The 60,948-nt window shown below is 38.5% G+C and overlaps 4 protein-coding genes and 1 long non-coding RNA gene across 11 annotated transcripts in view; 3 read left to right on the forward strand and 2 right to left on the reverse strand.

The window, feature by feature from the left end:
- dlgap5 (discs, large (Drosophila) homolog-associated protein 5) overlaps positions 1-15,601 on the forward strand; it is a 19,204-nt gene extending 3,603 nt beyond the window's left edge. The window contains exons 8-20 of one of the 2 annotated variants that reach the window (XM_077201160.1): positions 1-24; positions 187-215; positions 300-475; positions 568-798; positions 6,580-6,668; positions 7,960-8,120; positions 8,209-8,307; positions 8,394-8,640; positions 12,078-12,756; positions 12,860-12,917; positions 14,816-14,984; positions 15,094-15,131; positions 15,483-15,601. The exon at positions 1-24 is cut by the window's left edge and continues 54 nt beyond it. In XM_077201160.1, coding sequence (XP_077057275.1) covers positions 1-24; positions 187-215; positions 300-475; positions 568-798; positions 6,580-6,668; positions 7,960-8,120; positions 8,209-8,307; positions 8,394-8,640; positions 12,078-12,756; positions 12,860-12,917; positions 14,816-14,984; positions 15,094-15,131; positions 15,483-15,587 — 2,105 coding nt within the window. In that variant the 3' untranslated portion in view covers positions 15,588-15,601. The remainder of the gene's footprint in view (positions 25-186; positions 216-299; positions 476-567; positions 799-6,579; positions 6,669-7,959; positions 8,121-8,208; positions 8,308-8,393; positions 8,641-12,077; positions 12,757-12,859; positions 12,918-14,815; positions 14,985-15,093; positions 15,132-15,482) is intronic. The other variant, XM_077201161.1, reaches the window with a different exon arrangement.
- An 8,404-nt stretch (positions 15,602-24,005) lies between these two features.
- On the forward strand, positions 24,006-24,553 carry LOC143710298 (uncharacterized). Its single transcript, XR_013194514.1, has 2 exons — positions 24,006-24,118; positions 24,428-24,553. It is a non-coding gene; the product is annotated as an uncharacterized LOC143710298 (long non-coding RNA).
- A 4,513-nt stretch (positions 24,554-29,066) lies between these two features.
- Positions 29,067-41,948, reverse strand: rsph10b (radial spoke head 10 homolog B). Of its 3 annotated transcripts, XM_077201162.1 has the most exons (18): positions 41,619-41,948; positions 41,461-41,536; positions 40,522-40,590; positions 40,225-40,398; positions 40,051-40,136; positions 39,840-39,960; positions 39,557-39,733; positions 39,364-39,484; positions 32,201-32,325; positions 31,915-32,104; positions 31,719-31,812; positions 31,559-31,638; positions 31,282-31,427; positions 30,469-30,576; positions 30,253-30,396; positions 29,957-30,011; positions 29,409-29,550; positions 29,067-29,325 (listed from the first exon to the last, which is right to left on the reverse strand). In XM_077201162.1, exons 1-18 carry the CDS (start codon positions 41,867-41,869, stop codon positions 29,220-29,222), a joined length of 2,265 nt encoding a protein of 754 aa, XP_077057277.1. In that variant the 5' UTR covers positions 41,870-41,948; the 3' UTR covers positions 29,067-29,219. The 3 variants fall into 3 exon arrangements, 2 of the variants coding, with proteins under 2 accessions (XP_077057277.1, XP_077057278.1); XM_077201163.1 differs by lacking the exon at positions 29,957-30,011 and having other exon boundaries at positions 29,409-29,545; XR_013194478.1 differs by lacking the exon at positions 29,957-30,011 and having other exon boundaries at positions 29,202-29,325.
- Positions 41,949-42,700: 752 nt separating this feature from the next.
- pms2 (PMS1 homolog 2, mismatch repair system component) lies at positions 42,701-51,351 on the reverse strand. 3 transcript variants are annotated; one of them, XM_077201166.1, is made up of 16 exons: positions 51,236-51,351; positions 51,029-51,106; positions 49,808-49,947; positions 49,636-49,722; positions 48,032-48,134; positions 47,686-47,869; positions 47,446-47,613; positions 47,183-47,280; positions 46,936-47,035; positions 46,771-46,855; positions 46,002-46,154; positions 45,077-45,923; positions 43,585-43,752; positions 43,399-43,499; positions 43,143-43,312; positions 42,701-42,954 (listed from the first exon to the last, which is right to left on the reverse strand). In XM_077201166.1, the coding sequence occupies exons 2-16, from the start codon at positions 51,040-51,042 to the stop codon at positions 42,811-42,813; spliced, it is 2,562 nt and encodes an 853-aa protein (XP_077057281.1). In that variant the 5' UTR covers positions 51,043-51,106; positions 51,236-51,351; the 3' UTR covers positions 42,701-42,810. The 3 variants fall into 3 exon arrangements, with proteins under 3 accessions (XP_077057281.1, XP_077057283.1, XP_077057282.1); XM_077201168.1 differs by having other exon boundaries at positions 51,029-51,110; positions 51,240-51,292; XM_077201167.1 differs by having other exon boundaries at positions 51,029-51,110; positions 51,228-51,278.
- Positions 50,278-60,650, forward strand: eif2ak1 (eukaryotic translation initiation factor 2-alpha kinase 1). Of its 2 annotated transcripts, XM_077201169.1 has the most exons (16): positions 50,278-50,310; positions 52,013-52,203; positions 52,883-53,050; positions 53,143-53,279; positions 53,423-53,460; positions 54,064-54,163; positions 54,254-54,334; positions 54,439-54,535; positions 54,665-54,725; positions 54,813-55,173; positions 55,282-55,393; positions 55,634-55,740; positions 59,490-59,619; positions 59,812-59,891; positions 60,058-60,291; positions 60,370-60,650. In XM_077201169.1, exons 2-16 carry the CDS (start codon positions 52,032-52,034, stop codon positions 60,487-60,489), a joined length of 1,998 nt encoding a protein of 665 aa, XP_077057284.1. In that variant the 5' UTR covers positions 50,278-50,310; positions 52,013-52,031; the 3' UTR covers positions 60,490-60,650. The 2 variants fall into 2 exon arrangements, with proteins under 2 accessions (XP_077057284.1, XP_077057285.1); XM_077201170.1 differs by lacking the exons at positions 50,278-50,310; positions 52,013-52,203 and adding an exon at positions 52,500-52,678.
- The last annotated feature ends 298 nt before the right edge of the window (positions 60,651-60,948 follow it).

Below are 60,948 nucleotides of genomic sequence, written 5' to 3' on the forward strand. Positions count from 1 at the left end.
CTGGCAGAGTGAAAGCCATACAGGGTAATGAGCCTACAGTTATTTTCTACTGGCATGTTTTCTGATATTGTATATTGATTTACATTGCCACCGTGTTGCTCAGATGGAAGTAATGTTGCATCAGTACAGAATTACAGGATGTCTGTTTACGTGTCATTAATCAGTAGATCTCATAATCTTACACAGGCAACACAAAGACAAATATTGAAAATAAGGTGAGTTGATCTTGCATATCTATCTTTTTGGTTTTGAAATTTTCAGAAAATTGGGAATTATATTTCATGCTTGGATATTTTTAGCCTGCTGAGAAAAAGGACACTGCAGTTAATTCTCTGGTTCCTGAGGAAGAGGAACCCAAAGCTGCTCCCCCCTCATTTGCTCCTCAGGGATTTGTGTTCCAGCCTCCTGTTGGTCTGAGTTCCTTTGAGCCTGCGCCCCTCTCTCCACATTCAGCCAGTGCCTTCCTCTCCCCGAGGTACCGCTTGAATTTGATTATAATAAACTGAATGTGTGAGCTTTATCATATAAGCTGGTCCGAAATAAAACTAACATATTTCTCTTTTTTAGCTTTCTTTCTGAAGCCAGCGTGGAGCCCACCTTCCCCTCTCCCCCCAAACCTGTTCACCTTTTGCCTTCAGTCTCATCCCCTCCATCTTCTCTGTCAACCCTTTCACCAGATCTTCCCACCACCCCTCCCTCAGTGTCCTCTCCCCCTCCTGTCCCATCCTCCTCTCAGCTGTCCACCTCCGCAGCTCCTTTGGTCCCCTTGGAGCCTCAGCATGATGTTGCCTATTTCAGGTGAGGCAGATCTGTATCTGTAAAAACGGTGACGACATGCACATGCTTATTACGTGTTTAGTCTATGGGAGTTTGAATGCGTATTGGTGCACTCACACAGACCTGCCAACCTGTATGCATTTTGCGTAGCGGATACGCATTTTGACCTCAAAGTACGGTGGTACGATTTGTCACTCTAAACTACGCAAAAACCTGGTGAAGCTTCTGTGCACGCGCAGTCCTCAAATCAAGCAACAGCAAAAGAAGCGGAGTTCGACCAATCATAGCGCTGGGTTGATTCCCCAAATAGCAAGCGGGGATGATTGACAGATGCGTAAAGGCCTATCATTAAAAAGAGACTGAAAATCGGCAGCCCGCTCGATCCCGCTTCCGTTCCGGCGGTCCGCCGTCTGACTGAGTTAATAAGTCAGGACAGTACAGTAGTCACAGTACTTCTGACTCCTGAAGGTAAACGGGCTAGGGTGGATGTGGAAAGTTTAAATATTGTTTTTAGTTAACTTAATCTGGTTTCGATGATCACACGGGAGTGATCGCATGGATTAAAATACTCCTTCATTCATGGTCACTCAGATAAGAGGAAAACATCATTCAGCCATGCAAATTATAAAATGTTTAAGTATGCATTTTAAATCTAAATAAAATTAAAATCGCAATGGCTTAATAATTATGAAAGTTTTGTAATTTGTGGATTACTGATCAGCGTGAGTCTGAAGTTTATTTATTCATTCTCAATGTTGAGAAACATAGTCTGCATGTGTTATGTTATTGTGTTAATAATAACTAAAGTACCTAATTATGTTACATCATTATTTTGTATGAAAACTAGCGCATTAGTTACTTATGGATTAAAAAGTACCGTTGTATCAGTGCTGCACGAGCTCTCTCTCACAAACACAGACCGCGCGCACAGAGAGAGAAGATAATTGTAAATTGACGGGCTGTCAAAATGTCAGAAAGCAATTTGAATTATCCATCCGTGTTTTTAAAATTCGTTAAAAGACAGACGTTTTACTGTTAACACAGCCCCATATTTCGGATTCATCTAAACTTATACTTGATATTCTTTTTAAAATAAGTGATTCGTTTTGCTATTATTGGTCACGTGACAGGACTCCTGTCTATACATTGTCAACTATTTTCTATAAATATGTTTGTATTGGCTAACGTTTATTCAGCTAATGCGTGTCCTGTTTAAAGTGTAAATTGCAGGTTAACCACCACAATCAATTAATGTGTTAAAGTGCTCAATATATATATATTTTAAAATAACATTTATTGGGGTTTCTTCAAAGGTAGCATGTTTTTTACCGTAACTGGGTGATGACGTCATAACAGGGAGTAGCAACCCGTACTCTGCTAGATTCCTACTGTTTGCGGTTTGACTATGGAGAACGACTGGGAGACTGAAGAGGTTGGAAACCATCAAATTCTTGATGGACCACAGCCCTACAATTTTGAACCAGTCAGGCGTGAGAGAGGGGAGGAAATTGTCAGAAATCATGGCCATCAAAGTGTTATTAATGCTTGGTATGAGGAAAATTAGTGGAGGGTTGGCCAGGTTTCCTGGTGAGTAGCTAGAGCTAGCCTAGGTTAGCCTGGTGCTAGCCCGGATAACATTAGGAAACAAGCTAAAGTCTTTTCAAAATCTTGCCGTCATGTAGAATAGCAAGAAGGGACAACAACTGAAGACATTATTTACTTACATGGTGTTAGCGGTCGTAATCAGAGCTGTAGAGATGCACACACTGCTTACAATTCAGTAATTTAATTAATCACTTCTGAATCTAAAAAAACGTTTCTACTAAAATCAGCTCGCTTCGTAGCCACAAACTTCACCCAGGCACGAATCAGCCGTTTGTCCTTGGGGAACTTGTGGAGCCTCTCTCCCGTATTAGAAGTATTTGTACGCCCCGCACAAACACAATAGTTCACCATTTTTGTTACTTGCCGCTAGACTAACGGTAACTCTAGGCTTGGAGTCCCTGTTATGACGTCACGCCCAGCCTAGTGGAAGGGAGGGGGCGTGCTTAAAACCACTGTAAAACGTACCAACTTTTCATATTATATTCGGCATTTTGGTATAAAAAACAATGGTGGGCGGTTCTTATCTTTATGTTTAACAAGCACATTGCATTATCTTCGTGAAAAATTGAACCTGCAATTTACACTTTAAAATGTGCAATGTTCAAATGCAAAGACAACACGTCACAAATAAAAGTAAAATATCACAAATATATAAAAATATATTAAGAGGGAGGTAAAGATGGCGCCGACTGTCATGGCATGCCGTTTCTCTGCTCCTGTTTTGGTCTCATCATCATTGTTTATGCCATTTATTTTGCTTCTGGTAGCGTCTCTGCTAGTGAGTAGCGCTAAATCGTCGCTGGTTTATGGGCGCCAGGCACTGTTCGATATTTGGGATTCTTCTGGGAGACTTTCCAGTGTCGAGGGTGGAAATGGTGCGGGTCTGCCATTTTTCCTGGTCGCGGTACCGGAGGAACTTCGCCGCCAAGACGCGGCATTTCCTGCCCCGGGTGAGATCTCTCAGGAGACATCGACATACTCGCGGTACACGCTCTGGAAAGCGTGTTAAGCTAAAAACATTGCTGAGAAGGACTTATATAGACCCGATTGTTGGTATGCCTGCATGCTTTGGGTATCTGGATTTGGTGCATCGGCAGCGGTGTGTTCAACCTGTTTGCCCGGCGCCCGGCGTCCGATCAGCTGTTGCGACCTTATTGGGCTGAGAGGAGGCGATGCAGAGGAGGCGGTGTGTGTGTGAATAACTTGCATGCATTGGATTGCAATATGTCATCGGTCGCTGGAGAAATAAAGGTCCAGATGGGTCTTCTGAACGTCCGGTCATTGTCAAACAAGACATTTGTTCTTCGCGAACTTTGTGACTCCCATGCTCTAGATTTTATGTTCATAACCGAGACGTGGATGCGTGAGGGTGATGAATCGCCCATGATTGAACTTTGTTCTCCTAACACCAGCTTTTTCAACACTCCGAGACTTTCTGGAAGAGGAGGGGGGATCATCTCACTTTTTAAAGACAGTTTTAAATGCAAACAGATTTTAAATTGTGATCTTTATTCTAGTTTTGAATCGCAGCTTTTTACTTTAATTAAACCTTCCTACCAATTTCAGATCATTCGCTGATATTATTTGACATGTTTATCCCTAATTCAATTAGTATGGGGAAAATGGTGCAGAATACAAGGTTATCTCGTTATATTAGCACTAATGCTTTACTTGATCTAACTCTGAAACTACCAGATGTGATGGATCCAGTTTTTAGCCAAGCTTTTTCGGTGGACTGTCTAGCAGATAACTTTAATGGTGAACTCCGGGACTTGTTGGAGTGGGTAGCCCCTGCCAAGACACGGAAGTGTTCTCCAAAAAATCATACACCTTGGCTAAATGATGAGTTATTGACTCTCAGAAAGGGCTGTAGAAAAATTGAACGTCAATGGCGCCATACTAAGCTTGAAGTTTATTACAGGGCATGGCATGATAGTCTGACCACCTATCAGACTAGGATGGCTACTGTTAAGGCAGCCTATTTTTCTAATGTGATTATGAATAATAAGCATAACCCTAGACTTTTATTTGAAACTGTTAATAGACTTACACAGTGTCAGCAGCCAGTAAATAGTATCGATTTGTCAGCACATGATTTTATGATGTATTTTTATAAGAGAGTTAAAGACATCCGCTCTATGATACCCCAGTCTGAGCTAGGGGGTTTAGACTGCGCTATCACAGGACCATTTTCTGCTGGAGAGGCCTACCATGAGTTTGAGCCGATTTCCTTAGCCGAGTTGACTAAAATTATCGTATCTGCAAGAAGGACCACTTGCTCCTTGGATCCTTTGCCTGCGTGGGTTGTTAATGAATTATGGCCAACATTAGGACTGTATGTTTTAGCTGTTTTAAACCTTTCGCTCTCCACAGGAGTTTTTCCGGCTTGCTTTAAATCTGCGGTGGTTAAACCACTATTGAAGAAACCAAATCTGGATATAAACTAATTGGAAAATTATAGACCTGTTTCTAATTTGGCCTTCTTAGCTAAAGTATTTGAGAAAGTGGTCTCAAATCATCTTTTTAAGTATCTGTCATCTAATAATCTTTTTGAGCCGCTGCAGTCTGCTTTCCGAGCAAAACACTCGACTGAAACAGTACTCACAAAGGTGGTAAATTATTTGTTACTGGCTGCTGACACAGATTTAACATCTGTCCTTTTGTTGTTGGACCTTAGTGCACCTAGATACTGTGGACCACAGTACTCTTTTGGATAGAATTGAGAAATACATCTCTGGTCAGGTGCTTAAGTGGTTGAGGTCCTACCTCTCAGAGAGATCTCAATGCGTGTTTTATAATAACACATTTTCAGACCCTTTCCCTCTTCAGCACGGGGTTCCACAGGGTTCAGTCCTTCGTCCACTGTTATTTTCGTTATAATTAGCGCCATTGGGTCGTATCATTCGTTCTTTTGGGATTGCTTTTCATTGCTATGCTGACGCATGGCATCAAAGTACCACAAGAGCAATTCAAGGGCAGCCGCATGATTCATTCTGCGCAGCTTTTCCAGAGAGGCTGCACTAGCTCTGACTACACAACTGTTCCACGATTGGCCGGATTCACCGAATGACAGCGATCCCGTGTTTATTCTAAAACCTTCAGTTCCACTACTGCTCACAAATCTGTTTTTTATAATAGTAAAACCTCTTCATGTAGTCGTGATGTTATATTGTCATATTTATCAAAATAAAAGTGATAAAAAAATGTAGGCCCCACTTTATTGATAGTATAGGTTATGTTCAACTTTATTCTTGTACACACAGATGCTGTATTAAGCAGCACATAAAGTATATAATGAATATGTCTCTGAAACATTTGTGTATTTGACAATTATTGCATTTATTTAAATTCAGCTGTGATAAAAGTATGCAAACATACCGCGAACGTCACTACGGGATGCAGAAAGTGTCTGACTTCACGTCTCCGTTTTCAGCTCCTCCCCGCCTGCAACCGGCAACTCTCGCCAATCGGTTATATCCAGCCGATGTCGAACACCTGAGAAATTCTCAACTTTTCAAGCACCAACGCAGGCATCAGCCAATCAGATTGCCTATGCAAATAACTTAGCACAGACGCTATCCAATTTCGTTCATGCAACCCCGGAAAAGTAATGTGACTGGCTGTTGTCACTGTCGTCAGCACCAAGTTTTAGTTCCACTAATTGGCCCCACGTCAAGCGTTGACCCAGACGCCCTGTGTGAATGTGGTGTATGTGCGCTGGCGCGTAGTTTTTCTTTACAAAGTGACATTGCCAATTACTTTTCAGAGGATCATTTTGATAACGTTGGCATCTGTACAGAGGGGGGAAAAAACGTGTCTGTTTTTAATACATCGTTGTTGTGTAAACTTACCCTTAGTTAATTTATTGATGCAGCAGCTCTGGAGAAAAACGTGATGTCATTGTCCTGTAAAGTTCTCATACAATGTTGTTAAAGCAGGCAGATCAAATATTAAGAATAATAAGTGTCCCCAACTTAGCAAGCCAGATGCGACAGTGGCAAGGAACCCAAACTCCATCAGGTGACAGAATGGAGGAATAAAACCTTGGGAGAATCCAGGCTCAGTCGGGGGGCCAGTCCTCCTCTGGCCAACGAATGAACAGTGTATGATTATGATTCAGGCAGCAGTACGGGTCAGATTGGGATTGGAATATTTAATGCTAAATATTTAGTGTATTTTGTTTCACTGTTTCAATAGGTCAGTGATGGCCAGTGAGACCGAGCGTTTGACTGGATTTTCTAAGCTGTGGGAGTCACGATTTGATGATACCTCTGTCCCGGAGGAGAGTAAGACAACTTTTAACTAAATACCAAAGTCTAACACAGTATCCTAACTAGGTTTGATGCAAGCTTTCCTGCAAGGATTAATTTTTCTGTCCACTCTGAAAGTTAAAATGACACAATCACAACTAATTAGAACACATTTGATGTTTATTATCATCTCTGTTGGGTGGAAACCTCATATCTCCAAAAATAATACTTTTCTGCTACTTTTCAAAAAAAAACACTATAAAATAATTAAACGCTGTGTTGTCAAAGCTGATGTGGCTTTTTATGTGTTCAGACACTTGCATATACCATTATATTATTAACAATTGACCAAAATCAAGCATAAATGGAGTACAGGGTTTTTGACCAGCACCTGTTGGACATAAGTGTTTTGTAAGTTATTAGAATGGCCGCATCTGATGTAGTAAGTGCATCATATTACATTTTCAACTTTACTGTAGCTATGTGGGCGTTCAGTTTTTTTGTAATTTGCCCAAAATCCAATGTTGTTATAAGGTAACTCAACCCCTGGTCAGAGCCTGACTCCACCCACTGGCAATATTTGAAAAATGCACATGAGACCTGCTCTCTCTGTAGGCAAGGGCGAGCTGGTGCCTGCTTGCGTCACGCAGTACCACAACATCCAATAGGAAAATTCAACGGCAGTATCCAACCTGAAGAGGGCAGCACTCAGACGTTTTTACAACATATTGTAGAATTAAAACACTTTATACCCAAATGTCCCAAAATTTACTTGATTCAATGAACAGCATTAATAAAGCCCCAGTCTTACAGATTAACTAAAAAAATAGTTGTTTTAGGGTTTAGTTACCCTTTAAAGATGAAGTGCTATGCAGAGGCTATTTACGACAGTACTGGCTATGACTCGACAACAAATGCTAGACTGAGACCCTCTTCTCTGCTCCTCGAATACACAAAACATTAGCCTTTATAAATGTAGTGATTCTTGAGTGAAGAGAATGCTGTATTTATTCAAACAACCAGTTCTTTACTTACCCGTGCATTGCAGACAAGCAGATAGTCCAAATGTGTATTCCCCTTCATTCACTATAGAGGTGGAGTAAGTTGAGGTTTTACTGACAGTTTGATGATCCAATGGAGATAAGAGGTTTAGTCACAAGCTCTTTTTTATAAAATATTTTTCATTGATTAGATTTTTGCAAAACCCACAGACAGACGTAAATAGTAATGATTTATTTAACAAAAAAAAAGAAATCTGAGATACAAGGTTTCCTTCACACAACTATACAGTTATATGAAGTAAGTATATTTCTCCCTGTCGGTGTAGTGCAAGACCGGATGCGCACGGCTGTTGGCCAGGCTAGACTGTTGATGAAAGAGCGCTTTAGCCAGTTCAGCGGGCTGGTGGATGACTGCGAATTGGGGCGTGGAGAGAAAATAACAACCTGCACTGACTTGCAGGGCTTTTGGGACATGGTGTACTTTCAGGTGGGTTGATGTTCCCTTTTAAAAATGCTTAAATAACGTCCAACCCTTGTAATGTTGTTTTGTTTTATTCTCTTTTTTTTTTAAATAGGTGGAAGATGTTAACAAGAAGTTTGATTCCTTGAAAGAGGCAGAAGCAAGGGATTGGAAAGAGGAAGTCAGGCCTGTTGCCAGAAAAAGAGTGGCCAAAGTAAACCACATTATCAGCACCATCTTAATAATCTTGCATTACAAATGTGGAGTGTATTTCTCATATCCTGTCCTTTTCTGCTACAGAAGCCTCCTGTCGTAGGAGGGAAGGCCGAAGCAGGTGGAGGTGCCAGTGCTGCAGTGAAGAGTCGACTGGCTGCTGTGAAGGCTGCCATGAGAGCCAAGCAGGCTCAACAGAAAGCTTCGGAGACATCAGGCAACATCCAGGACAATGCAGATTCTGTTCCTGCTGCCCCTGCCGCCACTCTGCCTGCACAGACTGTGGTGTTCCATGGAGGCTTCTTCCAGGTGGAAAGCCCAGTGAAACCATTAGGTAAAACTGAACTTTACTTGTCTTTAGTAAGCATGAAATAGTTGTTTTTTTTACTTGGGAAAGTATTAGTTTTTTTGTGTTATTGAAAAGTGACGAGAATTATTAAGTTTCGATGCTATCAATTTTTTTTATATCATAACTGTAAGGAACTCAGCTTTTTGGAAATATTAATAATCAATAATATCTTGTTGTTATTAATTATAAATATTTGGGTCAGTTAATTGGATTAACTTGATGTGGCTGAATTAATATTACAATCAATTAATCAGTTCTTCCAACGAACTCTTTTGATTATTAATTTATTCTAAGAAAAGGGTATCTTCCATGGCCACCGAAGAATAATTATTTCTTCGCCTGTACAGTACTTTGAGCCAGTAGCAAAAACCGTGATCGTAAAGTGACTTGTATTGCAAACAAAACAGAACCAAATACATATTATGTACAAGTTTTATTAACTAAATATAGATATTTATATGAATATAAATAAACTAAACAACATACACAAATGAATACATAAATAGGTTAGTGATAGGATGAAATTGGAAACCGGAAGAGGGTCTATGAGAAGAACCATCAGAATTTCATTTTCACATTTCATTGAATTGAATACTTGCATTTGTAATGGGAACAATTCTTGAAGTTGTTGAAAATTGAAGTCGTTGATGGTTCCGGCAGTGTCAAGTGGAAGTTGGTTGAGCGTTCTCTTTCTCCAGGAACGCATGGCTGGTTTGGGCAAGGCCTGGGACTCTGTTGAGGCCACGCCGAGCACCCAGGAGAAGTGAGGAAGTCGGAAGGATGGGTGATTGGAGTCGTTGTTGGTTGGAGTCTTTGTTCCAAAACTCTTGAGATTGTCCTTGGTTCTTTGTGAGAGAGTCATCTCTCTCCTGCCTGAGCCCATATCTGGTTGGAATTGAGGCCTGCTGGGCCCTGGGGCCCCCGTGGAGGGGGAGGGGGCTCCCCAGTATCACCAGAACAGTGTTGCGGCTGGATGAAAGAACTAAGAGAGGGAGGTCACATGTGGACTGTCTCTAATAAGGCCTGGAGAAGATCCTCCCCTAAGGGTTGAACTCGACCAATCAGAAAGGGGACATGTCTGAGAGGAAAAGTGGCTCTTAGTTGATTTACGGATCTTTGTCCCTAGCATGATTATACCTTCATTAATGCTAAAATAGCTATAACACATCCACACTGCATTCTAGAAGAAGGTGATGTACATCAAAGTCTGAGTCATTAAATGAGGATTAATTAGGTAGGAGGCATGATACAGGTGAGGTTACATTGATCGTTAGTTGGTTGTATACCAGGATACATACCATAATATATACCTAATAGTACACGAGACAGTAAACCATTTACACTGTTTCTTTCACAGTTTTATGCATGTTCATTTATAGATCAGTTAGTCTATGATTAATGCAGCAAAGTCTGTTTTAAAGAGGGTTTCTGTTTCATAGTCTCTCTCTTGAGTATGTGGCCACATTCCTCGGAGGTCGTAAAATCTCCTTATCATGCCCTGTAACATGACACTGTTTCTGCCCTTGTGTTTGTTCATTTGGGCTGTGTGAGGAGTTTCATAAACCTTTGTATATAATGAATAATTAGTATGTGTCTGATTGGTCCATACCCTACATAACCTTATTATAGCAAGGTTAGGTGTTGTAGGAAGGAGGCGGTGGGAACCGGTAAACATTCAACAAACTTTAATAAATAGATGAACAAATACAAAACGAAAATAAAGGCAGCAGTCCCTCACGGACGACTGCTGTCACATGAAACAAAACGAAAATAAAATCCAGGCCTGGCCTCTCTTGTCCTTCACCGTCGTCGCTCCTCCTTTTATGCTTCCGCTCCTCCGTGAGAGATACGAGACCGGTGCGTCGCGTACCTGTCGCTCATCAGCAAACCAGTCAGTATGTGACCACCATTTGCTTCACGCAGTGCAACACATCTCCTTCGCATAGAGTATATCAGGTTGTTGATTGTGGCCTGTGGAATTTTGGTCCACTCCTCTTCAGTGGCTGTGCGAAGGTGCTGGGTATTGGCAGGACCTGGAACACGCTGTCGTATACACCGATCCAGAGCATCCCAAACATGCTCAATGGGTAACATGTTTGGTGAGTATGCTGGCCATGCAAGAACTGGGATCTTTTCAGCTTCCTGGAATTGTGCACAGATCCTTGCAACATGGGGTCGTGCATTATCATGCTGCAACAGGTGATGGTCGTGAATGAATTGCACAACAATGGGCCTCAGGATCTCATCATAGTATCTCTGTGCATTCAAAATGCCATCAATAACATGCACCTGTCCATAACAAACGCCTGCCCATACCATAATCCCACCGCCACCATGGGCTACTCAATCCACAACGTTGACATCGGCAAACTGCTCACCCACACGTCTGCCATCTGCCCTGTACAGTGAAAACAGGGATTCATCCGTGAAGAGAACACCAGTGGCAGAAGCCATCGAATGTGAGCATTTGCCCACTCAAGTTGGTTACAAAGATTAACTGCAGTCAGGTCGAGACCCCGATGAGGACGACGAGCATGCAGATGAGCTTCCCTGAGACGGTTTCTGACAGTTTGTGCAGAAATTCTTTGGTTATGCAAAACCGATTGTTGCAGCAGCTGTCCGGGAGGCTGGTCTCAGACGATCTTGGAGGTGAAGATGCTGGATGTGGAGGTCCTTGGATGGTGTGGTTACACGTGGTCTGCGGTTGTGAGGCCGGTTGGATGTACTGCCAAATTCTCTGAAATGCCTTTGGAGACCGCTTATGGTAGAGAAATTATCATTCAATTCACGGGCAACAGCTCTGATGGACCTTGCTGCAGTCAGCATGCCAATTGCACGCTCCCTCAAAACTTGCGACATCTGTGGCATAGTGCTGTGTGATAAAACTGCACATTTTAGAGCGGCCTTTTATTGTGGCCAGCCTAAGGCACACCTGCGCAATAATCGTGCTGTCTAATCAGCATCTTGATATGCCACACCTGTGAGGTGGATGGATTATCTCGGCAAAGGAGAAGTGCTCACGAACACAGATTTAGACAGATTTGTGAACAATATTTGAGAGAATTAGGACTTTTGTGTACATAGAAAAAGTCTTAGATCTTTGAGTTCAGCTAATGAAAAATGGGGGCAAAAACAAGTGTTGCGTTTATAATTTTGTTCAGTATAGTAATATTCAAAGGGAGAAAAAAAATCCTTTTTTGGCTTAAATCACATGCCTGATTACTGCCTCTAGCCATAAAACTCCAGGATTAAACTGTCCAGGATTAGCATAGTCATAGTCATTTTTATACTTAAAATATTCAAGTTATGCTAAAAATATTCCTTAGTCTAGAAATTGTCCTTTGAGTTTTTTTAACTACACTTTATCCTTTTTTTAATATGTCGTCATTGTGTTTGAATCTGTATAATATTCTTTTTTTCAGGTGCTGTCAGACGATCATGTCGAATCAGTACAGTTTCTTCCCCCTGTGCTTCTAAGTTCAGCACTCCAGGCAGGCAGTGCAGATCTAATGCAGTCTCTCGTGCCTCCCCTCTACCCTGCATGTTTGCCACACCTCCTCGAAACCATCAACCCGATGCATTGCCTGTTTCCACGCCTCTACGTTCTGCTGAGCCCCTGTCACAGTCTCCCAGAGCTCCTCAGATCAGCCCTGACCACCACCAAACCGCACATGTTTCGCCAGACACAGAGCCCTGCTCCAACAGCCAACCTCATGATTTAAGCTCCACCTGTACCTCACACACCCAACCAGAGATCAGTAATGCAGCAGAAAACAGTCCAGTAGACCAATCACGAGACTTTCCCATCCAGTCCGAGCACCTTGCAGAATCTTCAGAACCTCAGCTTGAGGAATGCATTCCAGAGTCTATGCTCAGTCCTTCCTCCCAAGAGGAACCACAAGAGGACATGGTCTCTGAAGCAAGTTTGCCTGCCCCAACTGGACTAGATGCCGGTCTAGATACTCGTGCCCAGTGCTTATCTCAAACCTCTTCCTTAGAAGCAGACGCACCTGCTTCCCCTGTCCTGGTGCCCTCCACACCAACCAAAGATCTCAGCATTTCTGCAGCTCTCAGTAATGAGGTCATTTCGGCCTGTAATAGGTATGCTGTGCTTTGTTATATTAGGCCATCTAGTTTGTTACATATGAGCCACTAAACATGGCATAATTAATAATCTTTTATACTCTTTCCACTGTTCATACAGCTCCCCAACAAGAGAGCTTCACACAGATGTTGAAATGACTGGAATTCAAGATGCTGAGGTGATTATCTACCAAATCCAATTAGAAATGCACAATATTGGTTTGTATATGTACTAGGGGTGTGCGAGACTAAAATGTGACGATTTCTCGTCGGGTGAAAAGCTGTCTCGCAATATCGTCATGACAGAGCGTGAGGGTGAAATTAGCATAGAATATGCCACCGCTACATTCACATTACATTACGATGCCCAACGCGGTACCACCTCCACTGGTTTTTATTTTTATAAAACAGCAAAAGGTCATTGTAAACGTCTGCTCATCCAGCACGAGTTGAATCATGGTTCAGTTATCGGGTGAAGATGGCGGATGATTTGTTGCGAATCTGAGCCTAAACTTCTGATAAATGTCTTATGTTGTAGAATGTGCGCTCAGCACCGCCGCTCCCTATAAACATGTACATGTGATCGCAAACCCGAAAGTCAAACACAAACTCCCTGATGTGCGCAAATAAGGCTGCATACAATAGTCTGTCTCCCAATATCAAACCTGTCTCTGGACTGTGTAGATGTAGCTCTGGTCTCTGTTTGCACTTTGGAGTACTGTAACGTCTGAAGAACGACAGACAAGGGAGTCTCCGTTTCTAAACTTTTAATCAGAAAGCCAGAACAACTTTACACAAATGCACCAGCGTAACTCACTCACTCGTTTCTCTCCACCCGGCCTTTTTCCGAACCCACCGCCTTAAGCCTATAACTGCCGGTACAAAATAATACCGCAATTTCACAACAATTATAAAGAGTCTGTGCTCTACAGTATGTTGAACTTGAACTTATTGTGTGCACTTAATAAGACTAAGAAAACACTGTTATTTATTTTTGTTATTTATACTGTTTTTATTTCAATTTGTGGAAATAAGTTTAATTTGGAGGTCACACACATCCTCAAACAGAAGTCCTGGAAGCTCGTAAATGTACTGTAAGGTCTGAAGAGACTCATGTGAAATCATACAGGCTAAAAGCTAGTCAGTTGAGTTTGTGGCAAAAACCTTTTGCAGTGCTTGTATATTGTTGTCTTTCAATGCATTTGATAATTCATACTCCTAAAGTAGAACTGAAATGGCATTCTTTAGAAGATAATTAGTTAAAACATTTCAAAATGCACCTGCAGACTATTTTTCCAGTCATGAATTTAGTCATTGAGAATTTCTATAAAATTGTGCTAAAATCCTATCTCGTTCTCGTGAACCCAATCTCGTGTCTCGTCTCACCGCTAATATATACTGTATATATAATTGGTATCCATTTATATTGGATATTTAATAGTTCAAACTTCCTCTATTTTATATTTTTTACCTTTGCCATCATCAATAATAATAATATATAAATAGTTTTTCCATACTGTCCTGAAATTAATTTAAATGCTACAAATAAATTTAGGCATCACAGCATTATAGTGATTTTAAATTTATTTAGACAAAATAGTATATCATTTTACTATCGGCTATCTATTGGTTATTGGCTTTGGTTGTAACATTATATCATTTTATCATCTTATCACTATCGGCTAATGTTTTAAAGGTGCACTATATAACTGTTAATGTAACTTGACAGAGTGCACAAAAAAATCCATCCTCCAAAACATGTCTTTACCCCTATTTCATGTTGATTAAATATGTATATATAATGTATCATAGGTTTAAGTTGTCGGGATGGATTTTGTGATGTTGCTTAATAATCCAATATTTATTTATTTATTACTACATTAATCTGAGCAGAGGAGCGGAGCTGAAGCGCAACCAAAACAATGTTCTTCCACAAGACCCATGTGGTTTAATATGGGTCAGAAAGTTACATAGTGCAGCTAAACTTTATTCTGCATCCCTGAATCCTACTATTAATCAGCAGAGCTTTTTTCTTTTACTTGAGTTTTTGGATCATGTTCTGATGTATTTTTCCCAGGATGCTACTAGTTTGGACTTTGAGCGTTACCTGCAGCCAACAGTGAGAGACAGCATGTCTCCGGGTCTTGCAGCAGAGAGGTTTTCCCTTGGGATGGAGGATGCTGAGATGGAGAGTCCTGTGACTCCGGCAGAGGAGCGTCCTCTTGATGTCTTGGCAACACCTACAGGTAGTTTATGTCCCTCATATCCCATCATAATACTCACTATTAATGCTCACATATGGTTTGTTGGGGGGCACGTGGGCACTCACTTCTCTCTCTTGCACTCCTGTCTCAGCTCTTCCAAGAATGGTGTTCACACCCGGGACCAGTCAGGTGGATTTACATCTTTCCTTTATTAACAATCATTTCTTCTGTCTTTTAATAGGGTTCCCACAGTTTTCCAGTCATGGAAATTCAATCTGAATTTGGATCCGATTCAGCAATTTTGATCCAATAAAATATTTTATAGATGTGCAACTAGTAAAACAATTACTATAGAAATATTCATGACTTAATTTTTATTAATAAAATCTTTAAGTCTAAAGATTTTTAGTTTTTCAAGCCTGCAAATCACCATTTTATGTTTCCAGGTTTTCTATGACTGTGGGAACCACTACTCTATTACACCTTCTGAGAGTTGTCAGCATTTCAATTTTTTATTTGTCCATAACCTTGTTGTTTCAGATGTCAGACAATCTGTTGCTGTTCACCCCAGAGCAGAAGGAGAGAGTGAGACCATCAATGTGTGAACGTGACCTGATCATATTCACACCTCCCACAAACAAATAAAAGCACATCCACTCGAATGTGGATAGTTTTCATTTTTTGCTTTATTAAATTAGATGCCTTTGACACTTGTACATTTATTTGCTACTCACTTTTTGTACTATTTAGATACAGCAATACTATTTCTATGCAAAATATTAAGGCTTTCAAATGACAAAATTGTTTTAAACGTTAATAAAATCATAAGAAAAAAAATGCACTTCCATTCTGTGAATTTATTTTATCTAATTCCTGCTGGTGACTGACTGTGTTGAAATGCCAGACGTGGTAGAGGTCACAGGCTCATGGGAGAAGGGGGCGAGTGATTAACATCAATGTTTGGAACCTCTCTGTGTCCTTCTACGTCTTGTCCCTCCTCAGCCTCCAGCTGTTCTCTATGTCATATAACAACGCAGTAAATTATATATATTTTTAAAAAGTTTAAATAGGCTAGCTTTGTCAGCATCTGCAAGAGCACTTCTGTTCTTTATTCACGTGGGTTTTTTTTTTATTGCGCATCAAGGAATTTGTTCAGTAAAATGAGCGCACCCATCTAAGACAAGTCTGTGAGGTGAATATTGTCCAATTTAAATGTTATTTGTCCTTCAAAGATTGTCCAAATTTGTAAAACTAAATGTTTCACAATGTAGGAAAGCTAACTTGGTAAAATACAAACACTTTTATTTTAAAATTAAAAAGACAAAATTACCACTATAACCAGGAAATGGTGGCAGAGGAGCTCTTATTCCCTCATTAGCAATTTTCACTCCCTAACAGCTTTTTCAGACGTGTTGCTTTCAAAATTATTTGTGTGAAGTATACATTTGTAGGAAAGGTCACAGAGCCTCATGAAGAACACAAATTGCAAATGAAATTACACAGACAAGAAAGCGAATTAAGAGCGCATTGTTTATAATCACTGAAGCTGCCAATCAGTTCACTGCAAACTACCTAAAAGAGTGTTACAATTCCTGCTTTAAACAATTAATCTGACTAAACTTAACAATTATTGAATCGTGTCAACTTTGTTACAATGAGAGGATTTGAGTGGATTCTCACTACCAGTAATTCCTGTGATTTAGCCTGGGAAAACCCAGACAACTTCCAGCAAATTTAGATTTGCTCTGCAAGTAGGTCTGGCAAAGAGCCCATTCAAACTCATTTCCAATCCGTCGAAATCGCGGCACCAATCAGAAACGTTGGGGCGGGCTTTACGCGATGACGACGGTGAGGCAGATTTTGTACATTACAAAAATGGGTGCCACCGTGGAACATCACTCGTTCGAATCAGCTATCGCGTCTGTTTTAAGCGATTTAAAATCGACCTTTTCGTTAAAACCCGAGCAAAGAACAACACTCGAAGCCTTCATGTCTAAAACATATGTTATCGCTGTCTTACCAACTGGATTCTGCAAAAAATTACTTTCGTTTTTGTATTTGTTTTATTTTGTCATTAAAATGTGTGAATGTTCGTCGGTTTCCGCCTCCTTCTTTATGGAGCTAGAAATGTGTCTTTATTAAATGCGAGAAAATAAATGATCTGAGAGAAAAAAAAAAGTTTGAGAGAAAAAGTTATCACACTGATAGCAAAAAAGCATTTCATGAGAGAAAAAAGAATATTTGAGAGAAAAAGTTTTCATACCAATAGCAAAAAATAATATTTGAGACTAAAAAAAGTTTTGATAGAAAGTATTTTCTCATAGAACATAAAAAAATATAAATTTTTTTTTTATTTATTATTTCTGAGAAAAAAAATCTCTCAAAATACTTTGAAAAAAATCTCAAATATATATTTTTTGCTATCAGTGTGAAAACATTTTCTCTAAAAAAAAAGTGTTTCTCTCAAAACGCTTTTCTTTGCTCTCGATGCAATTTTTTTTTTGCTCTCGTGTCAGGATTTTGCTTTGGCTGTGAAAATTGTGTCATGGGCGGCGCCATGTTCTTTTTTTCCTATTGGAAAGTTCCTATTGGCCAGTCGGGTGAGCATCGTCTTGTCTTGGGAGTCGAACTGAATCATTTCACCATTTTTCGTGTTCGGTTCACCTAGATAGATGCCGTCTCTGCCTTAGTTGAACACGGACACTCCAATGTTTGGGTAAGATGATGACACACATACAAATCGATGGGTAGCTGGCTGAGCAAGTTCAGTATCACTGAAGAATAAACATTAAAAAATAGCACTCATGCAAGTTTACCTAGCAAGCTAATAATATAATACACATTCATTCATGAATATGAGTGCTATTTTTAATGTTTAATCTTCAGTGATGCTGAACTTGCTCAGCCAGCTAACATCCAGTTGTGTTTGTCAGCATCTTACCCAAACATTGGAGTGTCCGTGCTCAACTTAGAGCTTAGATCGGGCCCAAAAAATCATGCCCGACCCTACCCTAGCCCATGCACGTTGTGTCCGAGCCCGGCCCGACACATTAACTATAATTATGAGCCCGAGCCCCATTTAAACCCGACCATTTTAATACGTGGGTCGTTACAACTGACGTTCTCAACTACTTTCTATGTTACTTTCTCCTCCTCCTCCTCTTTTCTGGTTTGGCATGATTGAAAGTGCGCTCCCTTAAAAATTCCTAAAGCTGACATCAGTTCATCGCGATCTCACACATCTCTGTTATTATCAATGAAGCTGACTGCACACTTAATCTTTCATAATATATACACTTTGTTTGTTATAATTAGAGGATTCGCCAGCATACAGAATTCAGCACTGAACAAAAAGTCAGTTTTGAGCAGTGAGGGGAGTCTATCTTAAATGCTTCTGATTGGCCATTGCGTTCAAGAAATCAGCACATATGTCTGTGATTGGCTACATCGCTCAACGCTGCAAACATGTTATAAAACGAAACTCTGGCCTGTAAATCCTTAGTATTTTGTATTTTGTTTTAATTGTTCTTGTTGCTTTTCTGCAACAGATGAATAAAAATGTATTCGTTTTTATGTTTTATTCATAGATATTTCTAGTTTGCGGGAGTCCCACGAATCGATTTATTTTCCCGGACCCCACACATACAGAGTGACTGCATTACAGCCCGCGCTCGGCCATCAAATCTAGTCCCGTGCCGCACTCTCGCCGCGTTGGGAGTGCACATCTCTAGATCAAAGGCCCGGCCTGGCCCGAGGATGTTAGCCTTCAACTAAGGCAGAGGAGGCATCTATCTAGGTGAACCGAACGCGAACGATGGTGTAATGATTCAGTTCGACTCCCAAGACAAGACGATGCTCACCCGACTGGCCAATAGGAACTTTCCAATAGGAAAAAAAGAACATGGCCCCGCCCATGACACAATTTTCACAGCTAAAGCAAAATCCTTACACGAGAGCAAAAAATTGCATCGAGAGCAAAGAAAAGCGTTTTGAGAGAAACACTTTTTTTTAGAGAAAATGTTTTCACACTGATAGCAAAAAATATATATTTGAGATTTTTTTTCAAAATATTTTGAGAGAGATTTTTTTTCTCAGAAATAATTTTAAAAATTTCAAATTTATATTTTTTTTATGTTCTATGAGAAAAAACTTAATCTCAAACCTTTTTTTAGTCTCAAATATTATTTTTTGATATTGGTATGAAAACCTTTACTCTCAAATATTCTTTTTTCTCTCATGAAATGCTTTTTTGCTATCAGTGTGATGACTTTTTCTCTCAAACTTTTTTTTCTTCTCTCAGATCATTTATTTTCTCACTTGTAATAAAGACACATTTCTAGCTCCATACTTCTTCCCATAACAATGACCTTTTTCATGATATGCTAATTTTTTGAGATAGGAATTTTGGGTTTTCATGAGCTGTATGCCAAAATCATCAGTATTAAAACAATAAAAGACCTGAAATATTTCAGTTGGTGTGCAATGAATCTAAAATATATGAAAGTTTAATTTTTATCATTACATTATGGAAAATAATTAACTTTATCACAATATGCTAATTTTTTGAGAAGGACCTGTATATGACAAATATAACAACCAGATTTTTAATTTAACAACCCTTAATTTATTTGCTTTTCTCTTTTAATAAACAATTACAAATTATGTTACCCGTTGTAATATAACTCCGTCAATCCTGGAAACATTCATAAATGCCTCATTCCTGCAGATTTGGAGTTATTCATATTCCCAATTTGCGTCTAGAAGTTGACACACACACACACGCACGCACGCACGCACACACACACACACACACACACACACACACACACACAGTGCTCACTCTACCCTGATTATACAGCTGCAGCTCATTGTCTTATCCAGCACCTCTGCCACATAAGGACACTCACTTATTTTATTCATTTTCTGATCACTAAAACTGCTCCTGCCATTGTTACAAGTGAGTTTAAACTTCCCTCCAGAAATTTCCTTCCAAGTCTTCTTGTTTATTGCACCTTAATTTCTAGTGTTATCATTCCTACTCGTGCAAATATATTTTAGAGGTCACAGTTTGAAATGGCATGTCATTTTTATTTTACTTCTGTTATTACAGCCTGCTTGTTGAAAGACATGCTGTTCTAAAGAAAGGTTGGTCCTGCTTGTTTAACTTCTCTGGTTTTCAAATTACCGAATGTGAATCATTAAGTTCGATCAAACTGAATGGTTTCACCACTGTTTGTCTAGAAGCAAACTGTGATACATTCATGCTGTTATTAAAGACTGTTATTGTGTTTGTACAGTTGAGACAGTATCGACCACCAGAGTTCTAACTAAGAACAACTGCTAAGCTCTTACTTCCACAAAAACCAGAGCAGCTACAGGTGAAACCACTCACTTAAATTTAGGAACGTGCAAAAGACGCAAGTGGATGATATAGTTGCGAATGTTAACTGTTTTTCATATGTACACTACTGCTCAAGTTTGACGGTCAAAATAATTTTTGTATGATCACCCAGACTGCATTTATACAGAAATGGAATAAAATCAATTGTTTTTAAATAAGCCTATTAGAAATTAAATTAACTTTTCTGTTTTTAACATTAATAAATGTCAAAATCTTCAAAATGGTCCTTCGGAAATCATTGTAATATGCTGATTTGGTGCTCAAAGAATTTCTTATCACTGTTCAATACAGTTGTGCTGCTTAATATTTTTGTGGAAATTGTGAAACCTTTTTTTCCCCGGATTCTTTGAATTAAGTTCAAAACAGGAACATTTGAGTTCCTTTTTGATGTTTTTCCATTGTCATGTGACTCCCTTACCCCTCATGTGATCTCTTCATTTGCTCCTTAGTACTTGTGACATGCCCTGATTGGTTCATTTTTGTTCACAGGTGTTCCTTATGTTACTAGTCCTTGTGTATTTAAGCCCTCATATTTGCACTGTTACTTTTTGGGGTATTGAAGTGGTCTCATGTGCCAGGTCTCCGTTTAAGTTTTATTCCTATTTATGTATTTTCATGTATCACTTTTTTTTTTTAGTCATGTTCTTGGATTTTGGATTTTCACTGTAAATAATCTGCACTTGGGTTCGCTACGTCTGTGTCTACTCAATGTCAGCTGTTACAGAATACCCAACACAGTAACAGGGCAAACAAGGGCTTAAATGCACAAGGACTAATCAAATAGGGAACACCTGTAAAGAAAACAATTAACCAATCAGGACATGACAAGTACTAAGGAACACATGAAAATAGAACCTGAGTAAGGGAGTCCCATGACAAAACGTCAACATTACTATGGGAAAACTTCAAAATAAAGGACATGAAACATCTCGAAAACAGACATGACAAGTAACAGTCTTTACTCTCAGTCTTATGAAATCAATGCATCCTTGCTGAATAAAAGGAACTTTCAAATAAAAGAATCTTCCTGTCCCCAAACTTTGGAACGGTAGTGCTCACTTGAATTGAGCCCATGCACCGTAGGGATGAGCGATATGATCAATCTTATATCATGATATAGGTTTTTTTCACCCTTAAGATTGATATCAATTTGAGAATTGAAATTTCACTTGTCACCATTTTCAATTTCACAAGCTAATACTATGCCAAGTGTTAAAAACAAACAAACAAAAAAACAAGCTAACTGAAGATGCGTTCATTCATTCTTGATGGTTCGGTTAGGCTTTCCACCTGGAAGGTGGCAAACTCACTTTAGAGACCATGTCCTCTTGTGGTTCCTCTTGGGAGGAAGGATTGAGCAAATCAAGAGACAACTGGACTTTTTTTTTCCTGCTGCATTACTGATCTCTGTTTGGGTGTGTGAGATACAGGTGGAGCTTGTAACAAAAAAAACAACAACTCATGCTTACTAAAGACAAGTAAAGTTCAGTCTTACCTAATGGTTTCACTGGGCTTTCCACCTGGAATAAGCCACCATGGAACACCACAGTCTATGCAGGCAGAGTGGCGGCAGGGACAGCAGGAACAGAATCTGCATTGTCCTGGATGTTGCCTGATGTCTCAGAAGCTTTCTGTTGAGCCTGCTTGGCTCTCATGGCAGCCTTCACAGCAGCCAGTCGACTCTTCACTGCAGCGCTGGCACCTCCACCTGCTTCGGCCTTCCCTCCTACGACAGGAGGCTTCTGTAGCAGAAAAGGGCAGGATATGAGACTTACACTCTTCACATTTGTAATGCAAGATTATTAAAAGTTGGTGCTGATAATGTGGTTTACTTTGGCCACTCTTTTTCTGTCGACAGGCCTGACTTCCTCTTTCCAATCCCTTGCTTCTGCCTTTTTCAAGGCATTAAACTTGTTAACCTCTTCCACCCATTAAAAAAAAAAAAATCAAATAAAACCACATTAAACAAGAGTTGGACGTTCTTTGAGCATTTTTATTGGAGCAGAACTTCCTGAATTATCTACTTGTTTTAAACTGACAACATTGTTCTTTGTGGTGATTGTGTCTGACTCCACCAATAATTGTGCCTCTGAGTTTGTAAATAACACAAATTCTTTTAACTTAAAAATAGATGTATGGGGACAAGCACATAATAGCGGCCACCTTTTGGACCTTGTTTTTACTTTGGTGTGAGAGTCCACTGTGGGTATGACTGTATCTGTTCCTAAATGTATAGTTTAAAAAAAAAAGTCAATCACCAGCTATTAATAAGGTCTCATCCCACGACATACTGTATGTTCTCGCATCCTTAATGAGCATAGCGTCTCAATTCTGCACAATGTTTGACAGTCAAAGCCCTCGCTTGTCTGAACACACTAATACTAACAGTCTGCTTGTTAGTTTCATGCAATCTGCTTGTCCTCAAAGATTTCAGCACCCCTTAAGGTTAAGTTTAAGTCCAGAGAAATAATACAGCCTTGGCTCAATAACAGTACTCTCTGCTTAAAAAGGGAATGTAGGGAGGCTAAATGCAGGTGGAAAATGTTTTGGAGGTGCACATTTGAAGAGTGCTCTGAAAGGAGGGTGGGATCTCATCCTTTTAAAGCTAGCCTCTCTGAAAATTGCCTACCCTAATTGCCACAAATGCTAGACTGAGATCCTCTTCTCTGCTCCTTGAATACACAAAACATTAGCCTTTATAAATGGCGATTCTTGAGTGAAGAGAATGCTGTATTTATTTAAACCCCCAGTTCTTTACTTACCCTTGCATTGCAGACAAGCAGATAGTCCAAATGTGTACTCCCCTTCATTCACTATAGAGGTGGAGTAAGTTACAAGGTTTTACTGACAGTTTGAGGATCCAATGGAGATACAAGGTTTAGTCACAAGCTGTTTTTAATATTTTTCATTGGTTATATATTCGCATAACCCACAGACAGATGTAAAGGTTGACCAATAGTAATCATTGAAAAAATTATGAAATATGGAGATACAAGATTGGTGACAATAATGAAATTTCAATGGTCTTAAATTTGATATAATAACCTTATTTAAAGCAAAAATAACTATATCATTATAGTTAAAAAAAACGACTCGTATTCTGATATAAGATTCTGAGACTTTGATTTGATTTTGAGATTTGGATGAGAACTAGGACCTTGTGTAAAAAAAATTCCATAGATTTCATCTTAAAATTGTGCATACACATAAAAGCCAGAGCCTGTGCAAAATTCCCATTATAGAGTCCTGTCAGCTTCATATGCATTTAATTTCTATATGAATATCTTCATGAATAATTCATGTGATTCCATGTTTAATGATACAAGAATTAGGAAAATATTACCATAAATGGCATTTGTGCTGTCATGGGTCAAAAAGTTACATAGTGTAGCTAACCTTTATTCTGCATCCCTAAATCGTACTAATAGTCATCAGAGCTTTTAGTTTAGAGAGTTTATGGATCATGTTCTGATGAATTTTTCCCAGGATGCTACTAGTTTGGACTTTGAGCGTTACCTGAAGCCAACAGTGAGAGACAGCAGAGAGGTTTTCCCTTGGGATGGAGGATGCTGAGATGAGAGTCCTGTTACTCAGGCAGAGGAGCGTCCTCTTGATGTCTTGGGATATGAGGGACAAACTACCTGTAGGTGTTGCCATCATAATGTTATTAATGCTCTCATATGGTTTGTTGGGGGGCACGTGGGCACTCAATTCTCTCTCTTGCACTCCTGTCTCAGCTCTTCCAAGAATGGTGTTCACACCCGGGACCAGTCAGGTGGATTTACATCTTTGCTTCATTCATTTCACTTCCCACAGTTTTCCAGTCATGGAAATTCACTCAGAATTTGGATCTGATCAAATATTTTATAGATGTACAACAAGTAGAAATTGTAAATTACAACAGAATTATTCATGACTTCATTTGTATTAATAAAATCTTAAAGATTTTTTATTAGTTTTTCAGGGCTGGAAACCACCATTTTACACCAAAGAAAAATAGATGGATCATCATCTGAGAGTTGTCAGCATTTAAACTTTTTTTTTTGTAAATACTTTAAAACTTGTGTCCATAACCTTGTTTCAGATGTCAGACAATCTGTTGCTGTTCACCCCAGAGTAGAAGAAGAGAGTGAGCCAATCAATGTGTGAACGTGACCTGATCATATTCACACCTCCCACAAACAAATAAAAGCACATCCACTCACACAAATTGGGTGACGGTGAGATTGTGTAGTCGCGGGAAAAAATACCACTCTTCCGTTCCAATTACATCAAACAGATTCTCCCTAGTCAGTGAAACACCCACTGAGAATCCTGTTGAATGTGCCCTAGTTATTGGCGATTCTATTACACGGAACGTGAAAATAGACACCAGCCACCATAGGTGATTATTATATTCAGATTATTATTTCATGTCATCACTAATGATGTTGGACTTCGCCAGTCGGAGATCACTAAAATTAACGTTAAAGAGGTGTGTGAACTCGCAAGTACGATGTCAGGCACTGTACTTTGCTCTGGCCCCCTTCCAGTTCGAAGGAGTGATGAGATGGTTGGTTAGTAGACTGTCCTCACTCAATGGCTGGCTGTCTAAGTGGTGCCTGCAAACTAATATAGAATTCATAGACAATTGGAAAAGTTTTTGGGGCAGACCTGACCTGTTGAAAAGAGATGGTAATTATCCCTCCTGGGATGGTGCTGCACTTCTCTCTAGTAATATGGCACATTATCTTAGAGCTCAAACATGACAATCTGGGGCTCAGGTCAGGAAGCATACAAACTGGCTAAACCGACCGCCTGCCAGCTGTCTCACGTCACTGAGGTCAGATAAATCCATTCACATGGGAATACACATGAGTGTAAACCAGAGGTCTTCAATCCTGCTCCTGGAGGGCCACTGTCCTGCAGAGTTTAGTTCCAACTCTAATCAAACACACCTGAATCAGCTCATTAAGCTCTTCAGGATCGCTTGAATATACAAAGGCAGGTGTGCTGAAGCAGGTTGGAACTAAACTCTGCAAGGACAGTGGCCCTCCAGGAGCAGGATTGAAGACCTGTGGTTTAAACTCTTTCACCTAGATATCATCACATAGAGACGGTGTATGTTCCCCAAATTAGGAAATACAAAAAACTTCCAAACCCATCTAAGGGTAAACATTTAATTGTTGAACAAATAAAAAACAGAAATGATACAAATGATAAAGCTTGGGTTGCTGAATATTCGATCCCTTACTTCAAAAGCACTTATCGTTAATGATATGATCAGAGACTATAACCTAGATGTGCTGTTTGACAGAAACCTGGCTAAAACCAAACAATTACATTACTTTAAATGAGTGCTCCCCCCCAAGATGACGGTTATAAATATGAACCTCGTATCAAAGGCAAAGGGGGAGGTGTTGCTGTAATTTATAGTAATATTTTCTGAATTACTAAGAAGTCTAGTTTCAAATACAATTCGTTTGAAGTGTTGGTGCTTAATGTAACTATCTAGTGCAGAGGTCTTCAATCCTGCTCCTGGAGGGTCACTGTCCTGCAGAGTTTAGTTCCATCCTGCTTCCTGCCTTTGCATATTCAAGCGATCCTGAAGAGCTTGATGATCTGATTCAGGTGTGTTTGATTAGGGTTGGAACTAAACTCTGCAGGACAGCGGCCCTCCAGGAGCAGGATTGAAGACCTGATCTAGTGTAAATGATAAATCACATTTGAGATTTGTGCTGGCTACTGTATACAGGCCACCAGGGCACCATACAGACTTTATAAAAGAATTTGCTGACTTTCTATCAGAGTTAGTACTGGCTGCAGATAAAGTCCTAATTGTTGGTGATTTTAATATACATGTAGATAACGAAAAAGATGCATTGGGGTTCGCATTTAAAGACATTCTTAACTCTATTGGAGTTAGACAACGCGTGTCAGGACCTACTCCTTGTCGTAATCATACTCTAGATTTAATATCACACAGAATAAATGTTGAAGCAGTTGAAATTCTGCAGCAGAGCAATGACATCTCAGATCACTATCTAGTCTTGTATAAACTTCATTTAGCCAAGGCTTCAAAGCCGACTCCGTGTTACATATGTTAGACCTATCACTTTTGCCACTAAAGATTGCTTAATAAATAATCTTCCTGATCAGTTTCATCATCTCAGCATCCCAGATAGCTTAGAAGAACTTGATATTGTGACAGAAACTTTTAACTCCCTTTTCCAGCACTTTAGACACAGTTGCTCCTTTGCGCTTGAAGACTAATGAAAATATTCCAACGCCATGGTACAACGAGCACACTCAGGCTGTGACGTTTTCACACATTTGAGGAAATGAAAAAAAAAGCTTGCAGCCCATATGTTTCCAAGCAGCACAGGAGTAATGAACTTTTTTACTTACAAGATTGATAATATCAGGGGGAAAATTATAACTATGCAACCATCTACTACAGTATCGCATCAGACAGCGCAGTGTAGTCTCACATACGAAAAATTCTATTCATTCATTGCTATAGGAGAGGAAGAATTTTATAAACTTTTTAAATGATCTAAATCGACAACATGTATGTTAGACCATATACCGACTAAACTATTGAAAGAGATGCTTCCAGAGGTCATAGATCCTCTTCTTAATATCATTAATTAATCTTTGTCATACCAAAAACTTTTAAGCAGGCTATGATTAAACCGCTTGTTAAAAAAACGCAACTTGATACTGCAGAATTATTCAATTACAGGCTGATCTCGAATCTACCTTTTCTGTCTAAGATACTAGAAAAGGCAGTATCTTCACAACTATGTTCCTTTTTAGAAAGAAATAGTATCTGTGAGAATTTTCAATCAGGATTTAGACCATATCATAGTACTGAGACAGCTCTCATTAGAGTCACAAATGATTTGCTCTTATCCGATCGTGGTTGTATCTCTCTATTAGTGCTACTCGATCTTAGGGCTGCATTTGACACTATTGACCACAACATTCTTTTAAAATAGACTTGAAAATTATGTTGGCATTAGTGGAATTGCACTAGCATGGTTTAAATCATACTTATCTGACTGTTATCAGTTTGTAGCAGTAAATGAAGAGAGGTCTTATCGGTCAAAAGTCCAGTATGGTGTACCACAAGGCTCAGTACTAGGACCGTTGCTGTTCACTCTGTACATGCTACCCTTAGGAGATATCATTAGGAAGCATGGCATTAGTTTTCACTGTAGCTGATGATACTCAGCTACAGTGATATAGCTGATGATACTCAGCTCTATATTTCTTCACGCCCTGACGAAAATGTACCAATCCACAAAATTAACGGAATGCATAGCTGATATAAAAAAACTGGATGACAAGTAATTTCCTACTAAATTCTGAAAAAACAGAGATTCTAATTATAGGACAAACTTCTTCGCGTAATAACCTAGAATACTGTCTAAAACTTGACGGCTGCTCTGTCAAGTTTTCGTTGTCAGTTAGGAACCTGGGTGTGCTCTTTGATACCAATCTTTCATTTGAAAGTCACGTGTCTAGTATCTGTAAAACTGCATTTTTTCATCTTAAAAATATATCTAAATTACGTCATATGCTCTCAATAAAAAATGCAGAATAATTGGTTCATGCGTTCATGATATAAAGGCTAGATTATTTGAATGCTCTACTGGGTGGTTGCCCTGCACGTTTAATACATAAACTACAGTTGGTCCAAAATGCAGCCATTAAGAGTTCTTACCAGAACCAGGAAGTATGACCATATTAGCCCTGTTCTGTCAAGACTGCATTGGCTCCCTATTAAACATTTTTATACATTTTTAAATATTGCTGATTACTTACAAAGCACTAAATGGTTTAGCTCCCCTGTACTTGAGCGAACTCTTAACGCATTATAGTCCTTCACGTCTATTGCAATCTCCAAATTCTGGCCAGTTGATGATGCCTAGAATATCAAAATCGACTGCTGGCAGTAGATCCTTCTCCTATTTAGCACCTAAACTATGAAACAATCTTCCTAACATGGTCCGGGAAGCAGACACAGTCTGTCAGTTCAAATCTAGACTAAAAACACATCTTTGGCTTAGCATACACATAACGCATTATAGACTTCTATAATTCAATGTTAGGGTGCATAGTTTAGATCCGTATGAACCGAGAACACTTCTCATAAATCCTGATGTACTTTGTACATCATAAGAAGGATGGCATCTACGCTAATATTAGTCTCTCTGTTTATCCCGAGGTTTACCGCAAAACGCCGGATCCAGGCCATATCCAGATCTGATGAAGGATCATCACATGGACACGACGACAACGCACCCCTGAAGTGCCAGCCTCATCAACACTGTGAAGGCCTTATGGACACCTCAACAAACTCGTCTCCATACCGGCGTGATGACTCCGACCCCCAACCAGATGGAACTGGATAAATATTGTGAAAGTTCTAATCCAATCTGACTTCTGACCTATAATGCTGCTTAATTCATAATCAATCATATGCTGTTCGTTCATTGGCCAAAGGAGGACTGGCCCCCTGACTGAGCCTGGGTTCTCCCAAGGTTTTTTTCTGTCACCTGATGGAGTTTTGGTTCCTTGCCACTGTCGCCTTTCTTGCCATTGGCTTTTGCCTTGCTTAGTTGGGGACATTTAATTTTATATTTAACAATACTATTACAACATTATTTTCCTGTTATCTCTGTAAAGCTGCTTTGAAACAATCTGTATTGTAAATAAAGGTAACTTGACACTTTGAATGTGGCTGTTTTTCCCCCCCTAATTTTATTGACATTCACAGTGTTTTTAACAAAGCAAAAAAAACAAAAAACGATGTACTTCCATTCTGTGAATTTACTTTATCTTATTCCCGCTGAGGAATGACTGTTTTGAAATGACAGATGTGATAGAGGTCACAGGCTCATGGGAGAAGGGGGCGAGTGATTAACATCAATGTTTGGAACCTCTCTGTGTCCATCTTCGTCTTGTCCCTCCTCAGCCTCAAGCTGTTCTGTATGTCTGAAAATAATTGTAAGTTATAAAAATATGGGCTTCAAAAAACATTTCTTTGAATTTCGGGATTTTTTTTTTTTTTTTAATACCTTGCTGTGTCAGCATCTGCAAGAGCACTTCTGTACTTTCCTCTCAGCTCGAGTCTCTCCTCCTTCAGCTTCACACTTCGCTCATATGCAGGGAAGAAGGTCTGAATGAAGAACTGCTGTGTTTTCTGCATCCAGTCCTTCTCTGAGGACATGAAATTAGCCCACTATTAGGGATAAATCAGATGCATAACTACGATTTTATTAATTTACATGAATTTTCCAGGTGACACTTTTAAATTAGGCTATCTCATATGGTTTTCCAAGACTGTGGGAAGCACATTTACATTTATTCATGTAGCATATGCTTTTATCTAAAATAAAATAAACTACTTCCAAATGAGGAATACAAGCGAAGGCAATAATGTAAGTGCTAGCAATACAGCGTTTCAAACATCCTCCAGAATAGTACAACCCTTGATCTTTATTTTGTCTTAGGTCACCTTAAAGCCCCTTTGGAAGTTTGCTGAGGCCTACTAGTTGAGAACCACAGTTATAGTAACATGGACTGACCACATTTTCCATTATGAATTGCATTTGTGAAGTCAAACCTTTGAAAGCAAGCACGGGACTTTGTCTTTGCTCCATCTCCTCAGATAGGGATGACTGAAACATTTCAAAAGATAAGAGCACCTTAATAGAGACAGTCTGATTAGCTTTCACCCCAGCTAAGATAATATCCACTGGAATGTGATACTGAGTGGTATCTACAAATCTCAAGAGACGTTGTACAGCCAACATGAGAGAAAATGCCTGAAATTTCATTCTTAAAAATTGAAAAAGCAATCCATTTAAATTATGTAACTATAAATCATTGATCTGAAACAGTAGGAGAGGCAGCACAGACTTGAAGTGAATTCGGCTCTGTAATGTTCTGCGTAGTGTCGTCCCAATGACTTGTGTCCGTCTGGCTCTCAACATCAGTTTGGATTCTCTGGCCTTTCACCTCAGCACAGCCCAACAATGCCTCAAAGAACTCCAGAAAGCTCATCTACAACCAAAATAATTTGTCATATCAAATCAAAGTAATATCAACCAAAAAAACATGAGTTCAGCTACTGACCTTCAGGTCCAGGTTGCTGTAGATTCCATCATGAATTGCAGGACTGTCTACAGAGAGGATCTCTAACACTTTGGACACGGTTAGCTCGCTGTCATATAGACAGAGGTCCTGTGAACAGGACTATGCATAAGGCCGGTGACACACTGGCTGCGTGGCGTAAGCGTCTCAGCTGCGTGGCGTGTCCGTTTTTATTTCGGCTCCTGTGTTAACAGGTTAGAGCTTGCAGACTGCCTGCTTGATAATGCGTGCGTGCTAGAAATAGAACCGATGCCTATTTTTCACGCGACACGCAAGCGTGTTGGAAGCGTTTACAAGCAAAATAGAATAGGAAAAGATGTTTATATGTTATTTTGTACACAAATACATATTAATACATTACATTTTGATGGTTGAAACTCTAGGTTTTGACATAAATTCAGATATATACATAATTTAAAAATAAATAAATAAATAAATATCAATTTTCAAATATTGCACCTGTCAATACAGAACGAAATATTCTGTAGTCTATTTTGCTGTCAATACTGCTGACAGTGTTTTTATCAGTAGGCTTTATATTTATGCTTAACATGAAGTATAGGGCTTCCACAACTCTCTCCCATATGTCGAACAAGGGTGATCCGTGTCAGCAGCGCCGCGTCAGACACGTTTCTGGTGTGCAAAGACACAGAAAATGCGACGCAGCCGCCACGCAGCTGACACGCAACAGAAACGCCACGCTCATGCCACGCAGCCAGTGTGTCACCGGCCTAAGAATTATGTATGAATAACTATTGGTAAGTTGAGACTAGATGAAAGTAAGAGGCCTGTTACCTTTAGCAACCAGACAAATTGCCTTGCAGTCAAGGTTTGGTCAGGCTGGACAGAATTTGCTTTACACAGGGCCTGGTAAATTTCCCAGCATCTGTCTGAGTAGTGACATGCAACTGAAGCATGGACAGGGTGGCAGAACAGAGAGCCTAAAATAAAGAAATACATTTTTAATAAAATAAACATTTGTAATAATTAATAAATAATAATAGGGTATCTTGAAATAACATTCAAGATAATTTTTAATAATACAATCATAATATAATGTGTGTCTCTCTACCTTTCACATTCTTTGCATTGGGTATGATGTTCTGCCTCATGAGCTTTGAAAAACATGCTGCGAGTATGTTATTAGAGGACCTGTAACATGACAAGTGATCTGTGACTAGATGGAAACTTGCAAGAACATAAAAATCCTATCATTGTAGTAAAATACTCACTCAATGTCTTCGTGGCAAATATGATATGCTACAACGATAATATAGCTGATACACTCTCTCGGTAGAATGGCAGTGAAAGGAGAATGAACTTGATCTGGATTCAGACAGTGGCAACAAGCAAAACTTTGATTACAAATAGTTTATTTGATATAGTGAGAAAAACATCACAAACCATTATTATGCTTAAAGACATTACCAGTGAGAAGATGATCTATTTGCGCTTGCGTGATTCCGTGCTGGTGAACTTTACAGTCCATGAGAAATCGAGAGAACTGCAGGTAGGTCAGGGGGAATATTTTGTCTGCAGATTTCTCATGTCCAAGGCTGCTGTAGAAACTATATATCTCCCTTAACAAACCAATGTGTCTCAACACTGCAAACTCCACCTGCAAAGATGTAAATAAAATAATACTTTCACAGCACACCAACACAAATTTGGCTCTGGATTTACATTAGGATTCATCTCAAATAAGGCCAAAAACCTGTTTGAGTTCTTGATCTCTGTGGGCCTCAGGGATTCTGTCTAACAGAGTCTGGATGTTCAAAACCATGTCAGATCCGAGTGGTGAATTTGTGCTTGACTGAGAAGATCTTTTGGATGAATCATCTAATGAACAGATAAACGATTAGAAACACTATAAGTAAAAATAAATAAAACCTTTTGACATACTGTAAGGGACATGAAATTAAGTAAACGGTGTTAATAGTACACTGTCAAAAAATTCCAATAAGTTAACTCTCTCTAAAGGTTTTTTTTTAATTCTTTTTTTAGAATGACTGTTTAGGGTACATTTTCATGCTACTTACCACATAAATGGACATTAATTGTTCACTAGGGTTAACCTTTTTTTTTTATTCAGGGATCAACAATGAGGATGGCCAATGTGAGAGTGTTTGAGGTCATTTGATGGAACTTTCAAATTAGATATTTATTGAACCAGCACTATAGCTTGTTTGATTAGATGCACTTTTATGCTTTGCTTATTTAAACATATGGTTTTCTGTGACACACTGTTTTCTGTTACATACCTTTATTTAAAGGGATAGTTCACCCAAAAATGAAAATTCTGTAAGTATTTACTCACCCTCATGTTTTTCCAACCCCGTAAGACCTTCGTTCATCTTCGGAGCTTGTTAGTAGGTACAATTTTATAAGCTTTTTTTAACAAGCTTACAAGCAATTTTAAGCTTGTTAGTAGGTACAATTTTATAACTGGCTAATAGATTAGGTTTTATCGAAATTGATTGAATGACTTAGTAGTTTAAGAATTTAATGAAAATGACTAATTAGTAATGTTTTGTTATGAATGCAATTATTTTTTCTGTATTTTTGAATTTAAGCTGTCTTGGAGTTTCTTGTATTATTATAATATAATATAAAATTGTAATCAAAATTATTCAACCCCCATTGCAAATCAGGTTCATTGGCAAAATGTACAGACTTTCACCTGTTTGCAATGAACAAATCAAACAAAAGTAATTGAAATAGCTAAACATGACAAATGTTTCAAGTGGTTTTCACAAATTCAACTGAAAATGCTTTTAATTACTTCTGCAGTCTCAAAATTATTCAACCCCTTTATGTTAAGCATCTTTAGTACTTAGTAGAACACCCTTTTGCTGTTATGACTTGACGCAAACGAGATGTATAACCAAACACCATGCAGCTTCTGGCAGTGTTTTTGAGGAATCTTAGCCCATTCCTCATGAGCAATGGCCTTCAGTTCAGTAATATTCTTGAGTATGTGTGCAGCAACCGCCTTCTTCAAATCCCACCAGAGATTTTCTATGGGGTTCAAGTCGGGTGACTGTGATGATGGCTACTGTAGAATCTTCCAGGACTTCTTCTGCAACCAAGCCTTGGTGGAATTTAAGGTATGCTTGGGATCATTGTCCTGTTTGAAGGTCTATTGATGCCCAAGCTTCAGCTACCTCACTGACGGCATGACGTTTTCTCCTAGGATGTCCTGATACTTTAATGAATCCATCTTGCCTTCCACACGCTACAGTTTACCAGTGCCAGAGGATGCAAAGCAGCCGCAGAGCATCACAGAGCCCCGCCATGCTTAACTGTAGACAGTTCTTTTCAGCATATGTTTAATTCTTCTTTCTCCAGATCCATAGTGCCAAAAAGCCTAACTGTGCAAGCTGAAACTTCAGTACCTTTTGCCACCAAGTCTTGATGCAGGTCTTTTCAAATGTAGTGTTACAAATTTATTAAATGTTTTAATTTAGGTTCCAATACAATAGTATATAAACTGAGAAAGTTTAGTAGACTGAATTTAGCATTTTAAGTATAAATGATGATATCAGAATTGTCAGCAAGAGATTCATCGCCAGTCCTGTTCTCTCTATTGTAAGTTAAATCAGTCAGATTACTGAGACTCTCACCCTTTGTTCTAATGGCTCTAGGAGCCCCTGTCCCAGTCATTGAATAGTCCGGCTGATTGGATTAGAATATTTACATTCGAATCACACTGTTATGCTGATGAAGATCAGGGTTGGGGAATTTCGGGTAACATGCTGATTCCTTTACTTACATTTACATGCTTTTTTCACCTATATGTAAATCCCTCCCCCTTGAAAGGATATAACACTGTGCTGAGCTATTGAGTTCAGACTTGGGAATACTACAGCGATGCAACAGCAATAAAGAACCCTGCTTAATAGATGCACCCGAGTCTCCTGGTCTTCGCTTCTGAGTTGCCTACACTTTAGAAGAAAAAGTTCACAACACAGTCAAAGGGTTTTTCTAAACCTGCCTTCTCATAAATCTGGTTGCAGCTGTTGATAGCTTCCTTTTTCTGCTCCATCCAGGTAGTGTAACCACTGTTCCTTTCATTTTGAACTTGCGAACTATGCTTCCAACAGTGTCTTTAGGAACATGTAGTGCCTTTGCTCTCTTTTTGTATCCTGTTCCTTGTTTGTGAAGGACAAAGATATCTTCTCTCAACTTTTTGGACCATTTTTTTTGACTTAGCCATATTTCTATCATGCAGTCACATGGGCATTGGAAGCAAAAAAAAATGTGGGTGGGTCATCCTCCAGATTTTTTTACTGGAGTAGATTGGAGGTGTTCCCGAAGCCAAATACCTTTTTTAAAATCTCTATGCAATAATGAGTGAAGTGAATGAGTGAGAGTAAAAATGAAACGGGCGCAAATTCGTCTATGCGTGCATCTCTCAGAAATCAGAGCTTGGCAAGAGTAATATCAAATCAAATAGGCTACTACATGTTCTACGATATGATATTGTATATTATTGTATGTATATTTAAATGATTTAAGCCATCTACAATATGATAGGCTACTCGAATTAATGGAATAAGCACAGCACGGTCACAAATCAAGCAGCACATTAATTGGCATCTCTGCGTGTCTCCGTCTCAGCAACCAAACCAGCTCTAATAGCCAATAATCGACTAAGATTCATATACATTAATTAATTACTACTTGATATGTCTATTTAAACGTTTTAAACTTCGTATGATCTGTATTCTAACTGTTAGGAGCTCTGGTTCCCATAGGAACCTGAGACTCGCGCTTGGGACAGCACATGTGCATTGGCTCGTCTGGCCTGAAAAGTAAGGGTTTGGTGGGACTCTGAATGAATCAGGTGGAATGGATTTGAGCAGCAGCATGGAAATCAACGCTGTAGCTAAAACGCGTAATGGAGTTAAATTTATTAGGGCTTTCCTCAAGTGGAAAGGATTTAACTCATGGCGCTCTGAAAAGTGAACTGACACTGAATTAGAGATGGTAGAAGTGAGTGGGTCCAATATCACTGGTCTTAAAAAGTGGGTGGGTCTTGCCCCACCCATATACAATGGGTCCGATGCCCATGGTCAAACTCAACAAACCTAGCCAGTTCAGATATTTCATGTGTTCTAGCTCAAGCACCCCTGGTGCAACTAATGAAGCCCTTGATTAGTTGCATCAGGTGTGCTTGAGACAACAACTGTTTTGCAGATTTGTGCTGTTGTGGGGGATTCTATTCAGGTGGTTGAATAATTTTGAGACTGCAGAAGTCATTAAAAGTTGCATTTTCAGTGGAATTCGGGGAAACCACTTAAAACATTTGTTGTGTTGAGCTATATAAAGGTGCATTGTGTAATATTTCTGAGGATCTATTGACAGAAATGCAATATAAGATCCATAACTATGTTTTCAGTGGTGTATAAAGACCTTGCATAATGGACCGTTATGTTTTTATTACCTTAGAAAGAGACATTTATATCTCCATAACAGGGGGCACCCCCTTCTATGGAGGTCGACATATTGTGTCGTCATGTTTCTACCGTAGCCGACAGCGAACAAACACCGCTACAGAGTGCGTTTCGTCACTACCTTGAAAAAGAGGTTTTCAGTGGTGTATAAAGACCTTACTTAATGAACCGTTATATTTGTATTACCTTAGAATGAGCAGTTTTTATCTACATACACCGCGGCTCTCCTTACATTGAAATGTGCCGACATGTTTCTACAGTAGCCCTAAATGGACAAACGTGTTTCGTTACTATGTTGCTCTTCATGCAAGGAAGCAAGCTTAGTTCAGCGAATAAAACACTGATACAATGTCGATCCCTTGTGCATTAAATGTCGTCAGGCTCCAGCTACCCATGCCCATATGTTCTGGTCTTGCCCTTCACTACATAATTTTTGGACGCAGATATTTAATTCTATTTCTGTTTGTACAGGGGTTCAATTTGACCCAACAGCATGTACCGCTTTGTTTGGGGTTTTGCCTCCTATGTTGCAGCTTCCTAAATATAAAGCTGACTTTGTAGCCTTTATCTCCTTATTGGCTAGACGTTTGATGTTATTGAGGTGGAAGTCTCCTGCACCGCCTTCTCACTCGTCTTGGATCAGGGACATCCTTCAGTTTGTGAAGTTGGAGAAAGTTAGGTGCTCGATACATGGTTCTCTTGCAAAGTTTAATAAAACCTGGAGTCCATTTTTTGCACATGTTGAGGGATTGACTTTTACAGCTATTCCAGAGTAGCCACCCTAATTGTCTTCTAATTGTGAGCTTTTTCTTGTGAAATTTGTAGCATGCTGGGATGTTTTTTATTTATCTCTCTGTAAGTGAACATATTGGGCTTTTATTTAGCAGTGGGTGACTGCTTTTTGTGTTTTTGTGTTTTTTGTTTTGTTCTGTTCTGTTTATTTGTTTTTGGGGGTTGTTTTTCATTTTTTTATTTTATTTCTTTATTTTATTTAAATTTTTTGTTAGTTGTATTGGACACTGTTTTGATTCCCGAATTGTTACCTCTTGATTTTGTTATGTCACTGAAAAAATCAATAAACAAAGTAAAAAAAAAAAAAAAAAAAAACACTGATACAATGATGAACAAGTAACAATAATATTCGTAATAACATATAGTTTTACTGAATAATTAAGTAAATATAATTAGTCAATTTCTTAATTTATCCTTGTAAAGAAACCTCATTGCTGAACTGGCTACTCTCTGCTGTCTCAGACGATGACATATTTTCCTGTCGGCCACCGTAACTTTTGTTGGTTGCTATTCGTAACCTCACCACTAGATGCCGCTAAAAATCACACACTGCACCTTTAAATTACTTTTGTTTGATTTGTTCATTGCAAACAGCTGAAGGTGTAAATTTTGCCAATAAACTTGATTTGCAATGGGGGTTGAATAATTTTGATTATAACTGTACACTCACCGGCTACTTTATTAGGCACACATGTTCAACTGCTTGTTAACGCAAATAAACAGCCAATCACATGGCAGGAACTCAATCTCAGAAAAAAGAGAAAATATCAGGTGAGTGGCAGTTCTGTAGGTGAAAATGCATTGTTGGTGCCAAAGGTCGAAGGAGAATGGCCAGACTGGTTTGAACTGATTGAAAGGCAAAAGTAACTTAAAAAACCTCCTGTTACAGCTGAGGTCTGCAGAAGAGCATCTCTGAATGCACAACACGTCAAACATTGAAGCAGAACGAGCTACAGTAGCAGAAGACCACACTGGCTGCCACTCAGCTAAGAACAGGAAACTGAATAATAATTTCACACACATACATATATATATATATATATATATATATATATATATATATATATATATATATATATATATATACACTCACCTAAAGGATTATTAGGAACACCTGTTCAATTTCTCATTAATGCAATTATCTAATCAACCAATCACATGGCAGTTGCTTCAATGCATTTAGGGGTGTGGTCCTGGTCAAGACAATCTCCTGAACTCCAAACTGAATGTCAGAATGGGAAAGAAAGGTGATTTAAGCAATTTTGAGCGTGGCATGGTTGCTGGTGCCAGACGGGCCGGTCTGAATATTTCACAATCTGCTCAGTTACTGGGATTTTCACGCACAACCATTTCTAGGGGTTACAAAGATGGTGTGAAAAGGGAAAAACATCCAGTATGCGGCAGTCCTGTGGGCGAAAATGCCTTGTTGATGCTAGAGGGCCGACTGATTCAAGCTGATAGAAGAGCAACTTTGACTGAAATAACCACTCGTTACAACCGAGGTATACAGCAAAGCATTTGTGAAGCCACAACACGCACAACCTTGAGGCGGATGGGCTACAACAGCAGAAGACCCCACCGGGTACAACTCATCTCCACTACAAATAGGAAAAAGAGGCTACAATTTGCAAGAGCTCACCAAAATTGGACAGTTGAAGACTGTAAAAATATTGCCTGGTCTGATGAGTCTCGATTTCTGTTGAGACACTCAGATGGTAGAGTCAAAGTTTGGCGTAAACAGAATGAGAACATGGATCCATCATGCCTTGTTACCCCTGTGCAGGCTGGTAGTGATGGTGTAATGGTGTGGGGGATGTTTTCTTGGCACACTTTAAGCCCCTTAGTGCCAATTGGGCATCGTTTAAATGCCAAGGTCTACCTGAGCATTGTTTCTGACCATGTCCATCCCTTTATGGCCACCATGTACCCATCCTCTGATGGCTACTTCCAGTAGGATAATGCACCATGTCACAAAGCTCGAATCATTTTAAATTGGTTTCTTGAACATGACAATGAGTTCACTGTAACAAAATGGCCCCAACAGTCACCAGATCTCAACCCAATAGACAATCTTTGGGATGTGGTGGAACAAGAGCTTTGTGCCCTGGATGTGCATCCCACAAATCTCCATCAACTGCAAGATGCTATCCTATCAATATGGGTCAACATTTCTAAAGAATGCTTTCAGCACCTTGTTGAATCAATGCCACGTAGAATTAAGGCAGTTCTGAAGGCGAAAGGGGGTCAAACACAGTATTAGTATGGTGTTCGTAATAATCCTTTAGGTTAGTGTATACACACACACACACACACACACACACACACACACACACACACACACACACACACACACACACACACACACACACACACACACACACACACACACACACACACAATTATTTTATAATAAATGTAAAAAATTATACATTGTAAACTACATTTACATATAAATATTAAATTATACAATTCAATTTAGCTATGTAGGAAATCAGATGCTAGGGACAATGGTTAACTATAGTTCAGTCGCCATTAATTGACCAATCAGAATCAAGTATTCCAGAGTATTCCTAATAATATTTAATTCTAAATATTTAATTCTGGTCATGAATATTACTTAATACTTTACTCTCGTCTGGAAAAGGAGTCGTAATCCCACTCAGGCCAGGAGTGAAGGCAGGAAATTCAGCCATGCTGTCCTTATTAAACTCCCCTTCATATACCAGTCCATTTTCAAAAGTGTATTTCCCCTGCAAAAGACCATCTGTAGTGTTGGAATCACACAACCATCTCACATCTCCATAGTTTGAAAAGTGGTTTACCTGTCCATGTTTTTTGTTATGTTTCCACTCTCCACTATACACAGCCCCACTGGCATATAAGAACTGTCCTTGACCATGACGCATGCCTTGAACGAATTCTCCCGTGTACTCGTTCATACGAGGGTACTGAGAGCAAGGAACTCTTTTACAGAACCATGTGTGTGTTCCTTTTCCATCCTACATTAAGTAAGAAACTTCTCTAAAATTTTCAGTACAAAATTATACAAAATCATAGTATAGGGAATGACCCTAAAAATAAGGGCAAAGTTAGTAAATGACAAACCTGGATGCCATTTAACCACTGTCCACTGTATTGCTGATCCAACTGAACCCATCTCATTGTTCCTTGTCCATGTCGGACATTGTTCCTCCATTGTCCTTCATACACATTGCCAGATGGGTAACTTAATGGGAAACAAATATATTTTATATTTAAATATAAATTTAGAAAGAAAAATATATATATTTATAAAGAAATGATTACTATCACAAACCACCGCTTTCCACAGCCCTCTCTGCAGTTGTTCACCCAGTCTCCTTTGTACCATGATGTGGATGCTTGGTTATAGTACATCACCCCCTGTCACCATCACAGGACACCAGTCAAGATATTTATTATTAAATGCATGTGAGGAAAGTTGAGATAATAGATGTGTGTATGCACATACCTGCCCTTGTCTTTTGCCCAGATGCCACTGACCTCTGTACACAGTAGAGGTTTTAAAACATTTGAACACCCCTACACCATGACGGACACCTTGGTGTAACTCCCCCTCATAAGTGCTGCCATCTAGCCAGGTGTAAGTCCCATGTCCCATGGGGACATTTAATTGAAAATCACCCTGCCGAATGCAACAGTTAATTTTGCTAAGCATTATTAATGGCTCAAATCAAAACACTGGGGTATTATGTGACTTATCTAATCCTAGCTAATGTAAATTCACTTCCATGAACTCTTTACATACCTGATACTTTAAACCGTCTGACCAGATATATTCACCAGAGCCATGCATCAACCCATGTGAAAAACTACCCTAATGAATGCAAAATGGTAGAAATAATGAAATAATGTAGGGTAATTTAAAGGGGCATTCGGCAACTATTTCAACTTAAAAAAAAACGTTTAGAAATCATTTGGATGGTTTAATAACCTGTTCTGGTGAGAATGGTGACTTCGCCAGCTCCCCCCAGCGTTCCCAGGCAGAAAACCAACCTTGCAACATGGGGACTAACGTCCCGGTAAGTTGGAAATAGGAAGTCTCGTGAGAAGCGAGAATGAGCGAGAAACACAAACTGCTTTACGGCAATTCGACATAAACACACACGCCGCCCTCAATGTGTATGATGTATTACCCACCTCGTTAGACATAGCTCAACACGATAAAGTTGGTTGGCTCCGATAATAACAAATGCACATGAGCAGCGGTAGATAGGGGGAGGAGGGTGCTGCAAGTGAGTTTTTTCTTATGACATTGTTGTGAAATATACGCCTCACAGCTGTAGGGGGAGCTCGTTGAGAAAACATGCCACAACGAAAGTGAAAATTAGCGAAGAAATAGCTAGAGTTGCCGAATGCCCATTTAAGGCTTTCAAGCAGAATCTGTGATCTACTTGAGTTCACTGAAGGTATTTCAGGGCAAGGGTTTTTAAACTGGGCCCCGGGTTCAGTTTTGTGATCAAAAATATTTAATTTATTTCTAAATGTTCATCTTTCCTCCCTTACAACATGCATATATTTTTTTTAAATATAACAAAAGATCTGTTGAGTAATATAATGCAACTTACAGTAACAGTTAGTAATGTTAGCAATGTTCTTAATAAAAGTTTAGTACATTTAAATTAGATTTACATTTTTATACTGGATCTAAAGGTTGAAAAGCCATAAGTTATATTTCATCACTCACCTTATAAATGTGGCCACCTTGAAAATAAGCGACACCTTCTCCATGAAACATTTCTCCACACTTATCACCCTCATATCTGAGGAAAAAAAGATCCCAAACACTACAAACCCCTATTTGTAAACAAATCTGAGTGTTATCATTTCGCAAGAATGTCTAACCTTTCCACGATTATATGGTGAAGAATGGGAACTTTACGGCACTGATCATGTTCATTGTTTGGTCGATACTCGTTCGTGTGGCGAGACACTGCAGAGGAGGAACACACAGCAGAGCTCAAGGAGTCTTGTCCATCGTCAGGCTCTGTGACGGACTCCGACACTAAACTGGACGTGGAGGACTGTCCTAACACTTTACTTAACGTTGGTTCTGGCGTAGATCTGTTGGAACCTATTTTTTGTCCTTTAGCCATCGCCGGTAGAGACTCACCAACTAGAAAAACATCCCTGTGGAGTGTACACAGTAACACGCTACCGGTTGCTAAGCAATGTAACAGTACGGCAAGTTAGAAGGGTCAAAACAAAATATTAGATGATTGGGGACCGAGGCTAATCGTCACATTTCTTTTAAGACTCCAAATAATATTTCTTAGTAGTTTTATTTTTGAAACTCAGCCTCTGTACAATCACAGATTAAAAAACAGTTCACCAAAAAGATTACAGTAACACTTTACAAGAATGAACAATACTTCTAAAGCATTTATTAATCTTAATGTTAATTTCAACATTTACTAATACATTATTAAAATCAAGTGTGTTATTGGCTAGACCCTAACCCTGAACTGACATGAACAAACAATGAACTGTATTCTTTTTTTAAAACTAACATTAATAAACACTGTAACAAATGTATCGCTCATAGGCCTATTGTTAGTGCAGGATAGTTACAGTACATTAACCAATGTTAACAAATGAGACCTTATTGTAAAGTGTTACAAAATAACTTTTTTCTGAGGAATAAAACAAAAAACTGGTAACCAAATATTTTTGGAGACCATTGACTTCCACAGTATGGATAAACAAAACAATAATATATTTCTCAAAATACCTTATGTTCCACATACGAAAAAAAAAGGCTGTGTGAGCTATCCCTTTAAATTAATTATTCCTACTCTATACAAGCACTGGGGTTATAGATTTGCACCTTTAAAATGTTTACTCATTTTTAAGAAATAAAAAATACAAACCATCCAAAAAAGTGACATTACAGTTAGATAAAGAATTAGGAGCTCAAACACATTAAAAACATGAGAAAGATACTTTATTACAAAAAATACAAATAATAATAAAATCCTTGATTAAAACAATAGTGTTTGACAGTCAATATAAAATTCACAGGCAAAAATAAAGTGTTTCAGTCAGGAGAAACCATATCCAGATTAGCAAGGTGTCTCATGGTGGGTCTACCATGTGGACAATTCCAGGGCTGTTCAATTTCACCCATGTGAAGCACAAGTTTCTTCATTTCACTGATGTTGAGGGCAGTGCCAACCATCACCTGTGTAAACAGAATAACTGAACATATTCATATAAAATCTTTAAAAAAAGAACACAAATATGCAACGGCTCAATCACAGACTCTGATCTTCCTTTACAGGTTTTTACTTGGGTTCAAACAGGTGGATTAGAACAGGGTTGCCAATTATTCCTACAGGAAGAACAGGAAGTGAAGTTAGTTGCCCTCACCGATTTGCGACAAGCCCTGGATGCAAACATTTGCCTAACTCGAGATGGTCGACACATGATTCCTGGACTGTCGCTAAGCATGAAGATGAGTTCTTCAATGTCACTTGGGCCAAAGGTCCAATTCTTACTTGTAGGTAAAGACACCAGCTTCACCCTCTCCATAACCTGAGCTGATAAACACACCACCATACCACATCAATTTGAAGAAATATGTACCAGATACTATCCTAAAAAACTACTACAGTAGATAACCCACCATCCTCATCAATGAGGAAGTCAAAACCATTCTTTCTGAAGATTTCAAGGTTTTCCATGAGCACTGTTTCACTGATAGCCGGGAGGTGGAGATTTTGTGGACTGCATATGGAGAAAGAAAATATAAGTTAGCCTTAAAATAAATACCAGCTCCCAGTTCCACTTATCTGTGTGGATTGTGACTTACACTATGAGCCTCTGTCCCTTTAAGACCGTATTCTGTTGGAGCATCTCAAAATTGTACTTTTCATCTGTGGCATGCTGGTCGATTATGAAAAGGTCAGATTTCAGCTTGGTGATAATAAAACCCAGGTTGAACTGACCAATGATTTCCATATCCTTGAACATATCTTTGCTGTAAAGAAAAGTTGAAACCTTGTAAATGGCATATAAACTGTAAAATCATAAATATGATGATTGCAGTACTTCAAAGGGATAGTCTACCCAAAAATAAAAATTCTGTCATAATTTACTCATCCTCAGGTTGTTACAAAGCAGTATCCATTTCTTTCTTCTGCAGAACATATTTTGAAAAAATATGGTAACCAAACAGTTTCGGTTTCAATTGACCCTTCGCTAAGCCACGCCCGAAAACCGCCACTGGCCAATCGTGTCTTAGCAACCATAACTAGGCGCGGAAGGTCTGGCAAGCTTTCGAGCGAGGGAAACATGCCGAAGCGTTGTGCGTATGGATTGTGCAAATCTGATACCCGGTATCCTAAAAGTTTGGACGGGGGAGTGGAATTTTTATCCTTTTCGAAAATCTAAAAGCCAAGGGGAGAAATGATGTGCGTGGATCAAGCAGTGTGGGAGACCCCATTCACAACTAAGTGTCGACAGGATTAACAAAAACAGCTATTGCTTGGAAGTTGGAAATAATGACGGTTCTTTGCTCAAAATGCATATGTTTTAACGTAAAATAAGACAACTAAAGACAAGAAGGAGGCTCACTGCCATACTTTAAAATATATTTCAGCATTTTGTTAATCGACGGCCTACCCCTGACTCAGTAACTTTAACCCAATCCGATCGCGGGTCTCCCGGTGTTAGTGTTATTCCACAAGATTTATGGATAAGCTATTCAATTTATAATAATTAGATTTTCACATTTCTCTTACCCTGCTGAGCACGAACATAGCTGTTCCTCAATTTGTGTGTTTCCCATTTGAATGGTCAGCGTATGAGGCGGCTGCTGCTTGCGCTGGGACTATACGTTAGGCTTCAGCTTCAATTTTTATGAAATTATTCTCTAATCGGTTGCATATTCTGTCGTGGATATATCCCTCGAATGCATACTGCAGTCCCTTTTGTCTTGCTCTCTCAGATATTTCATGTTAGCCAAAAATTGCTAATTATCTCATCGGTAATGTCTGACACCGGTTAATACACACTGTAATAGACGTGCCAGGCGCGAAAGCTTTACAGGCGTAGCAACAGTAACTAGGGAGGGCGGGGCTTAGCGAAGGGTCAATTGACGTCCAATGTAGGGAAAGAAATCAATGAACACCGAAAGGGGTTGCTTACCAACATTCTTTGAAAAAAATTTTTTTTTCATGTTCAACAGAAGAAAGTGAGTCATACATGTTTGGAACAACATGAGGCAAAGAAAATGATGATATAATTTTCATTTTTAGGTGAACTATCTCTTTAAGAGCTCAAACTAAAAAGATCAGTCTCACCTTATTTCTTTCTTAAGCTCGTCCTCAGCACTATGGTTTTCTCCAGGGTTAATCTTCGCCCTGAACCGTCTATATTTTAGCTCTTGATCATTGTTCTCTGTCTTCTGAGCCTGCAGCCTCTGTATCCTTTTAGAAAGTTCCTGCAGAGAAAACTGCAAAAGCACATTTTTCTTCTGTATGCTGACAGGTGAATCCAATTGCTGTGAGGAATTCTTATTTTTGGAGTCCACCAAACAAATCCATGCTGGAGGTTCATCTTCATGTCTAGCTCTTTTAGCTTCAGGACTGAAGATTCTTTCCTGGTGTTGTTCTAACTTTGTCTCTGGCACCAAAGGTTCATGACTCCAGAACTTCACATTTACAGGTTCATCAATAGTCTCAGCTTTAACATCAGTTTCATATATAATAGGGTGTAAAACTGACTTGTTTTCTGAATTGTTTTCATGTAGAATCTCTGGATCATCTTTTGCAGAACTTTGGTTTGCAGCCCCAGAATCACCAGCATCACTATCAAGGGTGGTTTTGAATTTAACTAAACAAACAGTTGATTTAATGGAAGTAACAGCCGCAGAACTTGGAGAGGATTTTAAAGGCAGCCTCATGTCAGTAACTTTTTTAGAGCAGCTCACAAAGGAAAACATCTTCTTCTGAGAAGGACCAGCACAAACAGCTTTATGACTAGACTGCTTTGATCCCATGCCTGGAGCCTGATGGTTTGAAAATGCTTGTTTAAGTCCTGCTAGATTGATGGTAGTCTTTGGGGGCCCTTCATCTGGAAGAGCTTCAGAGGCTGAAACTGTTTCACAATCTTCTGTACCAGTGCTTGTCTTAGTTGGTCTACCTAGGCCTTCAAGAGCAACATCAACATATGTAATGACACTTCAAGACAACACATGAGCTGTCCTAAAAGGTCTGAAGTACTTACCTGTAATTGCTGGAGAAATGTGATTGAGACTTATTTTATTGACACCAAGCTCAAACATAGCAATGAGTGAGCTTTTTAGAATGGCCAGCAAGAGTTTTTCCTCTTGTAGAAGGATTTGACGTTTGTCTGGAGTGACATTCACGTCGACACAGTCTAAAGTGAAACAAAGAATCAAAACACAGGATTAAATGATAAGTTTAAAAATACTTCATTAAGCATTTATATTCTACATACTTTGTATTATATACACTACCGTTTAAAGGTTTTTGAATGACTATTTAAATATTTTCAAAAGTACAGAAATACAGTAAATTGTTAAATATATTTTTTTATATATTCTATTTGAATCTATTTTAAAATGTCATTTATTTCCGCGATCCCAAGGTTAAATTTTCAGCAGCCATTACTCCAGTCTTCAGTGTCACATGATCCAGAAATTATTCTTATATGCTGATTTGGTGCTCAAGAAACATTTCTTTTTAGTATTATTGTGAATCTTTTATGAAGAGAAAGTTTAGAACAACAGAGTTTATTTAAAATATAATTTATTGCAACACCTGTCAAAAGTGACCGTAAAGACATTTTAAATACATTTAAAATGTATTTTTTCTTGCTGAATAAAAGTATTTATTTCTTTAAATACCTAATACTTTTAATACCTAATAACCCAAACTTTTGAACAGTACAGTATACACTTATTTAGGATCATATATGATATATTATACTATATACAGTACACTAATTTCATTTCTTAATTTTTAAGTCTTACCTGAAGCGACAGTGATGTTTAGAGCGACAAATGGGTATTGATGCCGATTGTACATGTGATAAACCTCATTCACAAGCTTGGAGACCTGCAAATATTACAAAAAAATATGAACACATCATACTTATTACATATAAACGCAATAATACTTTTATAAAAAGACCACACCTTTACTGGATCACAGGGTCTTTTATTGATAAAGAAGAACTGTCTGTCAGTAGCACTTCGACCAACACCATGATCCCCTTGTGACACAAACCCTTCGATGCTAGAATGCAATAATACCAATAAACATCACTTTACACAGGAATATCCAACTTATAATATGGTTTTCAATACATGATTTGCGCCAAACTGGTAATAAGTCAATCGTAGATAGACCCTCAAATGAATATGTTTACACAGAATAACTTACATGAAAAGGTCTTTAGGAACATCTACCCCACAGAGACCATAGTCTTCCTTAATTGATTCATTGGGAGATATTTGTTGGAAGGGAATCAAACTTTGTAGCTGAGGACAAATAGAAATGTGACGTAGTATGTTACTCTCAAACAACAGGGACAAACAATAATGCAGGTACTTTGTTAGAATAATATAATAGTGTGTTATGTTGGTCAATTTTGGTTTAGGAATTTATCTTCTGAAAATATCCACTAAAAAATAGGTTATTCTCACCTGTTTAGGTCCAAACACAGCTCCAATGTTGTCTCTCATGCTGTTACTGCCGCTGGTGCACAGTACTGTGGTGCGCTTGCCTTGTCCCATCTGATTAGTGCATGTAATACGCACACCAGTGGAGATAATGCAGTAGGATTGCAAGACGAAAATCATCTTGGAATAATCCTGTGAAGAAACTATTTAATTCCTTCCTAAACATGGAAACAAACCCATGTACCCATATATATCCCAGCAGACCTTTTTGATGTTGCGCTGGAACTCCTTGTGTCGAACAGGTAACGTGGAGAAGAGCTTCTGAAGTGTGACGGTAGTGCCGTGCTGACGAGGATGCGGTACACGCTCAGTGAGGCGACCATTGTGGTCATACACCAGTCGAGCTCCGATCTGAGCACTCTCATGACAGGTCACGACACTAAGATCACTGTGGATATTGAACAGTGTATATTAAGGAAGCACTAGAGAGTTTAATCAAACATATCAGTACATGATCAATTGTGAGATCATCATTGTGCTACAATCATCAGGTATTATGTAATGCTCATACTGTAAGAATTAAGAAGACGCATACAAAGTAAAGTGTTACCTAAGTGCACAAAGTGAGCTGAGAGCTTCACCGCGGAACCCAAACGTCTCCACGTGCATCAGGTCGGAAAAATCTCTTAATTTAGATGTATGATGTTTTAAAGCTGCAGATGTGGAGAAGACACAGATAGGTACGCTAATCGTCAAAAGTCTGGAATGATTAAGAGTTTAAAATGTTTTAAAAGTGAAATATTATTTTTTACTATAATTCTTTTTTAATATATTTTAAAATGTAATTTATTCCTGTGATGGAAAACTTTTGATGGAAAGCTTTCAGCAGCCATTACTCCAGTCTTCGGAGTCACATGATCCTTCAGAAATCATTCTAAGGCCCTGTTCACACCGCAAGTCCTAATGCTCAATTCTGATTTTTTGCTCAGATCCGATTTTTTGATTGGCTGTTCACATTACCTTTTAAAATGTGACCTATATCTGATTGCAGTGTGAACTGTTTGAGGTTTCAAACTAACCGGCATGCGCAAAAGAACAATAACAATGACATCAGACGCAGCAATCGGTTGCCCTAAAGTTCGGGAGGTTATGGAGGAAGTAAGCATATTCTCATTTATTTCATAATGTTTGTGTAATGGAAACTTTTGCGGGTTTATAGTTGCAAATTCACTACAGAGATCTGTGTGGATGCGTAGACGAAGCCAGGAGTGGTGGGAATATGACGTGAATAGTTTCACTGAGACGCTGTTCTCCTGTGTCCCCGTTCTTCCATTTCGTGTGCAATTTTTTCAAAAACGGAGCGGTTACTGTAGGTCCTTCTAGCTTGAATTGAAGTATCTCCCCATATACTACTTAGATATAACACCTCACTCTCATTGACTCGCTTCATCGCTGTTCTCCATATCTAGTCAAGTTTTTAATGTTAGGCTACTGTCTGTGTCTGTGTCGATGTCTTCGCCGGCGCATAATTGTGACAAATGTCGACGTAGATTGACGTAAAAGTCGCATCAAATCCGCCTTGATTGTTCACACTGCGGCCGCATTGAAAAAAATCAGATCTGGGTCTGATACAGGACCACATATGTATGTGGTCTAAATCTGATTTGAAAAAATCAGATCTGGGCTAGATTTGAGTGTTCACACTACCTCTGAAGAAGTCTGACCTGGTCACTTGACCCCCAAAAAATCAGATTTGGGCCACTTTTGCCTATGTGGCAAAGCCTACCACACTTTTGCCTATGTGGTCTAAATCTGATTTGAAAAAATCAGATCTGGGCTAGATTTGACTGTTCACACTACATCTGAAGAAGTCTGACCTGGTCACTTGACCCCAAAAAAATCAGATTTGGACCACTTTTGCCTGCAGTGTGAACGGGGCCTAATATGCTGATTTAGCGCTCAAGAAACATTTCTTAATATCAATGTTCGAAATTGTTTTGCTGCTAAAATATTTTAAGCTTAGCATTTGTTTAAAAATATTCATCATATCTAACACTATAAATGTCTTTACGGTCACCTTTATTATACATATATAATTGTATTATATATGTATATATATATTTGTAAAAAATCTTAATTTTTATACATTTTTGACTGGAAGTGTAAGCATGCCAGACTCTATTATGTCCAATGTTCAGAAAAAAGGCATCTTACTTAGCCCCTCAAAGTTTTGCTCCTCAACACCTTTGCCATTGTCTGACACTTCCACCAACTCTGTTCCACTGTCTTTCAGCTTGACATCTGTATGGGAAACATTTTTTTTTTGACCAAATATAGCATTATCTCAAGTGCAATGTTTTCTCATGCTGTCATCCCTTGAGCTCACCAACATTAGTGGCACCAGCATCAATGCTGTTCTCCACCAGCTCCTTCACAGCTGTGGCCAGACTCAGCACCACCTGTCCAGAGCAGATCTGATGCACAGACTGTTTGTCTATTGCCTTTATCGCTCCAGCAGAATCCGTGCTAGGATTTTAAAATACAGACTATGAGAGCAAACAGCATGAAACATTAGTAAACAGTACTGTACAATACCGTAGTAAACCGTGTTTCCAGTATAGCAGACAGGGATGGGCAGTATTTATGATACATGCATTTCAGGATTTTGTCATTTGTATTTGATGGGGTTTATGAAAATGGCTCCATATTTTGTATCAAAATACTTTAGTGCTCTGTATTTTTGTAGTTTTAAGATACTGTAAAATACTTTGTAAGTCTACATGATGACATCATAAAAATGAGGCCTCTGATTGGTCCCTAATCAGTAGTTTGCCCAGGCATGTTGAGATCAGAACAGAAAATTTATCCATATGGAAGAAGGTGGTCAAGGTAAGAAACGTGCAGGTTGCCAGCTTTCCATAATTTGTGTTGCATAAATTGCTATAATTTTTAACAGTTCATGTTAAGTTTTGGTTCTTGAACACTATTATACCGAGCAGCCGCCCAACGTTAGCTTGCTACTTTCAGCCTATGTTAAATTCGTCAGTTGTGCACGAACAATAAATAAATAAAGGTGCTATAAATACAGGTGCTATCAGTTGTCATGGAGTTGGTATTGCTGATGCAAAATAGGCCCTTTGTTACCAAACACCAAGTAACTAAACGGATAAAAAAAATATACAACTGTTGGTTACTTTAAAACTAAAATTAATCTGGGAGATCACAAGGATATTTGATCTGTTAACTGTTTGCATATGTAATATTTATTGCAAGACTGTTTAGAAAAACTGTTGCTATCAAACATTGTTTAGGCTAAAGAAATGTCATGCTCCCTTGTAAAAGTAGGCTAACTTACTTTTTAGTATTTAAAATACAAAAATACAGTAGTTTGTGTTGATACATTTTGTGGTTGCTGTATTTTTAAGTTTATTTTGATACACTTCAAATTAAGGTATTTGGTATTTTATTTTAAAATACATTTTGATGTATCTTTGCCAAACCCTGATAGCAGATAATCACCTGTGTAACAGTTAGTCTAGTGTTATTTCTCGTTGTTATAGTGTAGGAACCTATTGGAAACAGAATATGCAAAGCTTTAAAAACTTACCATGAATCTGACATCCTTGCTGTAACAGTATAGTTACAGACGCTTAACTTTGCATTGTGGCTATTTTGTTAGCTTTTGCTCCCTGCGGTATTCAGAAGAAACAAGGAGCAGGAATTGAATGTGTTTTCATTGCTCAGTATGAAAACCCAATTCTTCGTCAAGAAAAATGCTATGATAAACTACAAACTTTATAATAAACCAATAAACGCACGCGCATAACTGCGTCGCCCTGTGCTGCTCAGTCTGAATAATATGTTCCCGCCCGCGGCGTGACGCAAAACAACAGGTTTACCACGTTTTGCGTCCGTGACATGTGATCAACTGTTGTCTACTGTCAATTCTACTGTACACATGTGTACCGTCGGCTGTTATATGAACATCTTTCTTTTTTTATTACTTTGTTATGCCAATTTAATCATTAACTTAATCCGTTTTCCCCCTGTGAAGTGGAAACACATTTCCCAAAAACGGCTATATTTATATATTATAAATATATATATTATATATATATATATATGCCGTTAATTTTATTGATCTCTACGATGCTTTGTAACAAAACCAAAGTACCAATTTTAACGTTTTATTTTGAAACATTTCATCATCCTGCACGGGGTTGTCTGGGTAGGGAATGTCTGCAAAGTTCAAATCTGATTATAGCCGAAAATGACACTGACACAACAAAATTGTTAATGTCATTGTCTGTATAGAGATCCAAGTATGTTAAATCTACTATCCATAAACCAAACGAATATTCGATTTACAGTTTGATGCATTATGTCTTTTTTTGTTCATCATATATGAAGACAATTTTTAGATACTTCCTTACTCCTGTCCCTCTAAACATGGCAGGCCACTGTCAGTTTACGATGATATTTTTATTCGGCCAGTTTTAAAACTTGTGAGTGGGGTTTGCCCATTCAAAAGGGTTGGGTTTTCGAAAGTTGGCCCTTTCTGAATAGATCTAATGAATGTGATGCACTGAAGTGTCTTTCAGAAAAACGTCATGTTTCGCAAAACAGAGACTCTCATGGCAGAAGAAAGTTCGAGTAGCAGTGTAGTTTCCAATCTGAAAAGCCGTAGCCTTCATATCCGACGGGGCCTTTTCACTCAAGACAGAGGACCGAAAGCAGGAATGTTCAGCCTGACAGATACGGAGGATGACGTTCAATTTGACAGTGAGTGCACTCCAACGGCAATATTGTACAGCCCCTTTTATTCATGACATTCCACTGTTATCAGAGTAGTCAGTGTTTCTGGGGCTCTTAAAACAAAAACAAAAATTGTCTGTAAAAATAAGTGTTAGTTCTATGATTAATGTTTACTCTTTGTGGATGTTAGAGACTGTAAACATCAGGTGCAAAAATTGTCAAAGTAGTAAGTCCAACTGACTAAAATGTAATAATGCAGTTTTAAGATGTCCCCCTACTTAATATTTAATCTGTGGGACTTCTTTGGGGTGTGGGGGGTAACTTGAAACTGTTTCAAGCTGATAAGTGACTTAGACCTTACCCACCCCTGATGTACACACAAGATGCAACATTGGTATATTTATATTTGCTCAGCTGTTAAGAGTACAGTAAATGTTTGGTGTCTAAATGGATTCAGAGGGAAATGACATTATGGCCTTAATTGCCAAAGTTATTGCTGAAGGTAAGACACCTCCAATACAAGTCGTTTTAGATTAATGTTAGTCTAATTTTTATATATAAATAAATATACATATATACATATATATATATATATATATATATATATATATATATATATATATATATATATATATATATATATAATGTTTTTTTTATTTATTTAAATTAGTATTCATCACCCTTTGTATTTTCCATATAAATGCAGCCTCAGACTCAGACAATAATTGTGAGGTGTTGCTGGCTGGGAAACAGTATCCTTCGATCCAGGAATTTGCCTCTGCCATTCCCAACCAACTGCTGCTGGGATCTCTACTGGAACACTTGTGCTTTGTTTACGAGAGTGATCCCACACGCTCACGCATGCTGTTTAAAGGTAAGTCATTGATATTGGCTTATAAAAGGCTAAATTTGTTAATTTACTATTTGTCATAAAATGTATGTTCTCAAATGCCTCTGTTGTTTCAGTGATGGGCCAGCATTTAGCAGGCATGAACCTCGTCTCTCCGCTGGCTATCAGTGATGAGTTCAGCACAGTCCGACTACAGCATAACCGGGCGTTCACAGAGCTCCTGCATGCGACCAGCTCATCGCTTTTCCCACAGGTAATACAACTTAATTAATCATCAGTATCATGTATTTGTCACATTGTTTTGTGATTTCTGTCCAGCTGTTGCTTTCATCAACAAAACCAAAAGAAAGCAAAATTCTTATTTTGCCCTACCTGTTCATCTTTTGGATTTTGCAGGAACATAGATACTTGAGTGCAGAAAGCCAGAGTCTAAGGTGAAAACATTTACACTTGGAATACCTCCACTTACATTGCTTTGTAATACTGTCCAAAAGTTTTGGGTCTGTCAGATGGGGTCAGATTTTTCAGAAGTCTCATGCTCACCAAGGCTGCATTTATTTGATCAAAAATAGATTAAAAAAAAGAAGAAATAATATGAAATATTATTACAATTTCAAATAACTTTTCTAATTTAATATATTTTAAAATCTCATTTAGTCTTGTGACGGCATAGCAGTTTTAGCAGTCATTACTGTAGTCTTTAGTGTCACATGATCCTTCAGAAATCATTCTAATATGCTGATTTGGTGCTCAAGAATCATTTTTTATTATTATCATGATAATGTTCAATGTTGAAAACAGTTTGCTTTATATTTTGTGGAAACCGTGATTTTTCCAGGATTCTTTGATGAATAGAAAGTTCAAAAGAACAGCATTTATTTGATACAGTAATAATCATTTGTATCATTATACTTTCACTTTTGGTCAATCTTATGCATCCTTGCTGAAAATGTTATTTTAAAAAATCATTTAAAAAATGTAAACGACAATTTATAGTATTAAATTTCAAATAATTGAGATATGCTTTTCCATCCTAGAACCAAAGATGGTCTTTTCCAAGCACAGACATCTCGTTACCTTAGTGAATTTGAAGAAATCACAACACTGGGTAAAGGATCCTATGGCAAAGTGTTTAAGGTAAGACAAAGTTTTAATCATATTGTGCTCCAAAGATGGAAACCACATATTTTTGAAAGGTGTGCTATAAAAACACTCATACTATTTTAGGTCACAAACAAGCTTGATGGTCAGGAATATGCTGTGAAAAAAATTCTAATCAAAAAAGTAACAAGAGACGACTGTATGAAGGTAAAGTATGTCACAGATTCAGTTACTATAGTTCTGATGTACCCCCCATATCCGTATGATTTAGCTATTATGTGTCATATGTCTTTTTTTTAATCTCCTCGCAGGTTCTTCGAGAGGTTAAAGTGCTCTCCAGCCTTCAGCATTCCAATATTGTTGGCTATCACACTGCATGGATGGAGCACGTTCAGCCTGCCGTGAAAAGTACATTGTTCTAACATTGGATACATTAGGAGATATACCCATTTAAATTATATTTTCCATATATTTAGTATTTCTGGAATCATGCAAAAATGGTACAAACTTGTAAAATCTTCTGTTTTATCTCACTAGATCCCAAATCACTCGTTTCACAAACGTTTCCAGCATTAGAGAAACCATCACAGAAAGATGGGTAAGAAGGTTTGAAAAAAAATTCCTACACCAATAACTTACTGTAACAGGTTTACAATAGTATATTTGATAATGTATCTTGCTTCAGGTGCACGCAGGAAAACACTAACAGCAGCAATGGATCGTCCATTGTTTTTGAACATTCTGAACAAGCAGAAGCCAAAGAAAATCAGGTTGCACTAGAAAGCATGTCAGTGAAACCCTCAACTTCAAAAGAAGAGATGGGACATGCTGTTTGCCCCAAAAATGTCCGCAACCCACAGAACTTTGTTCCATGTGTGTTTCTGGGGAAGCCTCGCTCTATGGTGAGCAAATGCCCTGCAGCTAAAAGGGACAGCTCAACACTCTCAGAGGACGAGCTCAGTCAAAACAGACTGGAACTGAACAACAACAATAACTCTTACATTGATATGGACACTACTGAATGGTCCGAAAAGCAGGCGCAAGAGGTATGCGGTCCACTGAATGTAAACCATTCATTTAATTGAAATGAGAAATAATTATCTTGTAATCTTTTAGAATGTTTATATTATATTTATGCTTGTTCCTGTCAATAGGTTCAGTTCCACTTAATGCTTTATATACAAATGCAGCTTTGTGAGCGATCTCTGAAAGACTGGATACAAGAAAGAAACTCCAGAACCATGGCGGGACTCTTGATGTCAGTAGGTGAGATCATTTTATTCATACGAGTTACTATAATTGACAGTATTTATACATTTATACTTCGTTCTTTAGATGTCATTTAATAGGTAGTATGTCTCATACACTTAAATACACCCTTCCTAAACAGGAAAGACAAGAAAAGCTGATTTGCAGAGCTAGATGTTTTAACATACAATCACAGCTTATAATTATAATGTTGAATTATTTGGAGCAATTCTTAACCAATACATGATTCATCCACAGATCCTTGTGAGTCATCAGACTGTGAACGCGCATTGAAGATTTTAAAGAAAATACTTGAAGGAGTGGAGTACATTCACTCCCGTGGTATTATGCACAGAGACCTAAAGGTACGTGTATTTATTTTGTTGGTTTACATAACTTGGTATTGTGCACCATAAATTTTTCTAGTTCATGTATGGCTTGTTGGCATAAAACTGTAGTATTTGTTTAAATGGTAGGAGGCCTAGAGTTTTGATAACAGATATTGGGCAGGTGTGGCACAACAATGTGCAAACTTGTGTGCTTTTTAGGTTAAACTTGATAATAAATCACACTTAACAATTACTTTATTTATTTTACTGATACATCCAGTGGCCTCATAACAGTTTATAGCCAGCATAACATTTGACAGAATTTAAAAAATAAATGACCATCGGGCCCTAAAAATTAGTTGAAGTTAGGGGTGGGTGGTATGACGGTATATATCGTTACCGCGGTAGAAAATGTCAACCGTAACAGATTTTTCTATTCTGTGTTTTGAGTTTTGTCAAAGATACATGGAGAAAGCATATCAAGAGGATCCACAAAGGAATTACGTTTTCTAAAAGGTTGTTGTTAACGTGATATTTTCGGGAAAAAATGAGCAGCAGTCAACTAGCTGTGCAGCACCCGTAGGCTACAGTTTAGAGGAGTGCACGTTCCCAACGGAGAAAGCATGAAGCTTACTTGACAGCATCAGTTCATATATCAATATCGTAACGAATAGAAATAACCTTAAATAATGTATAGTTATCTGCATCTATCGTCTTATGTATAGTTACTTTTTAAACACGAATGACGCGCAAGCGGTTGCCGTGGTAATGAACAAACCACTTGTTAAAGCGAATGTATAATCCTGTATCTGAGGCAAAATTACTAAGTATGCAGCGCGAGTTATATATTTCTAACTCCAAACAATTGGCCACTGAACTAGCTGATAAAATCTTCCTTTGATTCGATACGTGATTACAACTTGACACTCAAATTAACCGATCGCATTTTACTTATGCAAAAGACGCGACAAGCACACACACTGAGAGGGAGCGCGGCTATGGTAAAATAATGACGCAGTTACAAGGTGTGTATAATTTAAACTTAGTCAACACTAACAGTGCTGTTCGGTTTTCATACTGCTGCTCTCCTTCTAGTCACTTCTTTTGAACTTGATGAACTTGACACTTCTAAACTTGATTAAAGCTCCAGGTGACAGGTTGCCAGATATCACAAAGAGAGCAAAACAATCCCCTTAAAAACGCAGTATAATAAGCAGACATGGCAAAAATGTACTGGGGAACACATGTAAACATAACTAGTATTACTAATATCCTACAAAATTAAAAGGAAGTAACTAACTTATTATGAATATAGAATAGTTCAATATAAAATATTCAGATATTATAATCGATGAAGTAAAGCAACACTTTATTTAACGTTGAATTGCACCTATGAGTTGTATTTAATATCCATCAGTTGGGGGCAGTTCATCTAAAAGTTGATGAGTGTGTTTTGTTTACTATTATTTAGCTATCAAAATAGTTTACCAAAGAAATAATTTACCAAATAAAAGAAAAATCAAAATCAAACAAGATGAAATACTTTTCTTTTCTAAAGTATTTGGGTTTATTTATTATACAAAGCTCTTTTTGTCTATTTTTCGAGAATAACTACATATATAAATAACTATATAGTGAAATATATCGTTACGTGAAATAAAATTAGTCATACCGTGAAACAGATATTTGGTCATACCGCCCACCCCTAGTTGCAGTCAATTTGACCAACACTTTCCTTATCCCTTAGAAACCCACTTTTTATCTGTTTGTCACAGGGTGTTTTGATAGTTCTGGTAATACCCCTGAATCCCCTTTGGATCTTCACACATATTTTACTTAACAAAAGGCTAGAACACACAGTTACCTATGGATTTCCTAAACAAATCTAATTTTCATCTGCGTTTAATATGTTAAAACTGTTCATTTTGGATATTTATTACTGTGGATGTTCTATCTGTGTAACAATAAAAACCTGGTAAATTAAAGAAATAAAATAATTCATAATGTAAAATCTGTACTAGAACTGCACACTATAGCCCCGTTCACACCGCCAGCGACTTTGTCGCTGTATGTCGCTAGGCTCTGTGAAGTCGCTTGTGGGCGTTCGTAGTGCTGTCGCAATAATGTTATTGGTAGACTCCACGTCTGGCCATATCTATACAAAACACCATCACAAGTGATATATACAACTATACAATTTTAATTTGACTATGAATTAGGCTCAAAAGAAACAGTATATGCTGTTTTATGCTGGGAGAGTGTTTTTATATTACCACAGCAGTGTTCAGTAGATTAAATAATTTACTAGATTAACGATCGATCAATCAACAAATTAAACTCACTCGTACTGTCATAAATTACTAAAACGTCATTCGAATTTGACAAATAATCGATTTTCTTGTCCCTAACCGTACGATCACACCGCCGCCGACTTGAGCTTCCAAAGAGACCGGAAGTCATTCATTTTCAATGGAAGCTGGCTTCTCTCAGCTGCAAGGAGCGTCAAATCTCTCGGCGTTGCGTTTTGGGCGTTTTGAGCGTCAATCAGAAAGTTGAAAGAAGCTCAACTTTATGGTAATGAGCTATGACGCGGTTCAGCGGCAAGCAGCGGCAAAACGCCAGAAACCAATCAGAATAAAGACGTCCTTCACTCTGGCTGATTCCGGAGAAACATACGATGTGAACTTTCATTCCTACCAAAACATTAGTTCCGAGAAAATGGAGGAGAAGCTGATAATCGCTGTTGCTGGGTTTCCTATCATATATGATATGACGTTGTTTGCTTACAGGGACCAGTTACAAAAGAACGAGGCATGGGATACGCTCGTTTTAAGCGGGAATGCAATTCATTTGCTCACGGTGACAACGATTTGACCAATTGCACTAATGCAAATAATAGCCTGGTGCAAATAATAATAATAGCTAATTATTATTTTTTTCCCCGACCAAATGTGACCAAAACGGTTATAAAAATGCTGTCATTATAAAAGGTTTCTTCAATGTATTGCTTGTTTTTTTGTTTATTACATTTCATGTTGTGACACTTCTCTTCTCCCTGCTACGTCAGAGCGTCCAAAGCGTCAACGAGCTTCCCCGTGCTTTTTGACAAGCGTCCTTGACAGAGCGGCCAGAGCTTCTTTGACGCTCAAGTCGGCGGCGGTGTGAACGTACAGTTATAGACAACATAATGCAGGGGAAACTGTAAAATGAACTGCAGCAGTGCTAAACTTGCATCATAAAACTACACTACTCAAACTATAAATGTATGAATTAAACTCACTGAGACGGTCGACAGTTTCTTTTCCATGCATCATTTTATTATATCCATATATGTGGTTACAGTCAAATCATATAAAACAGTGAAATCGTCCTCGAACTCTTCTGTCTTGCCTGCACTCGAGACGGTGAGGTGAGCTCGACTGAAAGGCTTCTTTCCTATTGGTTGTCACTCGCGAAAATCACTTCTTATTTGTATAAAGTTGAAATTTCTCAACTTAGGTAGCTTGACTCTTGTCGCTTGACACGCCCACATTCTGTCGCCAACGGTCAATGTCGCTTGTGTCGCCAGAGCTCCATTGAAATGAATAGGATCATGTCGCTTTGTCGCTGCGTGTCGCTTGCGGTGTGAACGGGGCTTATGGGTCCACTCCACATTATTTATTTAGTTTAATTAAGAAGTTAGTGCTAGTATCTCATTTTAAACTAGTCTGTTAAGTTGCTCAAACTCACTGTGTTTTATAGTGTTTGTTTGTTGGCAATTAAAATGTATATTTGTTTATTTACAGCCTAGAAACATTTTCCTACTTGGACCTGAGTGCCATGTGAAGATTGGGGACTTTGGCTTGGCTTGCAAAAACATTATAACGGATGAGCATGAACAGCTGCCCTCAAGCTCTCAAGCAGGTGTAAACACAGGTGACAGAACCATTCACAAGAGCAAATGGCCATTGTTTTAGTTATTACAAATTCTGAACTCAAAAAATATTTGAAGATTCTTATTTTTCTGGTAGTTGCAAAACTCCTGCTGATTTAATAGCAGGTAACATTAAATGGCGGCTCTGAATTAATGCCACCTTGGACTAAACAATTTCTTATCGCACTTTTCAGACTCAGCTCACACTAGTGGAGTGGGAACTTTTGTTTACGCTGCCCCAGAACAACTTGAGGGTTCTCACTATGATTCAAAGGTAGGGCACTGTGAAGCTACAAACTGTTATAATGCAATGTCTATCCAGTTATTTATGTTGTTTTATGTGCTGTATTTCAATGTTTGACTGTTTCATCTTAGGCACATACTAAAAAGGATGTGGTGGTAGTAGAACTTGATGCTCAGTATTTGTTTCATTTATACAGTCAGATATGTACAGTATAGGAGTGATTGCGTTTGAGTTATTCCAGCCATTTGGGACTGAGATGGAGCGTGCGCACACACTTGGAGAACTACGTCAGAGCAAGATCCCTAACACACTGTCTAACAACTGGCCACTTTTGGCCAAGTATATCAGTCTGCTGACCAGCTCTGATCCCTCAATGCGACCAAGTGCATCTCAGTTACTTCAGAGTGACCTCTTCAGCACCAGTGACATGGTATGTGTGGTTTTAAAGTTGCACTTTGGAACTTGTAACTCTTTAAAAAACAACATGTGTTTTCCTTCTTTATTGTAGGTTATCCACAGTTTAAAGCGCAAGATTGATGAGCAAGAAGATGAAATTGTTCAGCTCAGGAGACAGATCAGTGAGCTACAGATCTCTCAAAATGCAATACACAGTCCTGAAAAGACATAATAATAGCAGCTCTTTTTTACTGTTTTAAGTCCTCAATACTTGTAAATTATGTAAATTGTTGTTTGGAAATGGTTGTATGTGCGAGTGCAGCTTTGTATATAAATGAGTGCCATATTTAATGTTACAGAAGATCTGTAAAGTAAAGTCCCATGCCAATAGTGCATTAGTCTCCATTTATCTGACTCTTGAAAGCTGAGTAAATAGTTCCTCAAAATAGCCTTACACTATTGTATTATTATAATAAATTTAATAATATTACAATGATTGCCAGTTTTGATAATTATGAATATTAATAATATGAAGGTCATGGATAAAGCTGCAAATGATAGAACTGAAATGTATTATTAATTTGTTTAAAATGTAATGAGGTCATTATAAGTATTATAGTAATGTTATATATATTTCTGTAGTAACATCTCAGAGTGTGTGTGTGTGTGTGTGTGTGTGTGTGTGTGTGTG

The sequence above is a fragment of the Siphateles boraxobius genome, unplaced genomic scaffold (genome assembly GCF_051911475.1).
Source record: "Siphateles boraxobius isolate OS27281-9 unplaced genomic scaffold, OSU_SipBor_1 46, whole genome shotgun sequence".
NCBI classification, from domain to species: domain Eukaryota; kingdom Metazoa; phylum Chordata; class Actinopteri; order Cypriniformes; family Leuciscidae; genus Siphateles; species Siphateles boraxobius.

Coding starts and splice junctions, on each gene's coding strand:
- pms2 (XM_077201166.1), bottom strand. Junction 45,924..46,001: donor CATTTCTCCAGCAATTACAG/GTAAGTACTTCA, acceptor TTGCTCTTGAAG/GCCTAGGTAGACCAACTAAG. Junction 43,313..43,398: donor CTTCCTCATTGATGAGGATG/GTGGGTTATCTA, acceptor TGTGTTTATCAG/CTCAGGTTATGGAGAGGGTG.
- rsph10b (XM_077201162.1), bottom strand. CDS start 41,869: ATGGCTAAAGGACAAAAAATAGGTTCCAACAGATCTACGCCAGAACCA. Junction 41,537..41,618: donor CACCATATAATCGTGGAAAG/GTTAGACATTCT, acceptor TTTTTTCCTCAG/ATATGAGGGTGATAAGTGTG. Junction 30,012..30,252: donor CAGAGCCGAATTCACTTCAA/GTCTGTGCTGCC, acceptor GAAATGTTTCAG/TCATCCCTATCTGAGGAGAT.
- eif2ak1 (XM_077201169.1), top strand. CDS start 52,032: ATGTTTCGCAAAACAGAGACTCTCATGGCAGAAGAAAGTTCGAGTAGC. Junction 53,280..53,422: donor GCTCATCGCTTTTCCCACAG/GTAATACAACTT, acceptor TGGATTTTGCAG/GAACATAGATACTTGAGTGC. Junction 54,536..54,664: donor CGTTCAGCCTGCCGTGAAAA/GTACATTGTTCT, acceptor TTATCTCACTAG/ATCCCAAATCACTCGTTTCA.